Genomic DNA, 72,089 nt, shown 5'->3' with positions numbered 1-72,089 from the left:
AAACACGGAGCTTTGCCTGGTGACTCCCAGATGTTCCAGCCCTCAGCTGGTTGAGGCTTTCTTGTCCATCCACCAGACAGGAGAGTGAGCCAAACATGTGAGAGGCCCTGCGTGAGAACACCTAGCTGAGCCTAGTCTATGTTCACAGCTGTGAAAGAAAGTAAAATTAAAATGTTATTGTTTTAAGCAGTACATTTTTGGATGGATTGTTACATAGCAAAGATAACTGGAACGTTAATAATATCCAGACATTTTCTTCATTTGTATTCAAATAATTTCCATCAAATTCAAGTACTTTTTCTGTAATTTGACTTCGTGTATTGCTATGGTTTGAATGTGTCCCCCAAAAGTTCATGTGTTGGAAACTTAATCCTCAAAGCAACAGTGTCGGGAGGGGGAACCAATATGAGGTAATTAGGTCATCAAGTCTCCACTCTTATAAATAGATTAATACCATTATTGTGGAAGTGGTTTAGTTACTTTGAGAATGAGCTCCTGATAAACAGGATGAGTTTGGCCCAATTTCCCTTCTTTATGTCTCAAGTGCTCACTTGTGTTTATGACTTTTTGCCATATTATAATGGAACATGAAGGTCCTTCCCAGATGCAAGCACCATACTCTTGGACTTCCAGCTTCTAGTACTGTGAGAAATAACTGTCTGTTCTTTATAAATTACCCAATCTGTGGTATTATGTTATAGCAACAGAAAATGAACTAAGACACTTACCATATAAAGCATATTTTTAATATGCTTTATTTTTTAGGACAGTTTTATATTTACAGAAAAATTGAGATGATAAAACAGAGTTTCCATATAACCCACACCTATCTTCCCTTTTATTAGCACTTTACATTAGTATAGTACCTTTGCCACGCTCATTAACAAATACTGATATCATATTAAGTTTACACTTTATTCAGATATCCTTAGTTTTTATCTAACATCCTTTTTCTGAGGGCCCTGTATACATTACCTCATTAGATGTAATCATCAATGTATTCTATCTTTGTCTTGGCTGTGAGAGTTTCTCAGACTTTCCTTGCTTTTGATGACCTTGATGGTTTTGAAGAGTATTAGTCAGGTTTTCCCTAGTTCTATTGGAATTTGTCTTTGTTTACCACAGAGATAAAGTGCCATTCTTATCACATCATATAGAGGGTACATATTATCAACATGACTTATCACTGTTGATTTTAACATTGATCATCTGGCTGAAGTGGTATTGGTCAGGTTTCTTCAATGTAAAGTCACTCTTTTTCTATCTCTTTACGTCCTGTACTCTTTGGAAGGAAGTACTATGTGCAGCCCACACACAAGGAGTGGGGAGCGGTGCTCCCCATACATTTTTATGTTATGTAAAAAGACTATCAATCTTTTAGGCTTTCATATTTCTTTCTTAAGGAAGCCTCTCCCACCAAAGCTATATGGACATTTTCCTAAATTTTATTTTATCATGTCTATAGTGTTTTTTAACTTTAAGATTGTTAGTCCATTTGGAATTTATTTTTACATTGTTATTCATTTCATGGTTAGACTTTTTAAGAGCTTACCTTCTGAGTGGGCCTACGTATTCCAAATAGACAGTTCTCTCGTTTATGTATTTTATTAAGTGAAAAGCTTGATATTAAATGATTTTTCTATGGTATGTTCTAAAAGTCAGAAGTCTAGCAATGGCTGACAAGAGAAAAGAGGCTGATAATTTACCTATGAATGCTTTCTGGGAATTTAAAAAATTATACTCACTGGCTTCCAGTAATCCACACAATGGCATAAGCATTATAACTTCTGTGCATTTTGAGTGCTCAGGGTATATCATAGGAACATATTTTCATGTATAAATGTATGAACATATATGTAGGTGAACTTAAAATAGGATTCTTAATCTTACCAGAATACAAATATTAATGAAACAGCTAATTTTTGAATAGATTTTATTTCACTTTAAAATTATGCATTTGTCTGCCTGCATCTATCTCTTTGTCTCTGTCCCTTTCTCTTTTATACACAAACACACACACATACACACGCACAGTATCTAACAAAATTATAACCAGTATTAGTGTAACCAATACTAAGTTTGCAGTTCTGAAATTGAGTCTTATTTTGTCAAAAATGCAGAGATATAGATATATGATTATTATTTAAACCATAAATCTGAAAATGGAGAGTAGTATAATAATGGTAAAGGTTTGTCAAAAATATGATCACACAATCTGTTTTATTGTAGCAATTTTCTTACTTTTCAACTTTAGTGAATTTCTTTCCTCATCAATTATTTTCAGCTTCCATTTTACAAACACTAAAATTCTTGAAATTTTTCTATTTACCTGACAAATTTGAGTATATTCTCAACTGAAGAAGAGATACTAGAATCAAAAGTTAAATGTCAAAGAAAGAATTGCCATAGGGTTATGTGTCTGCTGTATTCTTGAGGGGCGGAAAAACAAAATTACAAAGGCAAATTTATTTTAGGGAAGACGAAAATTAAATAAGGTAGAATTTCTCTCTACCATTTAAATTATTTATTTTTTTCTCAACCTTTTATTCTTCATAGTTTTAGTTTTGGCATTGAAACAAACAGAATACTCATGTAAGTGATAATTTGTTAATATCTATGATATTTTCTACTGAAGTTTGTACTAATTGATGCTTTTCTTATAAGCTATGTATATATGACACCAGCTGAAGAGTGCAGTTCCCTGTGGGAACATGGATTCCCTAGGCAGTTGACAATAGTATAGTCTTAGTAAATAATTACCAGTTGTTAGTTAAGGAGCCATGGTCTAGCCCTAGATGCTTTAAGAATGTTCATGGAGTTAATGGCTGTCTGTCTTAGTTTTTTGTTGCTAGAACAGAATATTGACACTAGGTAGTTTGTACAGAAAAGAGGTTTATTTAGCTCACAGTTCCAGAGGCTGGGAAGTTCAAGGGGCATGGTGCCAGCATCTACTAAGCTTCTGGTGAGGGCTTCTGTGCTGCCTCATGACACAGCAAAAGTTAAAAAGAAAGCAGACACATGTGAAAAGGTAAAACCTGAGGTATGCTCTGGCTTTATAACAACCTGCTTTCAACATAGTCATTTATTCCTGTGAGAACTAATCAAGTCTTGCCAGAGAGAGAATGACATCAAACCATTTATAAAAGATCTGCCCCCATGACTCAACACTTCAATTAGGTCCCACCTCCCTACATTGGGGAGTCAAACTTAACATGAGTTTTGGTGGGGACAGACGATATCCAAGCCACAGCACTATCTTAACACAGATCATTCTTCAGGACTTATTTTCTGTTATTTTCTGGATTTCTTAAATATTCAGGAACAAATGCTATGGTAGTATCTTTAGAAATAAAAACAGTACATATACTCCATAGGCTATTTGAAAACACTGCTTGTTTTATTATAAATTCGTAATTTTTAATATGTAGATATATTGTGTAAGTAAGTTAGCTATTACCCATGTTTTAAATGAATGAGGGATGACTGTTGTTTGTGTGAAGTTTCCCCAAGTTCCACTACTTATCCCTCTCACCTTTGGGGTTCCCTTGTTCATACAGTGGTATATAGGGGGGCTAACCTAATCAGGAAATGATGATGGATTCATTTATTAATAATTAAGAGCATGTATTATACTTCAGATCAAGACTGCAGTAAAAATAGAATTGGCTAAGTGAGAGCGGAATCTGCTAAGTACTTGAACTTAGTATATTTAGGTTACTGGGCTTCCTAACTTACCCAGTAGAGGACACAGACATGAGCAGAGGAGAATGTCCAGGTTTACACAGAAGGCTGAAAGTGTACCCACTGCCCACAGGAACACGACCTACCAGAAATAATTGGTTTGACTTCTTCCTTTAAGGTACAAGGACGGTGTGCATTAGATAATTGTGGCTTAATGAGGTTGATCCATTCCACAAATATTTACTGAGAATGTTTTTAACCAGATACAAAGAAGAGTAAGCCAGAAGCATCTTTCTCAAATTGTGTATTCCCTTCTAAGATTTCATAAGCCAGAAGCATCTTTCTCAAACTGTGTATTCCAAAAAACAGGTGATCTGTGCATAAGATATTTGTGGTCAGGAAAAACTGAGAAATGTTGGGATACAAACATCAAATAGGTTGCCTTTGGCGGGATTTCTTAGAACATTTAATGTGCGAATGATATTGTAATTCTCCAAGGGCAACAGAGTACATCATTTCCCAAAGTAAGAACAGGAATAAGGTTCCACTGGAACTCACTTTAAGAAACATTGCCCTCATCTACTCCTCTTCCCCTTTCTACAGCCACACGGGTCTCTCTGCTGTTCTTTATTCCAGGCTCGCAGCCCAGAGGCTTTTGTCTTTGCTGTTCCTCCTGCCTGGGGCACTTTTCCCCAGAAATGCATTTCCCTGACCACTCTGGTGATTTTATTGTTAAATTCTCCTCCAAAATTCTTGCTCTCTTTTCCCTACTTTCTTTTTCTTCATAGTAATTTTCATCCTCCAATGTACCATATATTTTACTTATTTATTTTGTGTATATCTGAAAGTAAGCTCCTGAACGCAGGAGTTTTGACCGCTGAATTTCAGTGGTGTTTAGCCCTGAATATATGAAAAGAAAATATATAAAAAAGAAAAATTACTGTTTAATTCTAAAACTTACCTCACCAAGATTCTGCTTGTTGATAATGGAGAGGTTGGGGTAGATGAAAGTAAGTAGATCTGGCTTTAAAGTTACTTTTCAAAGCTATAAGGCTCTACTTCAAAGAGAAAAGATACGTATAATGTATCCAGAGAAAAACCTAAGAAGAACTTTTAGTTTCGATCTGTTAAAAAAAAAAAACTTTTATTTTAGATTCAGGGATACACATGCAGGTTTGTTTCATATGCTAATTGAATGTCACGGGGGTTTGGTGTGCAGATTATTTCATCACACAGGTGATAAGCATGATACCTGACAGGTAGTTTTCCGATCTTCACCCTCCTCCCAACCTCCACCCTGAAGTAGGTCCCAGTGGCTATTGTTCCCTACTTTGTGCCCATGTATACTCAATGTTTAGCTCCCACTTATAAGTGAAAACAATGTGGTATTTGATTTTCTGTTCCTGTGTTAGTTTGCTTAGGATATGGCCTCCAACTTCATCCATGGTTGCTGCAAAGAACATAATCTCATTCTTTTTCATGTTTGAGTAGTATTCCGTGGTTTATATACACCACCTTTTCTATATCCAGTCTACTGTTGATGGGCATTTAGATTGATTCCATGTCTTTGCCATCATGAATAGTGCTGTGATGAACACACACGTGCATATGTCTTTATGGTAGAATGATTTATATTTCTTTGGGTATATATTCAATAACGAGATTTCTCTGTCTTAAGTTCTTTGAGAAATAACCAAATGGCTTTCCACAGTGGCTGAACTAATTTACATTACCACCAGCAGTGAATAAGCATTCCCTTTCCCCTGCAGCCTCACTAGGATCTGTTATTTTCTGACTTTTTAATAACAGCTATTCTGACTAGTATAACATGGTACACCTCATTGTAGTTTTGATTTGTATTTCTCCAATAATGAGTGATGTCAAGTATGTTTTCTTTTTATACTATTTATTTATATATTTTTTATATAGGAACTGGCTCTGTCACCCAGGCTACAGTGCAGTGGCATGATTTTGGCTCACTGCAACCTCTGCTTCCTGGTCTCAGCTGATCCTTCCACTTCAGCCTCCAGACTAGCTAGGACTACAGGCATGCACCACCATGCCCAGCTAACCTTTTTTTTTTTTTTTTTTTTGAGACACTGAATCTCACTGTCGCCCAGGCTGGATTGCAGTGGCATGATCTCTGCTCAGGCTCACTACAACCTCTGCCTCCTGGGTTCTAGCAATTCTCCTGCCTCAGCCTCCCGTGTAGCTGGGATTACAGGTGCATGATAATTTTTTGTATTTTTAGTAGAGCTGGGGTTTCACCGTGTCGCCCAGGCTGGTCTCCAATCCCTGAGCTCAGGCAATACACCCGCTTCGGCCTCCCAAAGTGTTAGAATTACAGGCATGAGTCACCGCGCCCAGTCCCCAGCTAATTTTTGTATTTTTTTTTCTAGAGATGGACTTTCATCATGTTGCCCAGGCTGGTCATAAACTTCTGAGCTCAAGGGATCCATCTGCCTCAGCCTCCCAAAGTGCTAGGATTATAGGCATGAGCCACCGTGCCCAGCCACCTTTTTTCATATGCTTCTTGGTCGCATGCATGTCTTCTTTTGAAAGGTGTTCATGTCTGTTCATGTCCTTTGCCCACATTTTAATGGTTTTTTTTTTTTTTTTTTGCTTGTTACTTTAAGTTTCTCATAGATTGTGGATATTAGACCTTTGTGAGATGCATAGTTTGAAAATATTTTCTCCCATTCTACAGGTTGTCTATTTACTATGTTGATAGCTTCTTTTTCTGTGCAGAAGTACTTTAATTTAATTAGGTCCCATTTGTCAATTTTTGCTTTTGTTACAATTGCATTTGGCCCGTCTTTGACATGAAATGTTTGCCAGGACCTATGTTGAGAATGGTATTTCCTAGGCTATCTTCTAGAGTTTTTATAGTTTTAAGTTTTACATGTAAGTCTTTAAGCCATCTTGAGTTGATGTTTGTATATAGTGTAAGGAAGGGGTCCAGTGGCAATCTTCTGCATGTGGTTAGCTAGTTATCCCAGCACCATTTATTGAATAAGGGCTTTTTTTTTTTTCAATTTTTTTTTTTTTGGTCAGTTTTGTCAAAGATCAGATGTCTTAGGTGTGTGGCATTATTTCTGGCCTCTCTATTCTGTTCCATTGGTCTAATGCCTGTTTTTCTACCAGTACCATGCTGTTTTGGTAACTGTAGCCTTGTAGTATAAAGTCATGTAATGTAATGCCTCCAGCTTTATTCCTTTTGCTTAGGATTGCTTTGGCTATTCAGGCCCTTTTTTGGTTCCATATGAATTTTAGAGTAATTTTTTTCTAATTCGGTGCAAAACGTTATTGGTAGTTTGATAGAAATAGCATAAATTGCTTTGAGAAGTATGGCCATTTTTACAATATTGACTATTCCTATCCATGAGCATGGAATGTTTTTCCATTTGTTTGTTGTCTCTGATTTCTTTCAGCAGTGTTTTTAAATTCTCATTGTAGAGATTTTTCACCTCCCTGGTTAGCTGTATTCCTAGGTGTTTTATTCTTTTTGTGGCTCATGTGAATGGGATTGCATTCTTGATTTGGCTATCAGCTTGGGCTTTGTTGGTGTATAGAAATGCTACTGATTTTTGTACATTGATTTTGCATCCTGAAACTGCTGAAGTTGTTTATCAGATCTAGGAGATTTTGGGCAGAGACCATGTGGGGTTTACTAGATATATAATCATATCAATTTGCAAATGGAGACTTCTTTTCTTCCTATTTAGATACCTTTTATTTCTTTCTGTTGCCTGACTGCTCTGGCTAGGACTTCAAATACTCTGTTGAATAGGTGTGGTGAGAGTGGGCATCCTTGTCTTGTTCCAGTTCTCAAGGGGAATGCTTCCAGCTTTTGCCCATTCAGTATGATGTTGGGTGTGGGTTTGTCATAGATGGTTATTTTTATTTTGAGGTATGTTCCTTCAATGCCTAGCTTGTTGAGGGTTTTTAACATGAAGGAATGTTGAATTTTATTGAAACCCTTTTCTGCATCTATTGAGATGATCATGTAGTTTTTGCTTTTAGTTTTCTTTACGTGATAAATCACATTTATTGATTTGCATATGTTGAACCAACCTTGCATACCAGGGATAAAGCCTATTTGGATTGTGGTGGATTAACTTTTTGATGTGGTGCTAGATTTGGTTTGCTAGTATTTTGTTGAGGATTTTTGCATGTATGTTCATCAAGAATATTGAACTGAAATTTTCTTTTGTGTGTGTGTGTTTCTACCAGGTTTTGGTATCGGGATGATGTTGGCTTCATAGAATGAGTTAGAGAGGAGTCCCTCTTCCTCAATGTTTTGAAATTATTTCAGTAGGAATTGTACAAGCTCTTCATATAGCTGGTAGAATTTGGCTGTGAATCTCCCTGGTCCTGGGCTTTTTCTGGTTGGTAGGGTAGGCTTTTTGTTACTACCAACCAGAAATACAAGTTCTTGTCGGATCTTGTTATTGGTCTGTTCAGGGTTTCAGTTCCTTCCTGGTTCAATCTTGGGTGGTTGTATCTTTCCAGAAATCTATCAATTTCTTGTAGGTTTTTTAAGTTTCTTTCTTTTTTTTTTTCACATAGAGGTGTTTGTAATAGTCTTTGAGAGCTTTCTGTATTTCTGTGGGGTCAGTGGTAATGTCCCCTTTGTCATTTCTCATCATGTTTGTTTGGATCTTCTTTTTTCTTTACTGGTCTAGCTAGCAGTCTATCAATCTTATGTATTCTTTCCAAGAACAAATCTCTACTTTCACTGATCTTTTGAATGTTTTTCACATCTCTGTATTTCATTCAGTTTAGCTCTGTTTTTGGTTATTTCTTGTCTTCTGCTAGCTTTGGGGTTGGTTTGCTCTTGTTTTTCTAGTTCCTTTAGGTGGAATGTTAGATTGTCAATTTGAGATTTTTCCATGTTTTTAATGTGGGCCTTTAGTGCTACAGACTTTTCTGTTAACACTGCTTTAGTTGTGTCCTTGAGAGTCTGGTATTTGTTTTTATTAGTTTCAAAGACTTTATTGATTTCTGCTTTAATTTTCTTGTTTACCCAAAAGTAATTCAGGAGCAGGTTGTTTAATTTCCATGCAATTGTATGGTTTTGAGTTATTTTATTAGTATTGATTCTATTTTTATAGTGCTGTGGTCCAAGAGAGCAGTTGGTATGATTTTGGTTTTTTTGAATTTGTCAAGAATTCTTTTATGGCTAATTGTGTGGTTGATTTGAGTATGTGCCATGTGCACATGAGTAGAAGATATATTATGCTGTTTTTGGGTGGATAGTTCTGCAGATGTCTGTTAGGTTTATTTGGTCAAGTGTCAAGTTCAAGTCCTAAATATCTTTGTTAATTTTCTACCTTGATGATCTAATGCTGTCAGTGGGGTGCTGAAGTCTCCCACTATTATTGTGTAGTTATCTAAGTTTTTTCATAGGTCTCTAAGAACATGCTTTATAAACCTGAGTGCTCCTGTGTTGGATGCATACATATTTATAACAACAAGATAGTTACATTTTCTTGTTGAATTGAACCCTGTAGCATTATGTAATGCCCTTCTTGGTCTTTTTTGATTGTTGTTGATTTAAAGCCTGTTTTTTTTCCAGAATTAGAATAGTAACCCCTGCTTTTACTGTTTTCTGTTTGCTTGGGAGATTTTTCTCCATCCCTTTACTTTGAGTCTATGGGTGTCACTGCATGTGAGATAGGTCTCTTGAAGACCACATATAGTTAGATCTTGCTTCTTTATCCAGCTTGCCACTCTGTACCTTTTTATTTGGGCCTTTAGCCCATTTACATCCAAGGTTGATACTGGTATGTATGGATTTGATCTTGTTATTGTGATGTTAGCTGGTTATTATGCAGAATTCACTGTGTAGCTGCTTTATAGTGTCAGTGGTCTATGTACTTCAGTATGTTTTTGTGGTGGCTGGTAATGGTCTTTTATTTCCATTTGCAGCACTCCCTTAAGGACCTCTTGTAGGGCAGGTCTCGTGGTAACAAATTCCTGTAGCATTTGCTTGTCTGAAGAGGATCTTATTTTTCCTTTGCTTATAAAACTTAGTTTGGCTGGACATAAAATTCTTGGTTGGAATTCTTTTTTTTTCAAGAATGCTGAATATAGGCCTCCAACCTCTTCCGGCTTATAGGGTTTCTGCTGAAAGATCTGCTGTTAGCCTATTGGGGTTCTCTTCGTAGGTGAGCAGCCTCTTCTCTGCTGCCTATAATATTTTTTCTTTCATGTTGACCTTGGGAAATCTGATGATTATATGTCTTAGGGATGGTCATCTTATATAGTATCTCTCAGGGGTTCTTTGCATTTTGTGATTTTGAATGTTGGGCTCTCTAGCAAGGTTGGGGAAATTTTTGTGGACAATATCCTCTACTATGTATTTCCAAGTTGCTTGCTTATTCGCCCTTTCAGGAATAACAATGAGTCATAAATTCAGTCTCTTTACATAATATCATTTTTTGGAGGTTTTGTTCATTATTCTTTACTCTTTCTTCTTTATTTTTGTCTGACTGAGTTGATTCAAAGAACTGGTCTTCAAGCTCTGAGATTATAGCATAGCCAGTCAAGGGAAGCCACAAGGAGTTAATGTGTAATTCTTTTTCGCAAATCAGGTAGGCTTCTTTACAGGATCATCATGTACAGTACCTGCAGAACAGTGAGAAGCCATCTGCAACTTTAAGAAAGGCATGCATGGTTACAGCAAGGCAGAGACCAGCAGAAAGGACTGCCTATAAGAGAGGACTAAAGGTATTAGCCACATGGAGAGAGAAAGAAAAGAGAATAAAATTATGAAACATAAAAAATTAATTTGGGAATCCTTGTTTTGGTAGGTCAAAGAGATAATAACAATGCCCACTAGAGGAAGGGAAAAATAAAGAACTATTTCTAACTTGTATGAGAAAGGGTTGAGGGAGAGAAAAGGGATGATTAGCTGAACCACCACCACCAGAATTTTTCTCAAGTAGGAACGGAAGTTCCCTATGTCATAGTGGAACTAGAAGTATAATTTGTGATTTTTATATGCCAAAGCGTTTACTTAACTATCTTGCCTTTCTAGTTAAGCCCCTTCAGAATTGGGCTGGCAGTGTGTGAGCTATGAAGACTGCTTCTGCTTCTGTAGATAAAAGCAGAGTTTCAAAACCCTTACTTATATATAAAAACCTTCTTGAATTTTGCATATCCTCAAAATATCTGCACTTTTATTCACTTAACATTTTTATTAAATTGACTCATTTGAATTAATTACTTTTTAGTAGAGACAGAGTCTCACTATGTTGCCCAGCCTGGTCTCAAACTCCTGGCCTCAATTGATCTCCTGCCTTGGCCTCCTAAAATGTTGGGATTATAGGCATGAGCCAATGCTCCCAGCCAAAAACGAACTCATTAAAAAAAAAAATCTAGCGTCATCCTATGAAGTAGTATCCGTGAAATAAGATTGATATGTTATTTTTCTAATTCCTGATAAATTAAATAGACATATTAAAAGTTACCCTACCCTAAAATTTAATCGTGTGCCAATAATGGTTCAGATACCAGTGCTGGAAAAACAACAGACTAAGGCGTGGACTAAAAGCAGGCTGAATGGCTGCTCTCTGTCTTCCTTCATTGGTCTTGGCCTCCTGGATCTTATTTACCACTGCAGTGTTTTCTTGGAGTGTGTGTGCAAGAGAGTGCGTGTGCACGCACATACTTGTGTGTCTTCTTTGAGGGGTAGAAAACGGTGCGATGTGGTAGGATGAGGGAAAGATTTTTGGCCAAGAGACCATGTCTCTACTAAGGCTTACGAAAAGAACGGAAGCATCAACCAGTTAGTCCCTATGAACTTAATTAGACTTTGCCATGGACATCCCAAGGTGGAGGCAGCCAGAGCTAGTCACTGGATACCAGCCACCTGAGAAAGATGGGAGCCCAGAGATACCTGGAGAGTAAGCAACTGCAGTGCAGAGAGGCAGCTGTGTGGGATGGAGTGTGCTCTCCTTACAGAGTCCCTCACTGGTCACTCTTTTGGTCCAATCCTATGCCACTGAGGGTTCCTTAGCAAAGAGACTGGCGTTAGAGCCTTGTCCTCAGTGCACAGTGAGTTGAAAGATACTTGAATGTAACCAGTAAATATTGGCCAAAAATATTATAATGAAAGATTTCTGAAACTTAAAGCTTGTTTCTCAGGATACTTGACATCAACCAGGCCTAGACCCACATGTTTATCACTGTTCTATTAGCAACACCTCAGAGAAAGATTTGAATAAAAGTTAGCTCAACATCAAATAGAAATTTAAAAAATTTTCATTATGGAGCTTTCCAAATATAATCAATAATAATAAGTATAAGGTAATAAATCTCCATCCACCAGCTTCAAAAATTATTAGTCATTTTTTCACCTGTTTCCCCTTACATTATTTTTGGAGGACTATAAAAGTCTTCAATCTACACCCCAATGACATATTTGTTTTATACATAACTGTCCTGCCATTATCACATCTAACAAAATTAACAATAATTCATTTATAGTATCTAATACTCAGTCAATAATCTGATTTCCCTGATTATTTCAAGGGTTATCTTCACAGGTTGTTTGTGTCAAACAGGACATAGAGTCCACACGTTGCATTTAATTATGATCCTTAAATCTCTTTTACTCTTTTATAGTCTGATCCCTGTTTTTTCATGTCATTGATTCCATATGGAAGTCAGGTCATTTTGCTCATTGAATGTTTGACATTCTGGATTTGATGGATTGCTTCCTTCAGATGATTTCTAACTTGATCCTCTGTCCACTATATTTCCTGTTAGGTCTAGAGGCTTGATTAGACTCAGATTCCGTTGCTTAGGCAATAAAACCTCTCAGTGGTTCCGGGTTCTTCTGATCTTGTCATATCATGAAGTACATGGTATCTGCTTATCAGACTTGTAGTTTATAGTGTTTTTTCCTCTCAATCTTCATTGCTACATCTCTTTGGGGGAATTTAAATTTATACTACCTTTATTATCTCTCTCTAGCCAAAGTTCAGAAAAGTCTGGATTTACATAGACAAAACAATCAGTCAAAATACCAGTGGTCTGGATTCTGAATTTCTTGGACAAGTTATATTTGAAAATGTTTACTCTTTCATACTCAAAGGGATTGACTTAATAGGGGGAAAAAGCTTATAAGCTATGAACACTTAAGAGGGATTACTGAATGTAAAATTACAAAAGGCACATCACTAATTACTATGTTCAGAAACTACACTTTTAAAAGTTAGGATGAAAATAGCTGGAATTTAATGAGTCATTTGCTAATTATTCAGCTTATGGATTTCTAATGCCTCTTCTAGTCTTTCTCCTTTACCTTAGGGAGTTTTTGGTGGTATTTTTACTGTCTTTTAATACCTCCAGAAATGACTGTATGCTGATAACTGACCATAAAATGTACATGTGGAGAGATACATGAGAGATTATGACTCAGGATTCATACTGTGTTACTGACTGAGATAAACCATGAGCAGTTTGCACCACAGTTGAAGATTTTTCAGGGGCAAAGGCAGATTGGAAATTAGTTAGAATTCTGCCGACTACCTGGCATGCTATCTATAGGAAGAAACAGAAATGTAACTTATGAAAGTCAATTCACTCACTGAAGAAAGAGACACACTCCTCAGGTGCTAGATGTGTTCTATGGGTCCAACCCAGGGGTTCTCAGCCATGATTGCACATTGGAATCACTTGGGCAGCTTTTAATCTCACTGATGTCCATAGTCAACCCCAAAATTGAATCTGGGTCTCTGAGGATGCACCCCAGGCTTTGGTATTTTAAAAAAATAACCTCTCGGGTGATTCTAATGTGCAGTCAGGGTTGAAAATACCCAATCTAGTCAATAAGACATGGCATTTACTAATCTTACTGTGTGAAGAGGACTGTGCAGAAAATCTCTTGCACATAAAGAAATTGATGTTTGGAGAGATGTTATTTGCTCAATGTCTTGCCTCAAAACAGTTTCACACCATCTGTTTAGCTTCAGAACCAGAGGCCTTTGAGCTTACTGTTGACATTAACCAAAGTAAGACATTGAATTCATATCATAACTCAGAACATGCATGATAATGAAACACAAGTTTAACAAATAATACTTATTAAGTATGATGCATGCTGATATATTATTTTGTTTAATTAAAATAATACTAGTGCTAGAAAGGAGGTTCTAAGATGGCTGAATAGGAACAGCTCCAGTCTATAGCTCCCAGCATGAGCGACACCGAAAACGGGTGATTTCTGCATTTCCAACTGAGCTTTGAAGAGAGTAGTGGTTCTCGCAGCACGGAGTTTGAGATCTGAGAACGGACAGACTACCTCCTCAGGCGGGTCCCTGACCCCTGAGTAGACTAGCTGGGAGGCATCTCCCAGTAGGGGCCAACTGACACCTCACACACCTGGGTGTCCCTATAAGACAAAGCTTCCAGAGGAATGTTCAGGCAGCAACATTTGCTGTTCTGCAATATTCGCTGTTCGGCAGCCTCCGCTGGTGATACTTAGGTGAACAAGGTCTGGAGTGGACCTCCAGCAAACTCCAACAGACCTGCAGCTCAGGGTCCTGACTGTTAGAAGGAAAACTAATAAACAGAAAGGACATCCACAACAAAACCCCATCTGTACATCACCATCATCAAACCCCAAAGGTAGATAAAACCACAAAGGTGGGGAGAAACCAGAGCAGAAAAGCTGAAAATTCTAAAAATCAGAGCACCTCTTCTCCTCCAAAGGAACACAGCTCCTCACCAGCAACGGAACAAAGCTAGACAGAAAATGACTTCAACGAGTTGAGAGAAGGCTTCAGTCGATCAAACTTCTCAGAGCTAAAGGAGGATGTTCGAACCCATTGCAAAGAAACTAACAACCTTGAAAAAAGATTAGATGAATGACTAACTAGAATAACCAGCGTAGAGAAGACCTTAAATAACCTAATGGAGATGAAAACCACGGCATGAGAACTATGTGACACACACACAAGCTTCAGTAGCCAATTCAATCAACTGGAAGAAAGGGTATCAGTGACTGAAGATCAAATGAATGAAATGAAGTGAGAAGAGAAGTTTAGAGAAAAAAAAGAGTAAAAAGAAATGAACAAAGCCTCCAAGAAATATGGGACTATGTGAAAAGACCAAATCTACGTCTGATTGGTGTACCTGAAAGTGACATGGAAAAAGGAACCAAGTTGGAAAACACTCTTCAGGATATTGTCCAGGAGAATTTCCACAACATAGCAAGGCAGGCCAACATTCAAATTCAGGAAATACAGACCCACCACAGAGACATTCCTCAAGAAGAGCAACTCCAAGATACATAATTGTCAGACTTACCAAAGTTGAAATGAAGGAAAAAATGTTAAGGGCAGCCAGAGAGAAAGGTCAGGTTACCCACAAAGGGAAGCCCATCAGACTAACAGTGGATCTCTCAGCAGAAACTCTCCAAGCCAGAAGAGAGTGGGGGCCAATATTCAACATTCTTAAAGAAAATAATTTTCAACCCAGAATTTCATATCTAGTCAAACTAAGCTTCATAAGTGAAGGAGAAATAAAATCCTTTACAGATAAGCAAATGCTGAGAGATTTTGTCGCCACCAGGCCTGCCTTACAAGAGTGCCTGAAGGAAGCACTAAACATGGAAAGGAACAACCAGTACCAGCCACTGCAAAAACATGCCAAACTGTAAAGACCATCAATGCTAGGAATAAACTGCATCAACTAACGAGCAAAATAACCAGCTAACATCATAATGACAGGATCAAATTCACATATAACAATATTAACCTTAAATGTAAATGGGCTAAATGCTCCAATTAAAAGACACCATTTGGCAAATTGGTTAAAGAGTCAAGATCCATGAGTGTGCTGTATTTAGGAGACCCATCTCACATGCAGAGACACACATAGGCTCAAAATAAAGGGATGGAGGAAGATCTACCAAGCAAATAGAAAACAAACAAAAAAAAGCAGTGGTTGCAATCCTAGTCTCTGATAAACCAGACTTTAAACCATCAAAGATCAAAAGAGACAAAGAAGGCCATTACATAATGGTAAAGTGATCAGTTCAACAAGAAGAGCTAACTATCCTAAATATATATGCACCCAATACAGGAGCACCCAGATTCATAAAGCAAGTCCTTAGAGACCTACAAAGAGACTTAGATTCCCACACAATAATAATGGGAGACTTTAACACCCCACTGTCAACATTAGACAGATCAACACAGAAAGTTAACAAGGATATCCAGGAGTTGAACTCAGCTTTGCACCAAGAGGACCTAATAGACATCTACAGAACTCTCCACCCCAAATCAACAGAATATACATTCTTCTCAGCACCACATCACACTTATTCCAAAATTGACCACATAGTTGGAAGTAAAGCACTCCTCAGCAAATGTACAAGAACAGAAATTATAACAAACTGTCTCTCAGACCACAGGGCAATCAAACTAGAACTCAGGATTAAGAAACTCACTCAAAACCACTCAACTACATGGAAACTGAACAACCTGCTTCTGAATGACTGCTGGGTACATAACAAAATGAAGGCAGAAATAAAGATGTTCTTTGAAACCAATGAGAACAAAGATACAACATACCAGAATCTCTGGGACACATTTAAAGCAGTGTGTAGAAGGAAATTTATAGCACTAAATGCCCCAAGAGAAAGCAAGAAAGATCTAAAATTGATACGCTAACATCACAATTAAAAGAACTAGAGAAGCAAGAGCAAACACATTCAAAAGCTAGGAGAAGGCAAGAAATAACTAAGAGGAGAGCAGAACTGAAGGAGATAGAGAAACAAAATCCCTTCAAAAAATCAATGTATCCAGGAGTTGATTTTTTGAAAACATCAACAAAATTGATAGACCACTAGCAAGACTAATAAAGAAAAGAGAGAAGAATCAAATAGATGCAATAAAAAATGATAAAGGGGATACCACCATCGATCCCACAGAAATACAAACTACCATCAGAGAATACTATAAACACCTCTACACAAATAAACTAGAAAATCTAGAAGAAATGGATAAATTTCTGGACACATACACCCTCCCAAGACTAAACCAGGAGGAATTTGAATCCCTGAATAGACCAATAACAGGCTCTGAAATTGAGACAATAATTAATAGCCTACCAATGAAAAAAAGTCCAGGACCAGACAGATTCATAGCCGAATTCCACCAGAGGTACAAGGAGGAGCTGGTACCATTCCTTCTGAAACTATTCCAATCAATAGAAAAAGAGGGAATCCTCCCTAACTCGTTATTTCAGGCCAGCATCATCCTGATACCAAAGCCTGGCAGAGACACAACAAAAAAAGAGAATTTTAGACCAATATCCCTGATGAACATCGATGCAAAACTCCTCAATAAAATGCTGGCAAACTGAATCCAGCAGCACATCAAAAAGCTTATCCACCATAATCAAGTGGGTTTCATCCCTGGGATGCAAGGCTGGTTCAACACACACAAATCAATAAATGTAATCCATCATTTAAACAGAACCAAAGACAAAAATCACATGATTATCTCAATAGATGCAGAAAAGACCTTCGACAAAATTCAACAGTGCTTCATGCTAAAAAGTCTCAATAAATTAGGTATTGATAGGACGTATCTCAAAATAATAAGAGCTGTTTATGACAAACCCACAGCCAATATCATACTGAATGGGCAAAAACTGGAAGCATTCCCTTTGAAAACCGGCACAAGACAAGCATGCCCTCTCTCACCACTCCTATTCAACATAGTGTTGGAAGTTCTGGCTAGGGCAATTAGGCAAGAGAAAGAAATCAAGGGTATTCAGTTAGGAAAAGAAAAAGTCAAATTGTCCCTGTTTGCAGATGACATGATTGTATATTTAGAAAACCCCATCATCTCAGCCCAAAATCTCCTTAAGCTGATAAGCAACTTCAGCAAAGTCTCAGGATACAAAATTAATGTGCAAAAATCACAAGCATTCTTATACACCAATAACAGACAAACAGAGAGCCAAATCATGATTGAACTCCCATTCACAATTGCTTCAAAGAGAATAAAATACCTAGGAATCCAACTTACAAAGGATATGAAGGACCTCTTCAAGGGGAACTACAAACCACTGCTCAATGAAATAAAAGAGGACACCAACAAATGGAAGAACATTCCTTGCTCATGGATAGGAAGAATCAATATTGTGAAAATGGCCATACTGCCCAAGGTAATTTATAGATTCAATGCTATCCCCATCAAGCTACCAATGACTTTCTTCACAGAATTGGAAAAAAACTACTTTAAAGTTCATATGGAACCAAAAAGAGCCCGCATTGCCAAGACAATCCTAAGTCAAAAGAATAAAGCTGGAGGCATCACGCTACCTGACTCCAAACTATACTACAAGGCTACAGTAACCAAAAGAGCATGGTACTGGTATCAAAACAGAGATATAGACCAATGGAACAGAACAGAGTCCTCAGAAATAATATCACACATCTACAACCATCTGATCTTTAACAAACCTGACAAAAACAAGAAATGGGGAAAGGATTCCCTATTTAATAAATGGTGCTGGGAAAATTGGCTAGCCACAAGTAGAAAGCTGAAACTGGATCCTTTCCTTACTCCTTATATGAAAATTAATTCAAGATGGATTAGAGACTTAAATGTGAGACCTAATACCATAAAAACCCTAAAAGAAAACCTAGGTAATACCATTCAGGACATAGGCATGGGCAAGGACTTCATGTCTCAAACACCAAAAGCAACGGCAACAAAAGCCAAAATTGACAAATGGGATCTCATTAAAGTAAAGAGCTTCTGCACAGCAAAAGAAACTTCCATCAGAGTGAACAGGCAACCTACAGAATGGGAGAAAATGTTTGCAATCTACCCATCTGACAAAGGGCTAATATTCAGAATCTACAAAGAACTTAAACAAATGTACAAGAAAAAATCAAGTAACCCCATCAAAAAGTGGCCAAACTATATGAACAGACACTTTTCAAAAGAAGACATTTATGTAGCCGACACATGAAAAAATACTCATCATCACTGGCCATCAGAGAAATGCAAATCAAAACCACAATGAGATACCATCTCACACCAGTTAGAATGGCAATCATTAAAAAGTCAAGAAACAAGAGGTGCTGGAGATAATGTGGAGAAATAGGAACACTTTTACACTGTTGGTGGGACTGTAAACTAGGTCAACCATTGTGGAAGACAGTGTGGCGATTCCTCAAGGATCTAGAACTAGAAATACCATTTGACCCAGCCATCCCACTACTGGGTATATACCCAAAGGATTATAAATCATGCTGCTATAAAGACACATGCACACATATGTTTACTGCGGCACTATTCACAATAGCGAAGACTTAGAACCAACCCAAATGTCCATCAATGATAGACTGGATTAAGAAAATTTGGCACATATATACTATGGAATACTACGCAGCCATAAAAAAGGATGAATTCATGTCCTTTGTAGGGACATGGATGAAGCTGGAAACCATCATTCTCCGTAAACTATCGCAAGGACAGAAAACCAAACACCGTATGTTCTCACTCATAGGTGGGAAATGAACAATGAGAACACTTGGACACAGGATGGGGCACATCACACACACCGGGGCCTGTCATGGGGGGGAGGTAGGGGGAGGTATAGCATTAGGGGATATACCTAATGTAAACGACGAGTTAATGGGTGTAGCACACCAACATGGCACATGTGTACATATGTAACAAACCTGCACGTTGTGCACATGTACCCTAGAACTTAAAGTATATTAATTAAACAAAAATAATAATAATACTAGTCAAAACCCAGTAACATGACTTCATAACTTGGAGTTTGAAACATTCTTCTAAATCATGACAGTACAGGTTTCATTTCTGTTCCTGCAAGTGGCAAGATCTTTTTCCCATCAATGCCTTCTCATTTTGTTTGCTTTCTTGCTTGGAAAAACTTTTCCTTTTTTCTCTGCATTTAAAAAAGACCATCTAATTGCTTCCTCTCTAGAAAGTGTTTCCAAGACTATTCCAGTCCATAGTGTCTCCTTTCCTGATGTCTATTTTTGACACACAAGAGATCATCACACATTTTTTACACTAAATTATATGATATCTTGTGATGTTCTATAATTGTCTTATATCTTAGTTAGTTATATCTCTTTGACAGTGACTACATTCTATGTTTTTGCTTCTATATCCTTTGAAATGTCTAGCAAAAGCACATGTGTGTTAGGCACATCACAGATACTAAAAAACAGCTATGTACCCTATATAAGTCAACCGCTGAGCTTTCATTTCTTCAGCTCTGAAATGAAGGAGATGTTTTATTATTCTAAAGTCTCTTCCAGTTTATTAGTCTATATTTCTATGATATATGAGGACTTCTATAAAATGCACAAATGAAGAAAAAATACAAAACTTTTTTTTCTATTAGCAACTACCGTAAAAGAAAAGTTCTTGTGTGAGACAAAAAACGTCTGAAACGTTTTGTCACTTTTTGGTAGGCAAAATATAAACACCTTTTCAGAGATAAAGACAACATCTTTATCTCCAAAAAGATAAAGTTACTGAAGTTTAAAAATGTAGCTGGGTTCTTTGGCACTTGGATACTGAAATGTGATTATTTGTAGGCCACTTCCCCTGCCAAGTTGAATGAATATATATATATATATATATATATTGTGTGTGTGTGTGTGTGTGTGTGTACATGTATATATATGTGTGTGTATATATACAGTGTGTGTATATATATGGTGTGTGTGTGTATATATATCAGGGAATTTCTATGAGCTCTTATCAAATTGAGTTGATTGCAGAACTAAAAAAGGCCTAACAATGAATGTGGGCTTGAGGTACATGGAGGCAGGGTTACTATTTAGGGACAAAAATAATTGAATACAATTATGGTTTATATATCGTTTGTTTACAGGTGGTTTGTGAAATGTCACAAATATCACTCAGGATCTTTTCAGTGGCTCTGGAGGCCAAAGGATGTGGCTGGTTGGCTCGATCACTAGCACCTCCATGACCATCTGCATTCTCATTCTTCTGATCCTGAGACTATTGGTAAAGGAGCCAGAGAGGTCGTCAGTGCTCTTGGTGACAGTGGTGGTGATGTGTGTATACTGGGGAATGGGGATTGTAGTGGGCATTTATAGTCTTTATCTACTCAACATTCTCTTTCCTTCTTTATTAACAACACTTTAATTTTCCTTTGGGAAACCTTTTTCTTTCTACTCGGTCCCTGTGGTTTGGGTATATATGAGGGGTACATACAGCTATTTCCCTTGACCTTTTTGTAGCTACAGGCAAATGACCCCAGCCTGGCAGTGTGAATTCCATCCCATAGTTATAATGGTTAGTTCAGAGATGAGCGCAGGATCCACATGGGTTTGGTGAAACATTCTTCAGCTTGCTCTCTTTCTGATGCAACTAATTGCTAAGGAGGTTGGATGTTAAGATTGGAGATGTAGGTCTTCCCTTTGTTTAGAGAAAATAAAACCAGTGCAATGAAAGCACAATGAAGACAGGGAGAGAAATTGAGTCCTGACGATTTTTGAGCATCTGGAGGAGAAAAAAGGATTTCTAAGAACATGTTTGTGTGTGTGTTTGTGTGTGTGTGTTTGCCAGTTCTACTTGTGGGATTTATAAACATATGAATCAATAAATTCCAACGCCCTTTGCTGTAGATTTTGCTAACTCAGTTTGGGTTGTGTGCCAGGCACATCCAACTATCCTGACTTCACTTTTTCTCACTGATAATCTCCTTTCCCATCTTAAAAGTTTGGTGCAGGCAAGATCATGTCTCCTGCTTTTATAGAGCCCAGGGCTTATTTCCTCTCCATCTGGTTACAGAAGTTTCTCCAACCTTTTGTATAGTCTCTTCTTGCCGCCTTCTTCTTCAAGTTCAACACAAACGCTTGTTTCACAGCTGTAGGTGGCAGGAGGCAAAGAACTGAGATGTTCTAGTCCAGTCTCAGGGTGGTGATGGCCCATGCAAGTGCCTTTGTGTGAATGAGGAAATGCCACTCTTTGAGCTTTGTGCTAGGACTGGTGCCCTGGAACCCAAGCTAGATCTTAACTCCAAATTGCCTGCCCACCTCCTGAGCCAGGTGACACAGTGCAGAGTACAAATGGCACAACACTATGTTGAAGACCCACAGGTTCAAGAAGCAAGGGTTGGAACCATGAGGTAGAAAAATAAGTCCGTGGATAGTAGCAACCCTCTGCTGCTCATGCCCACTGCTGCTTCCTAGGGTGAGGATAGCTGCTGATGCTGGGAGCCTCCTGGGCATCACCACCGGAGGCTGTGGCCTCAGTAACGATCACATATGTTGATAATAGCTGAAAATATCACTTGTCACTGAAAGCAGCATTTCCCACTGTCTCAAGGCGATACTTTTTCTAGGGGGTCTTCCTGAGTTGTTTGGCATCTTTACAGCCCATCTGTTGATGAAAGTGAATCGTTTTAGAAATCCACTGGGAGGCCAGCTGGCAATTGGCCATTGGAAGAGTACAGAGCACCAGATAAAGAAGGATACCTGGCAAGTCTCCCCTGCCACACATCACGGACACCTTCAGGGGTCAGTCTAGGGGCCCCAGCTGGCTTTGAGTTATTTCAGTCTTCTGGGCGCCTGGGTGAGACCCTCATGATTGTGTTGGAAATGAGGAAGAATAACCAAGGAAGAAACGCGAGCAGCCTCGGGGAACGCAATTCCACTGGGCAGTCGCCACTGGAGGTGCACTTTGGGGGCCGTGGGAGCGGGAAACCAGGACCCTAAAAAGACTGTCAGCGATTAGGGGCGGAGCGACCCTCTGGGAGAGGGGCGCGGGGTTCAGGGCGCAGGCCAACGGCGAGGGTTGCCTCAGTGCCGGGTGGGCACACGTGCGGAACCCTCCATGCCTTTGCCCAAGTAGAGGAGCGACGCAAGCTGAGTATAGAGGGGGGTCAATGGGGGGAGCGGCGGAAAGGGGCCGGCGATCCGCCCTAGGGCAGCTCGGGCGTGGCCTCCCGGGATCTCTCAGTCTCTACTTGCCTCCTCCCTCTTTACTTGCCTCCTCCCTCTTTCTCCTCTCCTCCCACTCACCTCGCGGTCTAAAACCGGGGCCGGCGCCTTTAAGAAGGAGCGTTGGTTACCCTGGGGGCGGGAACCCCTCGGTAGCTCGCGAGGCGGCGGCGCTAGTCCGCGATGCTCCTCACTTTCAGCCCCAGCTCCCGCCACCGCCGCCTCTATCGCCGCCACCACCTCTTCCTCGTCGTCCTCCTTCCTCCTCCGCCTGGCAGCGTCGTTCTCTGCAGCGGAGGAGCGAAGTGCTATGTCAGGAAAGTTCCGGGAGGGACTACATGGGGCCATGCTCCCTGGGCTCTTCCGCGGGCGCCCGGACGCTGCCCTTCGCTTGAGGTGAGGCTGGGGGTCTCCGGCCCGCTGGACAGGTAGCCGCCCGGGGCGGGGAGCGCTTGCATCCGCCGCGCTGGGCAGGGCGAGCGGTTTGGCAGTATGCGTGGGGGAAATGAGGCTGGGGAGACCGAAGTTGTGCCAGAGAAGCTTGGGTTTTCGGGAGGATTTTTGCCGCTGGACTGGAGTTATTTCGGCCGGCGCCACACGGTGGGGGCCCGGCCGGGACTCGGTTTCTCCCGGGCCGCCTGCCCCCCTCCCCTGCCCGTCTGAGCGGTTAGGCCTTCTAGGAAAACGGTCGCCTGCTGAGGTGCACCCCGCGCCGGCTCCTTCCCTGCTGGGCTGTTCTGGTCGAGAATTCAGTGCTGGGAGTAGGAGGAAGGAGATGGGCTCCACTTGAACTTTTTACACGATGGTCTCGCTGCTTGAGCGCTGAAATTTACCTTGTTGGCGGGAGCAAAAGGTCCCTTCGCGCTCCAACAGTTAAACGAGAGGTTCCCTCTTCCATGTGGTTCATTCTGCAGCGCTGTGTGTGTTGGCTGATTTTCAGCATCGCCCTAATTTCAGTCTTCTCTCCTCTGCCTCTTTTCGGAAACATTCTTCTTTTTAATAATAAAATATTCGTGGAGGCTCAGAGTGCTTAAAAAAAAAAACCCAACAACATGTCTTTATGAAAATTTCCCCCAGGGCTAGCCCAAATTTTCATTGATTGTTTAGTCTTTGATGAAATGTTTAGACTCAGTCTCGACACTTAGGGAATACAGGCATCCCTGTAGTAGCATGCAGGTGTTTTTTTTTTTTTTTTTTTTTTTGAGACAGAGTTGCTCAGGCTGGAGTGCAGTGGCCGGATCCAAGCTCACTGCAAGCTCCGCCCCCCGGGTTTCATTCTCCTGCCTCAGCCTGCTGAGTAGCTGGGACCACAGGCGTCCGCAACCTCGCGCGGCCAGTTTTTTTTTTTTTTTTTTTTTTTTTTTTTTTTTTTTTTTTTTTTAGTAGAGACGGGGTTTCACTGTGTTAGCCAGGATGGTCCCGATCTCCTGACCTCGTGATCCGCCCGTCTCGCATGCAGGTTTTTAGTGAGGTAGGATGAAGTTTAAACCATATGTTTTTTAAAATAGTATTTATCTTTGTTTGTTGGTGAGCTTGTTTTTCATTATGTGTTGGATTAAGAAGCCTTCAACCAGTTCTAGGAGTAGTGTTTCTAAGAATCATGGATGGAACCTCATGTTTCTTGCATAAGCTGATACTGCTTCAGACATTCTAATCTATGGACGAGGTATGTAATACGTGTTTCGTTTGATGAAACCTAACATAAAAGTACATTTATCGCAGACGTGGTTTTTTTTTTTCTCCACATGTCCTGTGGGTAAAGGAAGCCCCATTTTCTCACACCCCCAGGTCTCTGCCACACCTCTATTCCTGTTTGCCTTATTCACTCACATTGCCAACTACAAATCGAAGGTGCTGATAAAGTCCCTATGTTTTGTAAAGTGTTGCATAGCCAAAATGTTAGTGACATAATTGATTACATCAATTATGAACATCCAGATCATTTTGAACAATAAAAACAGAATGTGGGAGCTTAAATAAAAGAGTGCCTTGAAGTATTTCTGGTATATGCGTTACATACAATTTTGTGTGTGAAAAGTATACTGCCAAGGCAGACAGGGGATAGTGTAGGAAACATATTGTTTGCAGTGGGAAGTTTTCGAAGAAAATCGTCCCAGAATCACCATTAATACTGTCAAATTTTGTTTGGGATATAGATTTCTCATCTCTAAGTACAATTTTGTCACTTTGCTGTAAAATATACCAGTACCGAAACTGAAAAAAAAGAAAACAACTCACTGTCTCAAGCATTTTCTGAAAATTTTCAGCAAACCGAGCATTCTTGGAGAAAATTTGCTTAGGAAAAATAAATATAACTAAAACCCCAATGTAGTTACTATTTTACCTTAAGTTTGCTGGACTACAAGCAAGAAAGTAAGAATTTAGTGTTCTTAGGTGGATGTGACTTAGTTTCTAGAGTTATTTGAGCACCTTGAGATTTTGTATATGGTTTATTTAATTTGGGATGATTGTTTTGTGAATGAGTCTTTTGGAAATGATACACACACGTGGATTTATATATGTATATATCCATATCACACATATACCTATATTTATGTATCCATACTATATATAGTATAATTATATATACCATATCTATATATACTATTGAATATATAAAAACCACGAAAACCATTTAGGGACCTAATAATACATGTGCACCAAGAACAGCAGGTCTAAAAGATCAGCTAAAAATAGTTATTGCTAGGGCTTGTCATCTTTTCAGCATTTTAGTCAATATCAGTTAAGTTAAATATGTTTTCAATATGTTCTTAAACTCTTAACAAGGCTTGGATCAGGGAGCCATATCCTAACCACATTTATCTATTCAAATGGATTGAATTGCCCCACCAATGGATAATTGAACCAGGCATTTCTTAAACTTCAATAGGTAAATTCTAGGTAAAATTTAGTTTGTCAATATAGTGTTTTCTTTTTTTAACACTTCAAAAATAACCTTTAGGACATTCTTCATAGGTCTGGGATTTAGAGAGTATGTCTCAAAGGCATGAGAGGCAAACCTTGGGGAAGTTCTGGTACTCCAAATTTGTGAAGTGATGTCTTAAGCACTTGATTTGAGAGATGGACCCATTAATGCTTGGAAGAACAATATGTGTAAATACAATATGTATAAATACACGCTGTAGTTACTGCAAGCAAAACTATTTCATTCACCTTTGGTATATTTGTTACCACATTTCACAGCTGAAGCTGCTACATTTCAGCATATGTATGAAAATTAGAAATGAAATGAAATAATCTATTAGGCTGTTTTTTTTTCTTTAATTTGCTAGCTGTTTACCAGAAATGTGTTTATATTTGCTGCAAATGACCTTTACTTTGTTGCAGGTGGCAGTTTTTCCTTTTTTTGCAACTATGACATATGTATATTTAGGATGAATTCTTAGTGTTTACTTGAAAACATATTAATGAGTTTCACAGAGTTTATGTTGTATTTCCTCACCTTTCGAAACATAACATATGACATGTTTGACTATGAGCCTGAGATCGTAGACCTTCAGAGGTGATGTGATCCTGGTCAGTTATAGTTTCAATTTCCTGGGAATTTTCTGTTTAAGGTTAGATGTGCCCTTAATTTGAACTAGATGATCCACAAAATAGGTACTTTTGTAACCACAAAACAGGAGAACATTCCAAATGATTTGAAGTGTGGGCAGCCCAACATGCTTTAGTATTTGGTTGGCTTGAGGCAGTGTTCCATGCTTGTAAAAATGGTTTCCGAAGCTGACAGCAAGCTGTTTCAGGCTTTGAATTTGACACATAGGATAAAATGCATTCTAACCTCTGCACCAGTAAATATGGACAAGATTTATATTCATTGCTGTTTGTATGACGGAAGATTCAGAAAACTCTAGCATGCAACTCTAGCTTAATATACAGGAAAGCTCACTCATGCTTGTTATAAACATAATGAAGAGTTAGAAAAGTTGGATTTTAACACAGCTCTCAGGTCTTGGGGAATAGATGGTATATTTGCAGGTATGGGGGTAATCTTGCGGTTACCTATTGAAATTAATAATAGGATTATTATTATTATCAGCATTTCCTTTGAGTGATATGCTAAAGAATTACATCTTCCCAGATCCAATTTAGATTAAAAACACCCCCAGCCAGATACTGTACCAATCACCTGGCATATATATTAATTGATTGATCATTTTCAATTTAAACCTTTATGTGTTATTATAGTTATAAGCTTTACATACCTTTTAGGGTTTTTGAGCAAAGCTTCTTGGTTAACTTCTTTCTCTCAATTGACTTAGCTCACTCTGTGTTATTAAAGTGTTTGAAAAATATTTAAGGTAAATTCTTTTCTGTGGAAACTTCTAATGATCTGCCTTGGGGAGGCTGGTGCAGAAGGGACATGATTCTGTATTCTAGCTGTTACCTTTCTCCTAAAGTGAGGCATCTTTACATCTTACTTTATACAATAACGATATAAAACAAAACGAAAACAAATGCGTAGGTAACTTTAGAGAGAGAACATTTGTAGGCATTTAAAGAAGCCTGAAGTTTAGATCAGAGTAAGTTTCAACTGAAAATTATGTAAGAATCAATTAAATCTATCCCATATGTTTGGTATGGTATTTGGCTGAGGCCGTCTGGTGCAGGATTTTTTGCTCTAAGTTGATCCTGGGAGGATGTGGATACAAAGGGAGTTGGGTGTAGGCATAACATCCATTGTCTTCCAGAGGGTAAAAAGGTTCAGATAAGTGTGCTTTTGTAGTAAGATCCATTCTTTTCATCATTTTAACTTACTCCGTTTCCCTTGTATTTGAAGCACACAGTCTTCCTACTCCATTTTGATTAACCCTGCATAAACCATGATACCTTCTAAAGTTTCACACTGTCTAGCACTAGCAGAAAGTCTCTTCTCTCAGCTTGTTCCCACTCAGCACTTCTTCAGATGTTTTTCCTTCTTTTGCATTATTCATTTCTTGAATGATAGGAGATTTGAGTATAAGTTGAGTATCAAGTTTCTCCATTTTCTATAAATTACATAAATTTGCACCCACTTACAGGTTTGGTAATGTTGGGAACTTCTCATTTTTGTTTCTATAGTTCATGTATAGTTACTATTTCAAGGTTTCAAATCTGCTTTTTTTTTTTTTTTAACTTTTATTTAAGTTCAGGGGTATAAGTGCAGGTTTGTTACATAGGTAAACTTATGCTGTGGGGCTTTGTTGTACAGATTATTTCATCACCCAGGTATTAAGCCTTGTACCCATTAATTATTTTTCCTGATCCTCTCCCTCCTCCTACCCTCTACTCTCATGATATAATAGATTTTTTTCTTCTTTTAGAAGTTATTCTTGTTCATTATAGGAAATTTAGAGGCCAGGCATGGCCACTCATGCCTGTAATCCCAGAACTTTGGGAGGCCAAGGTGGGAGGATTCTTTGATCCCAGGAGTTGGAGACCAGCCTGGGAAATGTAAGGAGACCCTGTCTCTCCAAAAAGTAAAAAAAAAAAAAAAGTTAGCCAGGTATGAGTGGCACACGGCTGTGGTCCCAACTACTTGCGAAGCTAAAATGGGAGGATCACTTGAGCCCTGGAAGTTGAGGCTGCAGTGAGCCATGACCATACCATTGCACTCCAGCCAGGACAACAGAGAAAGACCCTCTCTTCAAAAATAAAAAGAAAGAAAAGAAAATTTAGAAAATCCAGACAAGCAAAAAGAAAAGAAAAGAAGAATTACACCCAGTGATAACTATTATTAGTATTTTAGTATCTATTTTTATATACATATAGAAAAATACTATGATATTTTAATTTCTAAAAATGGCCCTTAGTGTATATCTGTTGCTTTGTAATTTTCACATAAAGATGAACCACTTCCCTTGTCATGGAATGATCTGTAACATTTTAAATTCTGAATAATATTATTCTGTGGATGTATCATAATTTATTGGGGATATAATTTTTTTTCTTCAGCTATACAGTAATGACTATCTTACAGCTCAATTTTTTCTATTTATTTATTTATTTATTTTGTGATGGAGTCTCACTGTGTTGCCCAGGCTGCAATGCAGTGGCGCGATCTCAGCTCACAGAATCAAGGGATTCTCATGCTTCAGCCTCCTGAGTAGCTGGGATTACTGGTGTCCACCACCATGCCTGGCTAATTTTTGTATTTTTTGTAGAGACGGGATTTTCACCATGTTGGTTAGGCTGGTGTTGAACTCCTGACCTCTAGTGATCCGCCCGCCTCAGCCTCCCAAAGTGCTGGGATTACAGGTGTGAACCACTGTGCCTTGCTATAGCTCAATTTTTATATGCATCTATGGTTATTCCCTTTGGGTAAAGCCCTAGATGTAGAATTTTTGGGGAGGAATAAAAGGGCATTGATATTTTTCATTGCCCTCAAGGCACTTTATTATTCCCAATATAAAATCTGTAGAGCTAATCATTGTCTTCCCTGTTTATCTTCTACAGTTTTCTCTGTGTGTGTGTGTGTGTGTGTGTGTGTGTGTGTTTGGTAAGTGTGATATGAAAGAGTCAAATCAGATAGGGTTTGAACCCAGACCTGATTGCTTTTTCCAAATGAAGTAACCCTAGTTGTTTATGGAGATTTAGCCTCAATCCCAAACCATTCATGAGTGCTCAGTTATAACTATAAATGTTACCTCCAGCTAAACAGGTACAGTAGTTGAGTGTGCCGTGAGAATGCTGTCCCTTTTTCAATTTCAGTTGACTGTATTGCCAGCTGCCCTCTTGCCCACACATATTGATACATAATTGTGGAACGATAGAGTGAATGAATGTCATTTTCTGTATAGTCATCTCTAAAATGTAAAAATATTCTGTTTTCTGCACTTTCTGCCAACTCCTGGACTCTTAACATTTAAAATAAATTTGAAAGGTTTAAATTTACAAAATTTAGCCTTGAGAGGTGTGTGTGTGTGTATGTGCATGTGTTGTTTACATCTATATTTTATCTATATATTTGTATCTTTCTTTCTTTCTGTCAATAATACGAAACTTCTTCTTAGCCAGAAATTACCTTTTGAAATCAGTTGAGTATCACTCTGGCTACTACAGAAGCATGTGGTCAATTCTAGGAACAAAACTAGAGCTATAAAATGAGCAAAAGTCAGGAAAAGATAGAGGCTTAAACACTGACGGCTAAATGTAGACAGAAATTCTCCCTTTTATTTTTGAAACTAAAATTATCTTTCGCTATCAAACATGATCCGAGTGAATGCAGTTATATTTGCATTTTTCATTTTTAGAATTTGTTTCTGAATGTAGAAGGTAAACACACGTGTACTCCCAAACATGCTTTCTGGGACAATTACTGTTTTCCAGACATTATTTTCTTCACTGTGGAATAGTTGCCTTTCTTCCTTTCTCTAAGTCAGGCTTAGGTTATCTGTTCCCTTGATACCTGGTGCTTACCTCTGTTTTAGCACTTGGGTAAGTGCTAAATACATCTTTTTTGTTGTTTATATAAGTATCATTTTCCTTTTTACTATCTCAAATAACAGGAACTATATTTTCAGTGTGGAATGTAACAGACATGAATAGGTTAAACAGGTAAATTTTTTTTCGTGAGATCTTGTGGATGTTCACTGTTCATAGGAAAGTTCAGAATATCCTTTAGAGACTGATTTTGCCATGTTATTTTTAAAGAGTATTTATTATGAAGCACATTGTACATTTAAAATTGCATAAATCATATCTTTAAGTTTAAAAAATTGAATACTCATGGACTTACTACTAAAGTTAAGAAATATACCTAGCATTCCTCTGTCTACTCATTCCTCACATGGAGGCAACTCTTGCTTTATCAACCCTCTTTGTGTGGTTATTTTTGGCCTTTACATAAAGGGAATTTTACTACTGTAAATATTTATACTTTTATGCTTGCTTCATTTGCTCATTGTTATATTTTTTAAGATTCATCAGTGTTGTTTGTAGCTGTAATTTGTTTTTTGTTGTTTAATTTGTTGTATATAATATATGATATATAGTAGAGATGATCAGCAAAGCCAAAAGTTGCTTCTTTGAAAATATTTATATATTTGTTTCTAACATATTCGGTTTTACTCTTTTGTTTCCATGTTTTTAGGTTTATTCCTGCCTTTATTCTAATTTTTTAGGTTGAGTGCTTAGCTCAGTTTTGAGTCTTGCTTTTTCAGAGTATAAATTTCTCTTGAATCATCACTTTAGCTGCTTATCAGAATTTTTTCTGTTTTCATACAGTTCTAAGTATTTCTTTGTTTTTAAGACAGGTTCTCGTTCTTTTGGCCAGGCTGGAGTGCAGTGGTGTGATCATGGCTCACTGTAACCTTGACCTCCTGGGCTTAAACGATCCTCTCACCCCAGTCCCCTGAATAACTGGGACTACAGGTGCATGCCACTATGCCTGGCTAATTTTTTTTATTTTTATTTTTTGTAGAGATGAGGTCTCGCTATGTTGCTCAGGCTGGTCTTGAACTCATGGGCTCAAGCCATCTTCCCATTTTAGCTTCCCAAAGTGTGGGGATTCCAGGAATCAGCCACTGTGTCTGTCCTAAGTATTTTCTATGATTTCTTTAATCCATGAGTTAATGAGCATCATGTTTCCTAATTTCTAAGCATATTTTGTTGTGGTTGTAGGTGATCTCTAAACTCTTTGTGACATGGTCAGAGGATGTGGTCTGTATCTTACCAGTTCTTTGATTCTTGTTAAGGTTAGCTCCATGGACAATGGCAAGTCTTCTCTACAAATAAGTGTTCCATGTGTAGCTTTAAAACGATGTGTATTCTCTAGTTTCTGGATGCAGTTTCATGTGTTCCATAAGATGAAAATTTTAAATGTGCTGTTTAAGTCTTTATCCTTCTTGATGTTTTAATCTACTTGATCATTTAATTACTGAGAGATTATAATTATGGATTTATTATTTTCATCTGGTTAATTCACCTTTTACTTTATATGTTTTTGAGGTTTATTATTAGATGCATACAAGTTTAGATTTTTAAATATTTTTGTGGGAAATTAACCCTTTTGTCATATGTCATACCTTCTGTATCTCTAATAGTATAATTTGAATTAAAGTCTCTTTTTCTTTGATAGTAATAAAATGATATAGAGTCCCCTATAGATTATGATGGGCTTGACACACCTTTCCCTACTTGCTGGCTTTGATGTTGGATCTATATCCTTATGATTTTAGATGTGTCTCTTGTAAATAGCATATGGCTTTGCTTTTAACTGGAGAGTTCAGAATGAAGAGTGACTTGGATTTATTTATCATATTATTATGTATTTTCTATTCTGCTTTTTCGTTGTCTTCTTTCCTGTCTTGTCTTCTTTTGGATAGACTGACCCCCTGCCCCACTTTTTTTTTTTTTTTTTTTTACTATTTTTATTTATTTGGGGGGTCAGGAGATTGGCTATAAGTTCTACATCTATTATTTTAGTGATTACCCAGACAATTTTAATATATACTCATCTTTATCTAAAGTTAATATCCTTGCCTTCTATTACGGAATTGAATTGTATCCCCCAAAATTCATATGCTGAAGCCCTAATCCTCAATATGACTATATTTGGAGATAGGGCCTTTAGGGAGGTAATGAAGATTAAATGAGATTATAAGGGTGGGGCCATGATCCAGTAAGATCTCTGTGGAGATACAGAGATCTCTCTCTTCCCTCTGCATACAGAGGGAAGGCCATGTAAGATCATACATGTCTACCAACCAGGAAGAGAGGCCTCACCAGAAATGCATCCAGATAGTACCTTGATCTTAGACTTCTAGCCCCCAGAACTGTGAGAAAATAAATTTCTATTGTTCAAGCCACCCAGTCTGTGACATTTCATTTCTTAGGAATTGTTTAATTCTTATAATACCTTCCTCCAACTTACATGTCGTTGTTGTTATTTTAGTTCTAGCCTTTTTTTCTCTCTCAAGTTAGAAATTACTTTTATTGCTTTATACAGTGTCTGTTATATTTAGCCATTTATTCATTAATGTCTTTCCACCCAGTTTGTTCTTCTCTATCAGACCGTCTATCTGGGATCGTTTCTCTTTTGCCTGACATATCCTTTAATTTTCCTTTGTTGAATGAGTGTGTGTATGTGTGAAAGAGAGAAGGAGAGGGAGAGAGAGAGAGATTTTTGTTTGTGACAATCCTTTTAATTTAATTTGCTGAAAGGAAGTATCAAAAATATCATTTTATTGTCTTCTGAATTTTATTATCGTTGAGAATTAAGCAGTCAAGCTCATTTTTCTCTTTGTAAGGGAACCTGTCTTTCCAAACTCTGGTTCCTTCTAAGATCTTTTGAAGATGCTCTCTTTCTCCTTAAAGATATTATCTCTCTCTATTCTGAATTTTTGATCTGATGTTTTTGGGTATGAATTTTAACATATTTGGCATTAGATAGACTACATTGAGGACTAGCATTTTTCAGGAATTCTGGAAACCTATTTACAATCCTTTTGAATATTTTCTCATTAATTTTATGATCTCCTTCTGGAACTCCAATTCCATGTCTGGTAGACTTTCTATGTTTTTCTTCCTTAGGTCATCTCTTTTATCTCTTACATTTCATTGTTTTCGCTTGATTGTATTTGGAAAAATTTCCTATGTTCTAACTTGCAGTTTATTTACTTCAACTGTATCTAATATGCCACTTTGTCGATTTAGTTTTTAATATCAGTTATAGTTTTCATATGTAGAACTTTATTTGCAAGTCTGCTTGTCTTCTGGTCATAATTCTAACCAGTTATTATTTTTATATTCCTTGTCTAATAATTTTATAACTGAAGTCTTTTGTGAGTTTGTCTTTTTTTCCCCTTGCTCTTAATCTCTCATCTTACTTTATTTTGAGGTTTTTGTGATTTTTTTTTTTTTTTAAGGCTGTGTTCACTTGCCTTGGAATTTTGCAGTAATTATTTCAGGCCTGTGTTGAAGGTGAGTTCCTCCAGAGGGGAAATATATTTCCTGTTGCCTGCTAGCTTGGGTGGTGTACTGACTTCGGCACATTTTAAATTAGATTTCTGTTTGATGATGCCTTGTTTCTTAAAATGTACCTTGAGGTTACAGATCTTTTGGGAGAGATTATTTTCTTTTTTCCATGATGTACTTTGTTCATGTAATAAAATATAATTTTTATATCTGTTTCCTTTGACATGGTAGAGTTTATTTTTTGTTCACTTTTTCCCTAGCAAATATTGGTCCCATGAAGTCCCTGGTTGCCATTGAGGTATTCTGACAAATATTCTAATTCTATAATTGCAACTCAAATGATTTTGACTATACTAAAGACACTATTTTATTTCTGAGATCATAAACATGTATAAAATAGAATATCTTTGTTATTCAGATTAATAAGCAGACCTTAACTAATATTACTGTAGAGCATTTGCTTTTGAAAAGAAAAAGCAGACATTAATGTATTACGATATGATAGCAAAATACCTTTCTCTTTTTAATTTCAATTTTTAATTTGACATTTTTCTCTGTTAATAAATTAGAAATTTCTGTATATGTTATTGTCAGCATTTTCTGTTCTTCAGTCCCAAACTTCATTTTGTTTACAGTCATGTAGTATTTAGTTTTGTATTTTGTTTTTTAGAAAGTTATTACCAGCTCCTTGTTTTAAATTTGGTTTCATCTTCCAGCTGGAAAGACATTGCCAGTCACATTTAGCTTTCTGTTCCTTCATATGTCTAGGCTTTGCCTTTAAAATGGTAGTAGCTGCAGTTAAAAAGCCATCCATGGTTCACAGATTCCTTACTTATATTCTCAAAAGCAAGTTAAAGATGGCAAACTGCAGGGTTCTTCTGGGTACTTCACTTTTAAAAAGGAACAGTTATTTTATGCTTATTTGAAATGGTACATCTTGGTAAACATTTTAAAGTAATGTTTGTTTTTATTCTTTTTATTTTTTATTGTTTAGTTTTTATAACATCTTCAAATTTTTACTTTTAATCCTACATGATATAGTGATGTGGATGCAGCCTTGGTTATGATGGACAGTTAGTTACTAGAAAGGTTGAAGAACTTCAGCATTATATCTCTCAATACTCAGTTGCTGTACGTTAGCAGTAAAAGCAGATATAGTAGCAAATGAAGCTGAAGAAATTAAAAAAAAAAGACTAAGGTAATTAGCTTGATTATCTTTGGAGAATGATTCCATTCATCAGGTGATGATGGAATAAAATTAAGCTTCCGTGTCATAAAATTAAGCTTTTACTATTTTCTGTGCTGTTTTTACATTTTCAGTTTTAAAGTTTATCTTTTTGTCCTTTTACTTTTCCTCACCTTGAGTAAATAGGCACCAAAATGGAAATAATCTTTGAAGCGTACATAATAGAATCTCACTTTGGTAAGATCTTTGCTCATATCTAGATTCTAGGTTGGAATAAACTTCCTGCAAACAGTCTCTCTAGTAGCTATTTTTTTTTTTTTTTTTTTTTAGTAGATAGAAGACCCTCATATCAAAAGCCACATTTTATAAAGAATCCATTTAGTCTGTGGCCCTTGTAGGAGGGAGAATTTTCTTTTTTATCTTATACAAACTTGAGACTTGATCATTTCACTGAATGTTGTTTCTCTTAGACCCTATGTTCAAGTCTGATTTTTTTCCTGCTCAATTCCAGTGTAATAAATATTCTGCATATAAGAATTTTCACATTTGTTTCATCACCTGTTATACAAACTCAGCATTTGGGCCACATTGTTGCAGTGGTTCTTGCCCTAATTGAATATATATTGAGTATACACATACATACACATATACACATCACTTTCTGGTGTTAATCAATCTCTCATGGGCCCTATTTGCTAGACGAAATAAAATGAGGAGTGAGCATGAGTGAGGTATAATACAAATGGAAAAGCTTTACATAAGTATAAGCAGTGATATTTATAAACAGTATTTCATACTTTTCGTTCTCTGCCTTTGGTTTGAGAGAAAATCCAGGAATTGCATTTCTGACTTTTGTGTGCACAGTTAATGCTGAGCCATTGAATATCCTATGGGCCTTTGGTCTTACCAGTCTTAATATCAGTTGCATCAGCTCTTTGTGATCTTGCAAAGCTTTTACCGGTGCTTTAATCTTTGAGCAGAGAACTAGAAGACCAGTGGCAGGTGTCTTACTGTGTGGGGACAATAACTTGCGACACTATCAGTGGGAAACCCAGTAACAACCAAACACCACAACCTCCCACTGGACCCTTTCTCCCTTGTGACTGTGGTGCATGATGATAAATTGTTCTTTGGTGTTAAGAACATAGCCATTTTATCATCTTGATTTTTTTTTTTTTCATTTTTAAAAGTTCAAAATGAATAGTGCAGATTTTCTTTAAAACATTTTTTTTTGCTAAGTCATATTTTTGGTGGGGAATGAGCAAGGTTTATGTTGGTAGGTGACATACAGTACTTTGAATTTAGAATGATAATTATATAGCCCTTTTACCTGGAGTAGTCCTTTCCAGTTGTTGGTTGCACAGAAAACTGGACTGAATATTAAAATTTAGAAATAGTAGAAATGGGGTTGTTTTAGAAGATTTAGTTTTTTGTTTAGATGAATTCTGCTTTATAACAGGATTCAGTAGAGTCTTTCAGCTAGGGAAGGTTTCAAGAAATATTAAATATTGTTGAATTTAAAATGGTTTGCCAGCAATTTGATTTTAGAAGACATTTTTTCAGGACCACATGCATATTGTAAAATTTTATCTGTTCTTACAGTGAAAGACATCTGTTTTTGGTCTTTATTTTCTTTCTGTTCTTATTCCTCATGACCTATTCTTTCCCACTCTTTGCCTACCAAACTGTAACAAATAAACTATAACTTGAAAACTAAAATATGCTAGTCTTTAGCCTAGTATTTAGAGATTCCTCTTAGTAGATGATACCATACTGTCATAGAGCATGAGCTTTAGAGGTGTTATAAGAAGACATGGACACATAACTGTTCTGAGGAATGAGTCATTGGGCAATTTCTTCATTGTGTTAACGTCATAGAGTGCGCTTGCACAAGCCTAGATGGTATACCCTGCTCTACACCTAGGCTGTATTATGGTGTAGGCTATTGCCTCTGGGCTACAAACCTGTAAAGCATGTTACTGTATTGAATACTGTAGGCAGTTGTAGCACAACTGTTAGCATTTATATATCTAAACATCGGTATAGTAAAAATATGGTGTAAAAGAGAAAAAATGGTACCCCGTATAGAGCACTTACCATGAATGGAGCTTGCAGGATGGAAGGTTATTCTGTCAGTGAGTGGTGAATTAATGTGAAAGTCTGGGATATTAACGTACACCACTGTAGACTTTATAAACACAATATACCTAGGTGACACTAAATTTATTTTGAAAATTTCTTCAATAATATCTTACTGTAAATTTTTTACTTTATACACTTTTTAATTTCTTAAAACTTTTTCATTTTTGTAATAACATCTTAAAACAGTGCATTGTACATTTGTATACATTTTCTTTATATTCTTATTCTATAAGCCTTTTCCTATTAAAATTTTTTTTGTTAACTTTTAAGCTTTTTGTTAACTAAGACACAAACACACAATAACTTAGGCCTACACAGGGCCAGTATGACTGTCTTCCACCTCTATAGCTTGTCCCACTGGAAAGTCTTCAGGGGCAGTAACACATGGAGCTGTCATCTCCTGTGATAACAATGCCTTCTTCTGGAATACTGAAGGATGTGCTTGAGGCTGTTTTATGTTAACTTTTAGAAATCTTAATAAGTAGTACTCTAAAATAACAATAAAAAATGTACAGTAGTAAATACATAAACCAGTAACATCCTGTATTATGTTTGTTCAGTATTACGTGCTGTATGTGCTAGACTTTTATACAGCTGGCAGCACGAGAGGTTCGTTTATGCCATCATCACTACAAACACATGAATATTGTGTTGTACTATAAAGCCGTGATGGCTACGATGTCACTAGGTGATAGGAATTTTTCAGCTCCATTATAATCTTATGAAAGGAATTTTTCAGCTCCATTATAATCTTATGAAACCACTGTCATATAGTGGTCTGCCCTTAGCTAAAATGTCATTAAACAGTACATGACTGTAAATGAGGAATTATGTTTTCACTGTTTTTCACTCTTGTAGCATCCTGAGTTTTTCTTCACAGCACATACATCATGGCATAACCCAGGAGTTACCATGTGAGTAGTGTGAGTCTGATGAACTTGTAAGTTACATAAGATCAGGAGATATATCCAGTTTGTTTCCCATTGTAAGTAGTGCTTAGTCAGAAGCTGGTTTAGAGCAGGTGCTTAGCAACTGTTTGTTAAGGGAAGGACGGAAATGTATTTAAAGAAGTGTGTAAGTCAAGTTGAAAAGTATATGCCAAAGATTTATATAGTATACTTGGATAGCGTGGTGGAAGACTGAGTATCAGGGAAAGATGTGCAAGTGAAGGTAAATTCGGTTGGCGCATGATGACGCTGTCAACGTTTCTTTTGTCTTTATCTGGTGGTCGCTTTGAGTACTAAAACTGAAGTCTTATTTCATAGATTTTAAAATTCTAAGTATTTTTAGTATGACCTTTAGAACCTTTTCTTCAGAACCTTCCTAAGTTAACTGTAATTATTTTGATCATAGCAGTGAATCAAGGTCAAAACAGATTCGCTGTTATTTTTGAGGATGAGTCAACGTTGCTCTTCACCAATCCTATTTTGAAATGGTGTACGTTAGAGCAGAATGATCTTTATTTCAGTGATGTTTCCCTTGTGTTATTTTCTGGTTTCCCACTCATGAAAAAATTTCATAATTCTATATTTTTCTTTGTGTTCATTATTGGAATTTGCTATGGTAATTCATTACATTTACATAGTGCAGGACCAAAGGACTGAGGATCTATCCTTTGATTTTTTTTTTTTAAGTGTGTGTGTATGGTTGACTGTTATATATATAATCATGAGGTTATTTGAGGTATCTGATGGTGTTGTGAAGGTCTTCTGATTCTATGTTCTATGAAATTTCTATTATACCCTTGGAAATGAGGTACCTGGTTGATGGGGGAGTGGTAGGGTGGTAGGGTAGGGAGTCTACCAGATGTGTCTGTTATGCCAAGAGATTATGCTTGAACCGTCTCAGATAGTGATGTTATCTGGTGTGGGAAGAAAGAGGAGACCATGGTATATGTATATGTGTCCTTCACTTGTTTTTAGTAGATATCATGTCATATATGGGCTTGGTACATGATTGTTGCCTGAGACCTATTTGTTGAATTGACTTGGCTGGAGCTCTCAGGGATAATCACAGTCAGCAACAAAAAGTATTGTTATGAAAAACAAGTAAGCTAGACTACAGTTGCATCTGGGGATAGAGGAATACTCTTGGCATAGTTGTAGTAGACTATTCCTAGAAAGTAGAGTAAGAAATATGTAGAATTCTGACATTGTTTAAAGTCGTGAAAAGGCAAAAGAAGCTGTACCATTATTTTTTGTTCTGAAAAGAGATATTTGAAAGTCGCTTTTCTGAAATAAAAGGGTAAGTTAGAGGAAGAGAAACAAAGGCATCTTATCAAAAATCACAGCGCAGAATCTTGAAGTGAGAAAGAGCTTTAAACTCAGTTTGAGGTGAGGTATGGAAAAATAGTCATTTGCAAGGATGAAGGAGTAGAATCCTAAATGTCACTGAAGGGTTAGTGTTGCAGAGGATGTGATTTTCTTTTCTGACTTAAGTGAAACTGCTAGTGCATACTTACTGAGCACTATATGTCAATACTTAACATTTGCTGTCTCACTTAGTCCTTGTTATAGCTTCATGAGCTAAACTGCACTATAATCATCTCCATTTTTCTGATGAAAAACCTGAGGTTCAGTAACCTGCCCAGTGACACACAGTTTGTAAATAGCAACCAGGCACTCTGACCACTGCCAAGGTGGGCACAATGAGCTTCTGGAGGAAGAGTGTGGAACTGCTCAATAGATAGACTGTTGTTTCCCCGACTGACTTGTTACTCCCTCCAAAGAACACGCCAAAATCATTTGTAGTGAGATGCGGTGAAGAGAGAACCAGCATTTTTAGAAGAAATACCACAAGTATGATGGTATAAACATTTAGTTTTGATTAGATAAACTAATTTTAAGTCCTTGGAAATTTGTGCTAGATTTGTGACTATTAAGGAAAAATTAAATGTCTAATTGTGAAGATAGGCATATGCGGTCAGATGAGTACAGAGTTGCTAAGGGAACAGGTTAAAAAAGTGAGTGGCATGCTGAGCTCTACCCAGAAATTCAGTTCAATGCTAAAGCTGGATGAAAAAAAAATTCTAGTGGAATAGCATGAAAATAACAAAATAAGCATGCTGTTTTGGCTCGTTTTGCTTTTTTAAAAAAATCACATTGATTCTGAGGGAATATTTGTGGAAACTGGAAAGATGACCTAGAGATTAATATGAAAAGACAAAGACTTTTTTTTAGATTACTAGGTAAGTAATTGCAGGAAATATGGGGTACACTTAAAAGTAGTGACTAGGTAAAGTACCATATTTAAATTATATTCTTTAGGGGATAACAAAATCCTATTTTCATAAGAAACATGTGCCCTTTACCGATGAGAGTACATTTGTTGCATAAGAACAGTAACACTTACCTAACAAGGTACATTTGAGTAGTTCCTCCTGTCACTAGTTTCTAAATGTTTAAATACCTTATTTCGTTTTATCCATGGACAACAGGCATAATGAGATAGGAGAATGCTTATCTTGCTGTCTTAATGTATTTCCTAAGGAACAAAGTTTTTTTTTTTTTTTTTGAGGAATATGTTTTATGATCATTGAAAGGCAATATTAACATACACATTTATAATATATGAAATGTTCAAGAAGATTTTTTTTTTCTGACTATAAGAAAATTACTCATTTTACAAGATTTGGAAAATAAGGAAAAGAAAAGCTGGAGAAAAATGTACCACAGACTGTCCTACTGGTCAGAAATATATGGGGTTTTTTTTGTTTGTTTTTTGTTTTTTGAGACGGAATCTTGCTCTGTCGCCCAGGCTGGAGGGCAGTGGCGCGATCTCGGCTCACTGCAAGCTCCGCCTTCCAGGTTCACTCCATTCTCCCACCTCAGCCTCCAGAGCAGCTGGGACTACAGGCGCCCACCACCACACCTGCCATATTTTGTTTTTGTATTTTTAGTAGAAACGGGGTTTCACTATGTTAGCCAACCATCCCTGACCTCATGATCTACCTGTTTTTTGTTTTTTGTTTTTTCGACAATTTAGTTGGGTTTTCCTTTCTCTTTCTTTTATTTTATTTTAGTTTAAGTTCTGGGATACATATGCAGAACATGCAGGTTTGTTACACAGATACACATGTGCCATGGTGGTTTGCTGCACCTATCAACCCATCATTTAGGTTTTAAGCCCCACATGTGTTAGGTATTTGTCCTAAAGCTCTCCCTCCCCTTTCACCCTGCACCCCAAACAGGTCCCAGTGTGTGATGTTCCCTTCCCTGTCTCCATGTGTTCTCATTGTTCAACTCCCACTTAAGAGTGAGAACATGCGGTGTTCGGTTTTCTGTTCCTGTTAGTTTGCTGAGAATGATGCTTTCCAGCTTCATTCATGTCCCTGCAAAGGACATGAACTCATTCATTTTTATGGCTCTATAGTATTCCATGGTGTATATATACCACTTTTTCTTTATCTAGTCTATCATTGATGGGCATTTGGTTTGGTTCCAAGTCTTTGCTATTGTAAATAGTGCTGCAATAAACATATGTGTGTGCGTGTCTTTATAGTAGAATGGTTTATAATCCTTTGGGTATATACCCAGTAATGGGATTGCTGGGTCAAATGGTATTTCTGGTTATAGATCCTTGAGGAATTGCCACATTGTCTTCCACAATGGTTGAACTAATTTACACTCCCACCAACTGTGAAAGTGTTCCTAGTTCTCCACATCCTCTCCAGCATCTGTTGTTTCCTGACTTTTTAATGATTGCCATTCTAACTGGTGTGAGATGGTATCTCATTGTGATTTTGATTTGCATTTCTCTATTCACCAGTGATAATGAACTTTTTTCCATGTGTTTGTTAGCTGCATAAATGTCTTCTTTTGACAAGTGTCTGTTCATATCCTTTACCCACTTTTTGATGGGGTCGTTTGTTTTCTTTTTGTAAATTTTTTTTAAGTTCCTTGTAGATTCTGGATATTAGACTTTTGTCAGATGGGTAGACTGCAAAAATTTTCTACCATTCTTAGGTTGCCTGTTCACTCTGATGCATGTTAATATTTTGATACATTCTTTTCTAAGTCTTTGAAAAAATTTCCAAAACATAGTGGGAACGTATTGTGTATACAGCTTTTCTTCACTCATTATGCTAGCATAATATTTTCACATGTCATTAAATATTCTTCAAGAACAGTTTTAGTTGCTGTGCAGCATTCTATTTTATACATCACATAATTTTGTTTTTAAATGTAAACCTTTAGATTGCTTCAAATTTCTTGCTATGATGTACATGAATTTTTTTTTTTTTTTTTTGAGTAGGAATTTTGCTCTTGTTGCCCAGGCTGGAGTACAATGGCGTGATCTCGCTCACTGTAACCTCTGCCTCGTGGGTTCAGGTGATTCTCTTGCCTCAGCCTCCCAAGTAGCTGGGATTATAGACATGAACTACTACACTTCGCTAATTTTTGTAATTTTAGTAAAGATGGTGTTTCACCATGTTGGCCAGGCTTAGTCGCAAACTCTTGACCTCAGGCGATCCACCTGCCCTGGCCTCCTAAAGTGCTGGGATTACAGGCCTGAGCCACCACGCCCAGCCATGAAATTGTTTTAACTTTTTGCTCAGGATTACTCTGGCTATAAGGGATCTTCTGTGGCTCCCTAGAAATTTTAGCATTTTAAAAAATATTTCTGTGAAGAATGTCATTGACATTTTGAGAGATTGCTGTGAATGTATAGATTGCTTTGGGTAATATAAAGTTATTTCTTAAGTATGGATCCTGAGGAGTAAAATTTCTAGAAAGTTTTAATACTTAATTTTCATAAACTTTTTGAAGTTCTACATAAGAGGCAGAAAGATGTACCAATCATAAAGGCACAGTTCAGTGAAATTTGAAAAAAACTGAATATATGAACCTCCCAGAAACCCTTTCCCAGTCATAACTCCTACTCTTCCCCAAAGGTAACCAATAAACTGCTAACATCATAGATGAGTTTTGCCTGTGTTTGAATTTTATATAAATTGAATAATATTGTATATACATATTTGTGTCTGTCTTTTGTTCAATGTTATATTTGTGAGATTCATCCCTGTGTTGTGTTATAGTAGTTTTGCCCATTTTCATGGCTGTGTAGTATTAGATTATATGAATACAATGACATTGATTTATCAGTTCTATTGGTGGACATTTTTGCTGTTCTAATATTTCAAATAATGCTTCCAGGAATATACTTGTATTGAACTTTTGGTGTACAAATCTAAGTATTTCTGTTCATTACTCAGGAGTGGGATTACTGGGTAACAGAGCGGGCATAACTATAAATTTACCATAGACAGCATACTGTTATCTAGTTACCTGTTTCCACACCCAGTGAATGAAAGTTTCATTTGCATCACATCCTGGTCAATATTTGCTATATTTTATATTTAGTTTTTCAACTTTAGTCATTCTGTTGGGTTTTTATTTTATTGTGATTTTCATTTGCATTTCCCTGATGAGTGGTGAGGAAGAACACGTTTACATATGTTGTGGATTTTGTTTTGTATTGTTTTGTTTTGGCTGTTTGGATATGTTTGTGAAGTTTTTGTTCAAATCCTTTGCCTGTCTTTCAGCCTGGGTTGTTTATCTTTTTCTTACAAATTTGTTGGCATTTAAATATATATATTCAAAGGATAAGTCCTTTGTCAATACGTGATTGCAAATGTCTTCTGCCTTTTGGCTTGCCTTTCTGTTCTTGTAATTTCACCTTTTGGTGAATTTATCACTCTTTATAGGCAGTGCTTTTGACATCCTGTTTGTGCCTTAAAAATATATTTGATTTGGAAACTTAATAAATGTTAAGAAACTTACTTGAGTTAATTACAGGCTGATATTTGGTTGTTATGAGAGCTATTCAATTTTTTCTTCATGCCTATTCCATGAGTGACGTCTTTCAGATGTTGTTTCTCCCAGCCTTTCCATGAACCCAGAATGCCAGCTTCCAGCCCACTGAGACTGTGCTCTACCCAGCTTCCCAGCCTTTCAGCTGCCTCTTTTACCAGACTTTCAAGCTTTTCAGCAGCTTTTAATCCTTTCAGCTGCCACTTTGCAGGCTCTCGGTTTCTCAGCTGCCTTGAGAAAACCTCTGAGCTAGCATTTCAGGATTAGCTCATGCCTTCAGGTGAAAAATAACCCGAATTGCAGAGTGCCTCACTTTTCTATACTTCATTTCTCTCAGATCATAGCCTCTCAGGTTCTCCCTGCTTTGGTGGCTCTTAGATGTCTTCAAAGAGATTTAAAAATGTTATCCAGCTTTTTTGGTTGTTTTTGGTGGGAGTGTTTGTCTGCTGCAGGCTTGACTTTATTTGCTAGAAGTGGAAGTCTCTAGGAATGTTTTTAAGGCTGTTGAAATAGCTTCCTGAATTACTATAGGCTTACATTCCCATTGGTGGAGTATCAACTTGCTAGAATTATTTTCATCTTGTTTAAACCTTTGAAAATCTAGACAAAAAATTAATATTCCATTATGTTTGAATTCTCATTTTTACTTGAGTGAGACTGAACACTGTTTCAAACAATGGTTGTTTTTTTGCACCTTGTATTTATGATTTACTTGCGAATATACATTATTATTCGTTGATTTTTAAGAATTTTTAATATGTAATATTGCCTGTATTAACAAATAAGAATCCATGCATTTGAAGATACTATATTAATAGACCAGAATAATTAGCCTTTTCATTAATCTTTATAATGTTTTAATATTTTTGAAGGCAAGGGTTGTATCCTCTTCTCTTTTGTATTCTGTCTTGGTATCTGGTATGTGGTACAGGTCTTACTAACATGAAGCGGATTACATTTAAAAAATAATGTAGAGAGAAGAGCAGGAAACCCTTGAGGAATGTTTTCTTATGTCATGCTGTGTTCAGTGGTTTATCTGTATGAAAGTTTGTCTATTTAGGAGCATCATCTCAAGTCTAAGTTCATGAGGCATCACATTTTTTAGCTTTATTGATATATATGATATACAAAAAATTGTACACCTTTAACATATACATCCTGGAGAGTTTGGACATATGCGTACACCTGCGATATCTTCACCACAACCAAGGCACTGAACATATTCATCACCTCCAAAATTTTCCTCATGTTGTTTTGTATGTGTGTGTTCTTGTAAGAACACAACATCAGATCTGTCCTCTTAATGTATATTAAAATATGCAATACTCTATTGTTAATACAGGTACTATGTTGTACCCCAGATTATTAGAACTTACTTTTCCTGCATAACAAACTTTATAACCATTGAAGAACACGTCCCCATTTCTCCCTCTCCCCAGTCCCTGGCAACCACCATTCTGTTCTCTTCTATGAGTTTGACTAATTTAGATACCTCCTATGAGTAGAATCAGAGCCATTCCAATTTTGAGTTGTTATTTTCTTTCTCACATCCATGCAAATCACTAACTTAAGATCAAATTCTCCTTTGTGATATATCAGAAAGTACCTGTTTTATAAATCTCCACAAATTTAAAAGGGGAATTGTATATCTTGGCTTCCTCACATGAAGTTAAATTAATCTCGCTCCTGGAAGCATTCATATAAATGGTGAGTGTCAACCTTACCAGTTGCATTTTGAAGGAGTTGAAGTGTTAGACCACTTTAAACTGATTTCAGAGTTCTAAAGCATGCACATAAAAATTTAGAAAATCTAAAACATTCTGGCCGGGCGCGGTGGCTCAAGCCTGTAATCCCAGCACTTTGGGAGGCCGAGACGGGCGGATCATGAGGTCAGGAGATCGAGACCCTCCTGGCTAACACGGTGAAACCCCGTCTCTACTAAAAATACAAAAACTAGCCGGGCGAGGTGGCGGGCGCCTGTAGTCCCAGCTACTCGGGAGGCTGAGGCAGGAGAATGGCGTAAACCCGGGAGGCGGAGCTTGCAGTGAGCTGAGATCCGGCCACTGCACTCCAGCCTGGGCGACAGAGCGAGACTCCGCCTCAAAAAAAAAAAAAAAAAAAAAAAAATCTAAAACATTCTTCATTCCCATAGTTTATCCAAGTCTTAAGTGTTTGGATTTCAAGAAATCATCCAGTGTAATTTTTAGTCAGCAGTATGAAAATTGTGTCTGAGCATAAGGGATAATGGAATTTTCCTTATCCACATTTTGGCTCTATTAATTGTGAAAGTATGATATAACTCACAGAAATGTCCTTGTTTTAGTCACTGCTCTACATTTTTTTTTTTTTTTTGGTCATTTTGTAAAACACATTATTTGCGCTTATGCTGCCTCAGGCCCTCAGGGAAAGGTGTTCTGTAGAAAACTTGAAGCCTTTGGGAAAGGCTGGTCTAAAAATAAAACCCTCAAGGTGTTAGACCAGGGATGAGAGATAGCATTTTTAACATTGCAAATTGCTATATTAAATTGAATAAAAGTCTATTCTCTTTCATAGGTTATGTGAGAAGCAGTAAAATATTTTGGAAAGAGCAGAAACTGTGGAGCCAGGCATCCTGGGTTCTAATTCCAGCCCTCCCACCAGCTGTGTGATTGGTGGCACATTGCCCTCTAAGCCTTGGTTTAATTCTCTCGAAAATGGGGAACATAACTTCTGTCTTTGGGGTGGTTTGTCAGGATTAGCAATAATATATGTTAAGGTCTGGTACATGGTAGACATTCAAGAATTGGTAGCTATAATAATTGCACATCTGAAATTTTGTTTCTTTTTCTGGGATAAGACTTTTTTCTGCCCCTAGTATAATGATAACTCAAAGATGAGAGGCAGTTTACCTGAGTTCCAATCCTCGCTCTACTGTTTACCAGCTATGTGACCTTGGGCAAGTTACATAGTTTGTGGCTCAGCTTCCTCATCTATAATTTACATTTCCTCCTTTGCTTGAAAACTTACTAAGGTTTTATATGTATATACTATTGTATGTATTAGATATAAAGTTGGAGATTGAACAAGTCTATGGGTTATTTTCTGAGTACCATTGAATGTCATTTACAAAAAATAATGTTTTCTTTTGCTTTGAAGTAACAATATTAGAATTGTTTTCTTTTTTGTTGCATTTTTATAGTAATTTTTTTATATCCTACATTTCAAATATACCACTTTTTATATAAGGTTTTGTTTTACTCCAGTTTAGTATCAGGTAATCTTATGCAGATGTTCATATGAGGCCATCTTTATGGCTCACTCTTATGTTAATAAACCATAGTTATTCCTCAGAGACAGAGAATATATAATTGTAGCCACTGCTCAGAGATAAAGATCAAAGAATAGATGACATCTCAAAAGTAAAACAAACTTGTAGGGGAGACTAAAGACTATGTAGGGGACTTCAACACCTCATTCTCAGTGTTAGATCATCTAGACAGAAAATTAACAAAGAAACCTTGGATTGGACCTAACAGACATTTTCAGAGTATTTCACCCAACAGCTACAGAATACACATTCTTCTCATCAGCACATGGAACATTTTTCTAGGATAAACCATGTGTTGGGATGCAAAACAAATGTCAACAGAATTGAAACCATATCAAGTATCTTTGCAGATGACAGTGGAATCAGTAACAAGAGGAACTTTGGAAACTTCACAAATAAATGGAAATTAAACATGCTCCTGAATGACCACTGGATCAGTATGGAGTTTTCTCTAAAAACAAAGAGTAAAACTACCATACAATCCAGCAATTTCAGTACTGGGTATGTATTCAAAGCAAAAGGAATTTGTATATCCAAGATACCTGTGGTTGCATGTTTATCATAGCAGTATTCACAATAGCAAAGATATGGAATCAACTTAAATAATCATCAACAGACAAAGGGCTAAAGAACTTGTATATGTACACAATGGAGTGCTATTTAGCCATAAAACATGAAAGCATGTTATTTGCAGCAGGTGGATGGAACTGGAGGTCACTATGGTAAGTTAAATAGTCTAGGAACAGAAAGACAAGTACCACATGTCTTATTCATGTGGGAGTCAAAGGAGATATGTCCTGGAGGTAGAGAATAGAATGATAGATACCAGGAGCTAGGAAGATACCAGAAGAGGAAGAGAGGATGAAGAGAGGTTGGTTAATGGATACAAAGATACAGTTAGATAGAAGGTATAAGTTCTAATGTTCAATAGCAGAGTAGGGTGACTATAGTTAGCAGCAATGTTCTTTGTATTTCAAACTAGCTAGAAGAGAGAACTTGAAATGTTCCCAACACACAGAAATGTTAAATACTGTAGATGATGGATACTCCAGATACCCCGACTTGATTATTACGCATTCTATACATTTAACAAATGGTCACATGTACCACACAAATACGTAAAATATGCATCAATAAAATAAAAAAAAAAAAGAAATAGAAATAGGAGACAAAGGGAATATGAACAAAACCTATCACCCATAGGACTTATCACTTCTTTTGCTTTTTGCATTTCTAAAAGGTTAATCTTTTAGCCACTTAAAAATACATTTTAAAGTTTTCAATTATAATTAATTTTCTCTTCTATTAAATATTGACCTTTCCTGCCACTTGAGTTTCAGTTTTAATTGTCATCAGAAGTCACTTAGCATATTCTCTGAAACAGAGCCCTTGCTGGCATTTAGTTTCTTTTTAGTATTTTTGGGATAAAATAACAGGAAGGCAAATAAATCTTTGTGTTCAATAATCTAATTTTTTAAAAGTCCATGGAAAAACTGAGTGTTCCTTTGAACATTAGTGAGAAAATTCTTCTTTTTTTGTGGTGAATATTCTGGTTGGAATTAGAAATATATTAGGAATGGAATGGCATTATAAATAGAACACTACTTGTGGTTCATGCTTAAAATGTACACACAGCATTTTTTCTGTTAGCTTTATTGCACAGAGGTTTTAGGTTAGATATGCCTTGCATATAAGGTACTTTTGATGCCATGATGATGTGCCCTATATAAAAACTAACTTTAGATAAGCTCTTCCTTACCCTGTCTCACTCTATGTGATTATTGTGTATTCTTTTTTGGTTTGTTTTCAAAGCTTCCTTTGACTCTATTTACAGGTAAACCAGAGAATAACAGAATTCAACAACAAAAAAAGTAGACATTGTTATAGTGATCTAAATTTATGGACTATTCATTTTAATTGCAAAGTAGGTTGCCCAATGAAAGTGATTGCCTTTAAAAAAAATGAAATAAAGTTGAAAATTGCATTGCTTCTGAAGTGAAATGGTTGGTTCTTTATTTCTGGTTCCACCTTTTTCATAACAGAACTCAGGAGTATACTTCCATCCTGGTGTGTCCTTCAACTACCATTCCCCTGGTTTTAATTAGAATCTCTGGATATGTAGCAAGGGCCTAATATAGGAAGGAATATAAATTTATATGTGATACGTTTTTTTCTTTCCTCTCTTAGTTTGCAATTTTATTTCTTTCTTAGATGAGAGGAAAGATGGGAATGAAGGGAGGACCAAGTGAAATTCTTCTTGGCTAGGAGTGTGGCAAATAATAGAAGAACATGATGTGACATCTTTTCAAGTGCAGCTTCTGGCCCAGAATGAGAGAGAGATGCTCCATAATGTCACAAGAGCTCTCCTTTCTTTTAGGCATTCTTTCTTTTAGACTTTCATTTTGTTCAAGACAAAAGCAGACACTCTTGAGTAACACCAGTATTTCAGATTCCTATCTGTTTTATTCTGCTGTCAGTGATGAGTTGGCTGGAAGACGTGGGTTATTCCCTTAGTCCTCTCCTAGGCTTTACTAGCAGCCAGTTTCTGTTTATCCATTAGGGGATAGAAGAGTAATTTTAGAACAGCAATTTTTTCATAGTGTTGCCACTCGATTCTTCCCAGCATCCTGGGATCAGTGGAATCAAGGCCAACCTTTAGAGCATATGCAGTGAGTACAGCATTTTAGAGGATTGGACTGGGACCGGGGCTGTTGGGAGGTCTCTGCTGGGACCACTGAGAAGCTTGAGCCCAGGTCTTGCAGAATCTGCAGACTGTGGTTTGCTTCTTACCTTCTTTTCCATGGTTAGAGTGACATAAATGGTTATCGTATCTTAAGCAACACTAGGATACATAGCTTTGTGTTAGGTCAGATATGTTACAAAAAAGATAGGTTGCAGCTTGCATCCTCAAGGAATTTTATACAGGAAACAGGAAGAAAAGTGTGACAGAATAGTACAAGATCAATATTGATTTAATGTGAAAAAAATTATACAAAACTGTAAGTGTATGGGTAAAATAATATTTTACTCCCTTAATTTCATACCAGAAAAGAAATCCCTTTTGTCCATTTGGTCTGTTTGTCTATATGTATGTACATATGCACAAACACATGCATGTATATATATATACACACACATCTACATACATACATAACAATGGGACTATGTTGTATGTCATTCTGCATGTTAATTTTTTTTTTTTTTTTTAGTATATGATGAACATTCTCTGATGTCACTATTCTAGATTGACATATTGTTTGTGACAGCTGCATGGTATTTCTAGTATGTATGTACCGCACTTTATTTAACTGTTATCTTTTTTTTTTTTGAAATGGAGTCTAACACTGTCGCCTGTGCTGGAGTGCAATGGCGCGATCTCAGCTCACTGCAACCTCTGCCTCTTGGATTCAAGTGATTCTCGTGCCTCAGCCACTGAGTAGCTGGGATTAGAGGCACGTGCCACCACACCCAGCTAATTTTTGTATTTTTAATAGAGACAGAGTTTCACCATGTTGGCCAGGCTGGTCTCGAGCTCTTAACCTCAAGCGATCTTAAAACCTCAAGGCTGCCTCAGCCTCCCAAACTGCTGGGATTACAGGCGTGAGCCACTGTGCCCCAGCTTATTTAACTGTTATCTTATTGATGAGTATTAAAAAGATGTTGAGTTTTTCACTATGAAGTAATGCTACAATGAACATTCTTACCTGCATGTTTATGCTAGTGTTTTTATCATGTAGAATTCTAGACAATATTTAAATTGTTTAATATTAAGAAGTACTGCCTACTCTTACTCCCAAAATGTTGTACCAGTTCATACTCCCACCAATAGGCTATAATAGAGATATTGATTGCATAACATAGTCAAAATCTATCAGGGTAACCAGCCCCCCATATTTCAATGTAGGTTCTTTTCTATTTTCCTTAAGTGTCAGCTGGTCTGAGAAATAAAGAGAAAGAGTACAAAAGAGAGAAATTTTACAGCTGGGTCTCCGGGGGTGACATCACATATCAGCAGGTTCCATGATGCCCCTTGAGCCGCAAAACCAGCAAGTTTTTATTAGGGGTTTCAAAATGGGAGGGGTGTACGAATAGGGAATGGGTCACAAATATCACATGCTTCAAAGGCAATACAGTATCACAAGGGCAGAGAGGCAGAGTGAGATCACTAAGGCCAGGGCGAAACTAGAATTACTGATGAAGGTCTGTGCCCTGCTGGGCACACATTGTCATTGATAAACATCTTAACGGGAAACAGGGTTCGACAGCAGACAACTGGTCTGACAAGAATTCACCAGGCTGGAATTTCCTAATCCTAGCAAGTCTGAGGTCACTGCAGGAGACCAGGGTGTATTTCATCCCTTGTCTACAACTGCATAAGACAGACACTCCCAGAGCGGCCATTTTAGAGACCTCCCCTTGGGAATGCATTAATTTTCCCAGGGTTATTCCTTACTGAGAAAAGAATTCAGCGATATTTCTCCTATTCACTTTCTGAAAGAAGAGAAATATGACTCTGTTCTGCCCAACCCTTCAGGCAGTCAGACTTTATGGTTATCTCCCTTGTTCCCTGAAAATCGCTGTTATCCTGTTCTTTTCAAGATGCCCAGATTTCATATTGTTCAAACACACATGCTTTACAAACAATTTGTGCAGATAACACAATCATCACAGGGTCCTGAGGCGACATACATCCTCAGTTTATGAAGATGACGGGATTAAGAGATTAAAGTAAAGACAGGCATAGGAAATTATAAGAGTATTGATTGGGGAAGTGATAAATGTCCATGAAATCTTCACAGTTTATGTTCAGAGATTACAGTAAAGATAGGCAGAAGAAATTATAAAAGTATTAATTTGGGGAACTAACAAATGTCCATGAAATACTCACAATTTATGTTCTTCTGCCATGGCTTCAGCGGGTCCCTCCCTTCGGGTTCCCTGACTTCCTGCAAGAGAAGTCTGTAGAAGATTATGGTTATAATATGCTGTAATTTGATATCCCTTTGTAGTTTATAATTCACTTTCATCTGTCTTATTTAATTCACCAACCTATGATGTGGTTTTTATCTGCATCTTTGAGATAAGGACATTTGAGAGTCAGGAAAGTTCACTGACTTGCCTGAACATCTTAGTTAATAAATGGAAGGGCCAAGACTATTACCCAGATTTTTTTTCTCTACTTTTGACATCCTTATAGTAAGTTAATTTAGGAAAGGCTTGAGGTTGGCCATATTTAGATGACATTTTCTTAGCATTTGTGAAAGTTGATAGGTTTTATGTAGTACTGGGTTACTATGGATTTGAAGGAAGAGAAAAATACAGAAAATGATTCAAATCAAATTTCATATAAAGAGAACATATTTATTGAACCATGAAATAATTTTTGGTTGTATATATACTTAATATCTATCTGTAGATATGGATACATGCCTGTATCTGTATCTAATCTGTATATCTTTATATCTCTGTCTAGGCAGCCTAATGAATTTTAACATCAAGGCAGAATTGTGTATAATGAATTTCTTTCTAAGTTGTAATATGGTGCTCCTATCTCTTTTGTAAGATTTGCAGTCTGAGTCATGGTAGAGATAACAGGCAGTTAGACACATTAGTTAGCATGCACTCTGAATACAGGGCCATTTGAAGGCCTAACTGGTGAGGCAAAGATAGCAGGATTCTCCTAGAGGGGTTAGAGATGGAAGTTGTAGAAGAGAGGCTATGATTCTAATGGGCTGGTAAAGCCAGTATACTCCAGCATGTATGTGGCTCCAAGGATGCTCTTTTATTGGAAATTAGAAAGTGAGGTTGGTTTGGAAAATTTTCAGTGTAGAGATACAGTCAAAATAATATAAAAGAAGAGAAAAAGGAAAGGAGCAGAAAGGAAAGAAAATAAAACCATCTTGAAGAATTAGAGATGGCAGGATGAGATAAAGAAAGAAGCTGGCCCTGTTTAGTTGACTGGAGTTCAGTGTAGGTGTCCCACTTTTTTGCTTCTTTTCTCTGCAGTCCCAGTTTTGATGAGGACTGCTTTGCAGAGTTTTATGGACGCCCTCAGGACTTCAGCCTGTGAAACTCTTCTGAAAAACAGGCAGCATTTATATTACTGCAGCATTGGGAAATTCTTTTGGGCGCTGAAAGAACTGGCCTGAAGAAATCTTTCCTTTTACTCACTAAATATTCACTTCTATTGGATTGTAGAATTTTTACTTTGTTTCACGTGAAATTGTGATTAAAAGGTGGTCACTCCAGTTTTAGCAACTGCATGGGAAAACTAATCTTGTTACTTTGGAGCTTTATTGTATTTTTACCAGATATTTGTATCATCTGCATTGGGAAACACCGAGCAAATTCAGCACTGTTAAGATTCTTTTTACTGAGTCTTATTTTTTGAAAGGAAAAAAAAGTATTTGTATTTTTCATGCATATTTACATTCTGTGTGTCATATATTTTTGGCAGACCTAGACTTCTGTAATCAAGGCATAGAGCCCTACATTTACATGAATATCCTGGTAAAATATATAGATATAATCCTGATTCATTTCCACATCATTTCTAAATTTATTGTAATTGCTTTTTAAATTTAGCAATATGTTTTTGAAAATATACAAGTGATATGTAAAAGAAAACAAAGTGTTACGTTTTTCTTGTAATGGTGGCATTTCTGTACGTTATATTCTCTGTTTTATAGCATAGCATAGTGGCTGAGCACAGACTTCCTGGGTTTAATTCTCAGCTTTGCCCGTTATTAGTCATGTGACCTTGGACATGTTACTTGACCATTCTGTGCATTCGTTCTGTCACCCTTAAAATGGATATTATAGCAATAGGAATATCATAGTTGCTGTGAAATTTTTAAAGCTAACATATTCAAAGAGCTTAAGACAGTTCTTTGATATTATACTTCCTAACAAAACTCAGGAGATAAAAGGTTATTCTTAAGAATGCAGATTGCCCCTTTGAATACTGAATATCTTGAAATGTCTGTTCCTTTATGCTTCTGGATACTTAAAAAACAAAATTTTAAGAGTTTTTTTTTTTTTTTTGAGTTCCCACTGTTTTTATTTGAAATCTGTAACCACAGTGGAGGTGATTATTAACTTTCTGATTACTTTTTTCTGATATGTTTAGGATATTGCGTGAAAGGAAGGAGGCACAGGATACTAAATATATTGATATTATGCTTGATGGCCTAATTTGGTAAAATTATCCAGCATATGGATATATTCTAATAAAAGCAAAGTCACCAATCATGGAAGTAGTCCATGTAATCCACTTGTCACCAAGTAGCTGGCTAGTGTCTCCAGGAGATTATGTCATATTCAGTAAGTTTAGTTTTGGTCCCTGTGTTCCCACGTTGCATGTTCAGTGGCTATAGCTAGATTGATCTGGGTGAGTGGAAGTCCATGTTGTTGAGCACATGTACAACCTCTGTCCCTTCTGCCATGGCTATGTTGTTCACGAACCCTTTAGGGAAGGACAGGAGTGACTAGAGAAAGAGGTTAGTTGATCTCAATAGAGTAGGTCATCTTGTCTGCCTGATTTTCAAGCTCTTCTATTGAAAATTGCTATTTGGTGAGCATTTACATGACTAGCCAGTAAAACCATTAGCTACTGTCTAATTTTTCATCTCTGGCATGAATTCTTCAAAATGAACAACCAAGTATAGTATTCAAAATGTTGCCCACTGGGAGGTTTTCTCTGCTCTGCCCTTAAGGGCTTCCAACTGGGGCTGTAATGCTACAACTCTGCACAATAAATCAGGCCTTAATTTTTTTCTTCTTTAGTTAACTGGTCATGAGAAACTCCTCTCAGTGAGGTCACAGGTGAAGTTTAAAGAGAGGATCATTACAGCAAAAATAGGAGCTGTGGGAATCTCAGCCATTTGCTCATGTAACCGAACTGTACCCTGAGCACCTGCCAGGTCTGATTTCATACATACCCTTCTGCATAAGGCTGAAATGCTCCATGCAAACCCAACTGTATGGCTTCAGAAGGTCAGACAGCACCAAGTTTATGTGGAGCATTCATGTTCCATAGCTTTGTTCCAAAATACTAAAGATCTGGTCTGACCTTTAAGGGGCCTGCCAAATGCTATACAGAATCCCTGTGTGCCACAGACACTTAAAACACCAGTGAATCTTTCGGCTCAGTGGCAGAGCAGGTTGTTCATAGTAGCCTGGACCTATTGTGGAGCCTTCTCTTATTATTACTGATTACTCAAATATGGCAGCTTTTCAAGCTACTTGATCAGTAGGTCAGAATAACATACCCAAATGAGGTGTATGTTGCCTCCAGAGTCCAGAAAAGCCAACTATAAATGCTGTGTCTCTGTATTAGTGGTAGGCAAGAGAGCTATCACTTCGAAAGGGATATCTTGGAATACTACTAAGACCCCTAGAAAATTTAAAAGATGTAGTCAACATGTAATGGACAGCATGACATTCTATGTACAACCAAGGTCCCTGTGGACTAGATTATGATAGTATGCTGGAGACTTGACAGAGCCCTGAGGTAGGATAGTAGGGTAAGCAAATGCTTCACGTAGTCTTTGCTAACACATATAGAGAAAACCAGAATTTGACAGATCAATAGCCGTATACCAGATGCCAGGAAATACATTGATGCGCTCCATCAGTAAAACCACATCTGGTACAGCATCTGCACTCTTCAAAACCCATCTGTTTTCTACAGAGTCAAAGAGGCAACTTGAATAGAGATATGGCAGAATTGATCACCTTCTTCTTCCAAGTCCTTGATGGTGACTCTAATCTTTGCAATCTCTGCAGGAATTAAATGTTGCTTTTGGTTTACTATTTTCACAGGTAGAAATAGATAGTTCTAGGGGTTTGCAGTTAACCTTTCCTACCATTATAGCCCTTGCTCCACAGATTAGAGAACCAGTGAGGGAATCTGCTGAGTTTGTCTGTTCTAATACTGCATTTCAAAACTGGTAGAATAACCATGGCATGAGTTCTGGGATGAGTGGGAGTTGTACTGAGCCCAAACTTCATTAATCATGAGATTTCCATAAACTTCTGCTCTGAATAGAAGCAGTACCATAGAATATGATACTGACATGGTTGGGATGTTTGTCCCCTCCAAATCTTATGTTGAAATGTAATCCCCAATGTTGGAGGTTTGGACCTGGTGAGCTATTTGAGTCATGGGGTGGGTCCCTCATGAAAGGCTTGATGCTGCCCTCCGAATAGTGAGTGAGTTTTTGCTCTGAGTTCATGCAAGATTTGGTTGTTTAAAAGGCTGTGGCACTAACCCCTCTTGCTCTCTTTTCCTGCTCTCGCCCTTCACCTTCCACCGTGATTGTAAGCCTCCTGAAACCTCTCCAGGAGCAGATGCTGGCACCGTGCTTCTCACACACCCTGCAGAATTGTGAGCCAAAATAAACGTCTATTCCTTATAAATTATGCAGCCTCATCCTTTGGGGAAAAAAGTGTATGTGTGTGTGTATGTATATATATGTATATATAAATGCTAACAAATTTATAAGAAAAAGATAAACAACCCAGCTGAAAGATGAGCAAAGGACTTGAACAAAAACTTCACAAAAATATCCAAACAGCCAAAACAAAACAAAAAAAAAAGGAGAATAAATATGTAAGTGAATTATTAATTTTAGGATTTCTAAAAGTTAAGAAAGGAAAATATTCTGTTGGCTCATCAGTAAGTATACTATTTACATAACTACTTTATTACACTACTGTAACTTAAAAGTTTCAAATAAAGATTTTGATAGTACAAAGGGAAAAGAAATAAATTGGGCAATGCTGTGACAGCTAAATCTACATCTGTACTTACAGGAAATCAGGAGTTAATATATATAATTGATAAACCAAAAAGTAATTTCTTCATGTTATTTAGATATATAAAGAATAAATATATGAAAAAATCTTTAATTAAGAATGACTATTACTAAAAACAGGAATGGGGTGGTGAAGGTTGGGACAGGGTTTGATGATCACCTTAAAACTTATCTAATTATTTTTAAAATGTGTGTATTTCATGAATATTAAAATGTGTAAACAAAAAATTGATCCCACAAAACAGTGCAAATTAATTTAGTTATCTAAATATTTATCGGACTGTGTGCAAATCATAGTGGTTGTAGGGAGCAATGGGAGTAATAAAATCAATGGCTGCCTTCTAGAAGAATATAGCCTTTTCAGAGAATAAAACAAGTATTTAAAGCACTCCAAAGATCACTTGAGCTTGGGAGGTTGAGGCTGCTGTGAGCTGTGATTGTGCCACTGCACTCCAGCCTGGGTGATATACCCTGCTTAAAAAAAATAAAATAAAGCACTCCAGTGGCAGGTAAGACTAAGGAAAGAGAACCAAGAGAATACCGCAACCTCCACTGACCATTCTAGCTACTGAAGCCCTATAAATGTGACATTCTGGCACACTCCAAATATAAAACACTCCACTTATATCATTAACCTGGTAACCCCAGCATTGTTTCTGTAGATGCAATAAGAGAGAATCATAAATCCAGTCACTTCTACCATTTGTGAGTTTTACAAATGTACATACATGTGGTGTGTTTATATAAACATACGTGTATTATGTATGCATATATCATGTGCACACATTCACACATAATTTAAAATTTTTCTCACTTGGAAGATTTGTTAAACATTTCCAACAAATGGCAAATAAAGACTAGTCTAGATTGGATTTAATATTAGGACTGCTGTGTAAATGTTACCAACCTAAGCTAATTGTCTGTTGATCTCATGCTACTACTGTCCTATTTCATTTGGAAATACAAATTTTAAGTATGAAACTTTTTACTTAGTCTTATATAAAATTCAAAGAAACTTCAAGTCACAGTGATATTTGATGAGAAATGCTTAGAGGAAAGAATATTTTAATGTAGTTACTGTGAGCATTCAAGAGCACTGCTTTGATTATTATACTTCATAAGAAAAGGAAGAAGGCCAGGGAATATTTACATTCCAGTGAGCCAGGAGTGAAGTGAATGAAGACCACTGTACAGATACTGAAGCAAAGGCATTATTAAGTCTGTTCATGCTATGTTCCTTAGTATTTTAAATTCAAGTTATTTCCCTTAATGTTTAACCACAGAAATGTCTTTGTTTAATCTCTTTGTTAAATTCTTTATTTCTTAGAGAAATTGACTATTTATATTTAATAGTCACTGAAAAGTTGAGTAGAGTCTCTGCTTATGGGCTGGTTTGACAGTGAGTGGGCTTCCATATGCAAGGTGACTGGGCACCAAGCTGGCATTCTACCATCAGATATTAGTATCTAGAGGTTTTTCCTCTGTGGCTATTTAGTTACAGTCTTTCAGTCTTCTGCATAGGCAATATGTTCCTGGCTTCTGGCAGTCTGAGAGCAGGATGACGAAAGGAGCTACGTTCTCAAATTGAATATGCATTCACTCAGTTCCCCTGTTTTCAGCCTTGCACTGATATTTTCGAGTTTGGTGCTTGTCAGGTTCAGTTGTGCCACAGAGTTGGGCTACTGAAATAGAGATAGGTGCTTTCATATGATTGTTCAGAGAGGAGGAGAACTAGGTGTGGAGTGGGGTTCCAGTGTCTCCGATTTTCAGTCAGTTTTCCAGTTTTCAGCTCTACCTATACTCTCTGTGGTAACTGGCATCCAGAGATTCTCTGGGGATCTACAGGATTGTTTCAGTTTCTTCCAAGCATATTTCCCTGGAAGTATTGAGAATAAATTGTTCTCTGTTCTGCTTTCTTAAGTCAGTTACCACAACACCATTTGCTTTTTTTTTTTTTTGCCTTAAAACATTAAAAAACATCCTGGCTAACCAGGTGAAACCCCATCTTTACTAAAAATACAAAAAAAAAAAAAATTAGCTGGGTGTGGTGGCGGGTGCCTGTAGTCCCAGCTACTCTGGAGGCTGAGGCAGGAGAATGGTGTGAAACTGGGAGGCGGAACTTGCAGTGAGCTGAGATCGTGCCACTGCACTACAGCCTGGGCAACAGAGCGAGACTCCATCTCAAAAAATAATAATAATAAAATGAATTAAAAAAATTTTTTTATCTACTAATGTGTCTTTCATTTATACCTCTTGTCCTTTTGGTTTATATACTTTGTTTAAAAAAATCCCTTTACTGTCATTTCAGTGTGATTTTGGGGATGTGGACTGTGGTCAGTCTGCATTTTTAACCAGAAATTTAGAAGCCTTTTATTTGCTCACCATTTTCGTTTCATTATCTGGCACGTAGTAGGTTCTTAAACAGATATTTGATGAAATATTAAATGAATTGTTAGAAGTTTTTATAGTTGTGGGAGGCTTTTATGGTAGAACAATGTTATGACTATGCAAATATAACAAGTTAAAAGGCATCTTCTAAATTATGGTTTTACTTTGGTTTCATTCCATTTTTTGTTTTTGTTCCTTAACATGGTCAAGGAAATGAAATACTTTGAACAGTGTAGTAGTGCAGGATGGATATATGTTAGTTGACTTGGTCAAACACAATTTTAGCTGTCACATTAGGCTTAAGATACACAATTGTCTATTTATAATTTTTCTAGAGAAATTACCTCTACCTCTATAGAGGTAGACTTGTATTGAGATTAATTTATAATTACGCACAGCCTTTAGTCTTAATTATATGTATATTTAGGGTACTTCTTTAGAGGCTGATGGTGATTATGGTGTAAAATCTTCCAACTACCACTGCTGTCTTTCCACTGGCCCCTTTGTGGTTAATAAAGTTCAAGAGCAGCTGGCTTAGTGTGGCATCATATCCAGGTATGTTTTGTATTTCAAAGTGAATATGTGAGGATAGATAAAATCTAGTAAGGTCAAAGAAATTAAACTGTAGAAGTGAAAGTAAGTAGTAAAGTTGATATTTTGAAGGAGTAAATCAGGATTCTTCTTTTTTATAAAGGCAGCCCTGGACAAAAAAAATGGGATTGTAGAGCTATAGGTATGGTAGAGAGTCCCTGATTTGGCTACATTGCTGGATCTTGGATCTTAAAAATGTGATATTCCTGCCCATCATACACTGGTAAGTGAATGAATGAAATTTTGACAATGACCCTTAAAATCAATGACTAGGCTGGGTGCAGTGACTGATGCCTGTAATCCCAGCACTTTGGGAGGCTGAGGCAAGTGGATCGCCTGAGGTCGGGAGTTCGAGAACAGCCTGACCAACATGGAGAACCCCCATCTCTACTAAAAATACAAAGTTAGCTGGGTGTAGTGGCACATACCTGTAATCCCAGCTACTGGAGAGGCTGAGGCAGGAGAATCGCTTGAATGTGGGAGGCGGAGGTTATGGTGAGCCGAGATCGTACCGTTGCACTCCAGCCTGGGCAACAAGAGTGAAACTCTGTTTAAAAAAAAAAAAAAAAAAATTCAATGACTGATTCTAAGTCAAAATAATGAGTAAACTACAATTTGTTTTAAACTACTGTACGTTTATGTTTTCCCAGTCTTTTAAGAGCTTATTAAAGGAATCTAGCCAGAAATTCAGAGACTTCTTTCTAACTATAAAGAGGTTACCTCTCCAGTAAAGACCTACATAAGGAAAAACCCATACCACAAAATGTGTAAGACAGCAGATTAAGAAAGTCCCTTACAGAAAACTCTAGAGCTACAGAAATCTGGTTAAGAAATGGGGGGTTAGGATAAGAGAAATGTGATAAGAAACTCTTTGGAGCAAGCTAACTAAATATCTTTGTAAGTTTTCTGGAGTAGATTCTTCATACCTGAATTTTTTTTAGTCATCTCTCCTTTAACATCTCTAACTCTGTTATTTGGTTGACACATTCTGATCAAGTTGCTAACACAAAATAAGACTGGTTATTTGGGGAGAAGAAAATAGAGAAGATAGATGTATACATATCAGAAAAGAAAGGATGAAAGTCAGTGGACTTGGGAGAGAAGAGAGACTATGAGAAACAAAGAGAGCTTTAGTAAAATAAAACTTCTGAAAATATTACCAAGACTTCTTACTTAGAATTTTTCTTCTCCTCTTGAGTAAATTCTCCAGTATGCTTGGTGGTGGAACTTCTGGAAAGAAATTAAAAATGAATGAGTTTTTAATTCAAAAACTAAAAATGAAAAAAATTGGTGAATTAATTGGATAAATAAATAGAAAGCAAGCCAATAAAATGTTTCAGATCTTCATTGACAATTACCTAGTACCTACTTAATAAGGATGTTAGAACTAAAAATTGTTATGTGTGAAATAGGAAACCTGCTTTAGGTTTCTTTGTCGTCTGATTTTGTGCTAATGTAAAATTAGAGTAAGAACTTGTACCAAAGAACTATTAATTTAAAAAAATAGTGCTCTCAGGAGAACCAGGTAATAAAAATCTGTATTAATAGTGACTATAGAAAAGCATGAAAATTAAAATTAACATTTAATTAAAATTAAAGCCACTGGAAATATTTTAAAAATTAACAGTAAAATTATAACTTTTGTCTTTGGGGCAGTAATACGTTTTGAGATTCCTTGCACTTTTGCTTTATATATGAATGTCATGAAATTTCCACCATGGTTGACGAAAGATAAAATAACAGAACAGTATTTTAGTGTTGACTACACTGGAGGCTAAAATATTTTTAAAGGGTCAAAAAGCAAAACTGATCCTTCATGATGAAAGGCAGCCCTGGAGTTAAATGTTATTTACAAATCTCATTTCTCATTTACTTTTTGTGTTTTGGTTTTGTTTTCAGGCAAAAGGACTCTTGTGGAAGATGGAACTCATTATCCATTTTCCAGAATGTATTTCCAAGGCCATCAATGGAACCTGATACTGCTGTTCTGTGTTGAAATGCTTGAAGAACACCTGCATCTCTGCTTGCATCTTCCAACCTACTGAAACCATGGTCTTCTCGGCAGTGTTGACTGCTTTCCATACCGGGACATCCAACACAACATTTGTAGTGTATGAAAACACCTACATGAATATTACACTCCCTCCACCATTCCAGCATCCTGACATCAGTCCATTGCTTAGATATAGTTTTGAAACCATGGCTCCCACTGGTTTGAGTTCCTTGACAGTGAATAGTACAGCTGTGCCCGCAACACCAGCAGCATTTAAGAGCCTAAACTTGCCTCTTCAGATTACCCTTTCTGCTATAATGATATTCATTCTATTTGTGTCTTTTCTTGGGAACTTGGTTGTTTGCCTCATGGTTTACCAAAAAGCTGCCATGCGATCTGCAATTAACATCCTCCTTGCCAGCCTGGCTTTTGCAGACATGTTGCTTGCAGTGCTGAACATGCCCTTTGCCCTGGTAACTATCCTTACTACCCGATGGATTTTTGGAAAATTCTTCTGTAGGGTATCTGCTATGTTTTTCTGGTTATTTGTGATAGAAGGAGTAGCCATCCTGCTCATCATTAGCATAGATAGGTTCCTTATTATAGTCCAGAGGCAGGATAAGCTAAACCCATATAGAGCTAAGGTTCTGATTGCAGTTTCTTGGACAACTTCCTTTTGTGTAGCTTTTCCTTTAGCCGTAGGAAACCCTGACCTGCAGATACCTTCCCGAGCTCCCCAGTGTGTGTTTGGGTACACAACCAATCCAGGCTACCAGGCTTATGTGATTTTGATTTCTCTCATTTCTTTCTTCATACCCTTCCTGGTAATACTGTATTCATTTATGGGCATACTCAACACCCTTCGGCACAATGCCTTGAGGATCCATAGCTACCCTGAAGGTATATGCCTCAGCCAGGCCAGCAAACTGGGCCTCATGAGTCTACAGAGACCTTTCCAGATGAGCATTGACATGGGCTTTAAAACACGTGCCTTCACCACTATTTTGATTCTCTTTGCTGTCTTCATTGTCTGCTGGGCCCCGTTCACCACTTACAGCCTTGTGGCAACATTCAGTAAGCACTTTTACTATCAGCACAACTTTTTTGAGATTAGCACCTGGCTACTGTGGCTCTGCTACCTCAAGTCTGCATTGAATCCACTGATCTACTACTGGAGGATTAAGAAATTCCATGATGCTTGCCTGGACATGATGCCTAAGTCCTTCAAGTTTTTGCCGCAGCTCCCTGGTCACACAAGGCGACGGATACGTCCCAGTGCGGTCTATGTGTGTGGGGAACATCGGACGGTAGTGTGAATATTGGAACTGACTGACATTTTGGGTGATGCTTGTTCTTTATTGACATTGAAGTTTCTTTCTCATAGCCTCTCCACTTATACTTTATTGTTTTTTATAGACTTTGTGTATGTATGTGTGTGAGCAGTGTAAAGAAAGAATGGTAATTATGGTTCTGTTACCAGGAATAAACAATAGGAAAGTGATTACAAATATTACCTCCAGGGGTCAATAGAAATCCTCAATTTAGGGTGAGGAGATTTTTTTTTAGTTTTTGGGTTTTTCCTTGATTGATTTTGTTTTCATAGTAAGAATCAGGATTGTGCTTTATTGAGCCTGCAGTTATATTGAATTGTAGGCATTTTATGTGCTGCTAAGGTATGCTTAGTTGAGTTTATCAAGACTTTTTTTTCCTGGAAGACACTGCTGCTTTTTACTATCGCATTGGAGCCAAACATCTCAATCAATATGTATTTAGTTTTATTTTAAAAACTAACCCAAGAAGGTTAGTGACATTTTAAAGGTCATTACTATTTACTTTGGTGCACTTTAAGAGACAATGTACAAATTAATTCAGTCTTATTTTTCAGAATTGTTTTTATACATGATATGTGCTTTAGGAAACGTTCATTATTTATGGGAAGATAGTTTTAAAAAATGTTTTATCTGCATGTACAGTTGTAAAAGAGAGAACATAAAATGTAGAAATTTTTCTAAGCACAATAGCAACTCTTCAGAGCAATAGCACAAAATCAAGGAGACAGCATCCTTGCAAATTTAAAAGGTGAATGTAGTGAGGGGGATGGCAGGTGGCTGGTGCGGGCTGTGGTGATTCCTTTTACTCAAGGGTTTTTGTGGAGTATAGGGAGAAGGGATTGACATTTATGGACCTACGTTTCCGGCACTGCATCATTTTATCCTCACAGGATGCTGTGAGGTAGGTATTATTGTTTTCATTCTTAGAGGTGAAGAAAACAGGTCTCAGAGGGACTAAAATCCTGCCCAAGGTTAATGGTAGAGCTGGGATCCAAAAATCTGTCAGAATCCTGAGGTTGTGCTGTTCCAGTGTGCCACACAGACAGTTCATTCAGTTTAGATGTCTCATAGTCAGGAGGGAACTCTATGCATCCTTTAATGTTTTAGACTATAATATTCTTTTTAAAAATTAGCCTTTATTTTCTTACTACCAAAAGAAATATCAAGGCATTACAGAAACACTGGAAAATAGAAAAGAAAAAATAAAATCATTTATAACCCTTTTTGCTCTTTGGAGACAGAGTCTCGCTTTGCCACCCAGGCTGGAGTGCAGTGGTGTGATCATGGCTCATTGTAGCCTCAACCTTGCAGGCTCAGGTAATCCTCCTGTCTCAGCCTCCTGAATAGCTGGAACCACACACACACACACACACACACACACACACACACGTGTGTGCCACCACACCCAGCTAATTTTTTGTATTTTCTTTTGTAAAGACAAGGTGTCACCATGTTACCCAGGCTGGTCTCAGACTCCTGAGCTCAAACGATCTGCCTGCCTTGGCCTCCCAAAATGTTGGGATTACAGGCGTGAGCCACCACACCTGATTTACAACCACTGTTTAATGTGAGACTTAAAAATCTTAGATAAATAAGGCTATGAAGGAAATCCAGTGATTTTTTTGTTTTGTTTTTGATTTGCAAAACAAGTGACTAACAATTATTGAGAAATTAAAGAGCTGTGTGTAGGTCTTGAGCCTGCGGGTATGGGGGTTTCTAGTTGTCCACCTGTGTTAGTTCTAAGTGTTCTGGGCAAAACAGTATTGTTGCCCCAATGCTTGTCCTAGCAGAACTGGAGTTTGTGAATATACTCAGATGTGTGTCTCCTACAAAGAAGGGAAAATGAACCCTGGTCTGAGCCTAGAACAAGTTTTAATAGGGCATGTCTGACATTTCAAATTATTTTTCTCTTGCTGACAGTCTGCTCCCAGGTGCATCTAGGACCTTGGTCAGCTTCTCTGTTACCAGTGGCTCACTTTATAAAACAGCCCACAGGGATAAGGGCTGAAAGTATAGGGCTACATCATTGATTAATTAAGTAAGTTAACTGTGGACTTATAGCATCTTTTCAGGATGTTAGTGCTTTGTGAGCCAGTGGAAAAAATAAGCTTCTATTTCTTCATTTGTAAAACCAGAGAGTTGGATTAGATGAATCTCTAATGTCCTGTCCAACTCAAATGTGCTTTCCTCCATACTAGGGTATAGATTTTTGAAGAGCCAAGCTGACTTCAGCATCACCTCACTCTTTGGTCTCTAGTATTACTTCTTTACATTTTACTTCATTAGCTATTTCTTAATATTAAATATCTGAAGAGCTTGTGGCACTGTATCCGGAGTTTAGGGCATTGAAAGGTTGATAACATCATGAAAGACCTGGGAAACCCTGCTGTTAAGGAGATTGTACCGGTGTTGGAACTCATTGTCCAGTTAAAGAGCTCATTGGGGACTCAAGCATATTATTCAACATGTTTTTGGGATTATCTTCAAATGATAGTCACCTACCTCTTTCATTTCTAATTTTTATTCACAAGTAAAATTGTTTTTGTCCATAGGGATTTTATAGGACATAAGCACTGTAGTAGATACTAGTAGCATGTTGTATTTTGCTTTCCATTTTCAATATAAACTAGATTTCAAGCAGATATCGATAAGGACTTTTTTTTATTAGACTTTCTCTGAGGAAAGTCAGTATGATCTGTATTCATCTTACATATTGGTAGGTCATGAAGACTCCTTTCTGGCTGGAGTTGAAACTGAGCTTTGTTTTCTTTGTTCCTGTTTTATGGGCAGTCTTTAGGTACTTTCATGCTACTTAATAGGCAGTGCCTCATTTGGTGAGAGTTCTGGAGTGCCTGCCGAGACGCTCCCTGTTTGTGAACAAAGATTATGAAGGGGTCTTTGTGAGAATTCAGCAACAACACTGAACAGCAGTTTTTTTTACACTGGATTATCTTGATCTGATGAGAGTTTACAAATCATTTTGAACATTTTTATTATGTATACATTTTGAAAGCTTTAAAAATAAGTACTACGGAGCACCTTTGAGAAATGTAGGAGCAAAATCATTTGTTGCCTATTCCCCTGTATTTTCTTGAGGCAGGGAAAGATACCACTACTAATTCTCAGTGCTGACAGGCATAATCCGAAATGGTTTTTTGTTTGCCTCTTCTTCCTTCTGGCTAGTAAGAAGCATGACCACAAACGAAATATTTGTGGTCAAAAGAAAGATGCAAGAGAAATTCCAAATAGTATGAAGTAATGTTATTTAAACTTTTAATACGTGTTTAAGCATTCCCAAGGGAGCTTGTTAGCAGTACAGATTCTTGGGCCCCCAGAGGGTCTGTGGTTGAGCCCAGGAATGTGCATTTTTATTTTATTGAGCACTCTGCCTGACTCTGGCTCAGGTAGTCCCTGGGAAACACTTCAGGAAACATTCCTGTAGAAAATATATCTATTAAATATTGTCTGGTTTATCCCACAATGTTTGTTTTGCGTTGCAAGCCATTATCTTCTAGGCATGGGTAATCCACATTGAGAGGAAAATCCACATAACATTGTGCCTAATTTGCTGCCACCTGTGTTTGTGCTGGATCTTGCTAGTGTTAGCTTTATTTTCTTTCAACTGGCAAAATACTGATAAAGCATATAGCTTCACAGTAGAGCAAACAGGGTGACTAAATTGAAAGTCATGACTGTCAGCAGTCTAATTATGCTAATATTTTATTTTCTTCTAGAGAGGTGTCTTTATTGTATGTAATTCCCTGAAGAAATGTAAAGGTTTATCTAATTCCTATTGCTCTGCCAGTTGTGTTCGATGGAAGCATTGAAGTAAAATAAAAATAACCTTTTTAATCTCTGTATTTCTGTTGCCCACAAAGATATTTAAATTTTTTCTTGATCTTTGTTTTTGTTTATGTGAAAATATTTATGTATGTATCATTTCTGTATATATCACGGAAAAGTTTTCACTTGCTTGACATTTTATTCTACAATGATTTTTAGTTTAAAGAATGGCTACATTCAGATTTATTTTCACAACTGTAGTCCTGCTAAACTGCCTTCATTGAAAACTCAGTTTTTATAATAAAAAATGTCAAAGCACAAGTTTGTTATTGGAGGTAAATTATAAGTTTCTCAGATATCTATTGGTACTAGACCTTTGTGATTAAAATTAATTTATTTTACAATAGTAACTGACCTATATGGAGAAAAAGAAACACCTTGAATTATGGGTTCTAATATTTAAATATCAAAAATTCAAAAAATATGGTTATTTGTGCATATTCTTATCACAACCAAGAAAAGAGCTCCTGATAAGAAAATAAATAAATATTTAACATTTCTAAAGTGGAGTTTTTTTTAAAAAAAGGACTACTGCATCTCATTTAGAAAAGTTTATCATGAATAGTAATTTCTGTTAAAAGCTGAATTTAGCTTCAGATTGTGCTTATTTTCAAATTAGACCTCAAGACCTGTGTGCATATAACTGTATTCTAGTTTTAGAAGTTCTCAGAGTAGTTCAAGATGATATGACAAAAAAACTAGTAGTATAGTCAACAATTGTTAGTAGAGTTATAAAACTGTTAAACAGCTTTAAGAAATTCTGTCTAGTAAAGTGATGAAAATTTTACTGCTGAATTATTTAAAATTAGATTGTCAGTTTGGCAAAGCAATGATAATGTCTGCTTCTATTTTGATGAAATGATTTCATACTGCATTTCCATTTCTGAAAGCAAAGGCCTTTCTGTACTTATAAATCCATAGGAAACATCATTTATTTGTATATAAGAGTTTCAGTTTTGTGCCAGTTAAACATGAGGGTTTTAAGTCACAAAAGAAGGTTGATTTACAAAAGCAGGTTGTTATTGAATCTACATTTGATGTTTCCTTCTGACACAAAAAGGTAAGAAAGATACAGTAAAATAGATATTAAAGCAACATGTTGGATTAAAAGAATAGTCACATCTACTGTGAGACTAATGAACCCCACTCAATTCATCCATATTAAAGAGAACCCTTATAGAGCAATTTCTGCCTTCACTATCAAGGTGCAGTCAATTAGATTTAATATAAAAAAAGAAAAAAAAGTAAGTTTCATGGCTGTATCAGTCAAGATTTAAGCAGAGAAGCAGAACCAGTAGGAGAGATTAAGATTTATTGCAAAGAATTTGCTTATATGATTGTAGGGCTGGCTAGGCAGGTCCGAAATATGAAAGGCAGGCTTTCAGGAATGGAAGACTGGAACTCTCAGGCACAGGCTGAAGGTGCTGTCCACAGATGGAGTTTCTTCCTTAGGGAAACCTCAGCTCTAATCTTTGGGCCTTTCAACTGCTTGAATCAGTCCCATCCAGATTATTAATCTCCTTTAGTTAGTGTGGACTCATTATAGACTTTAATCACATCTACAAAATACTTAACAGCAACACCTAGATTAGTATTTGATGGAATAACTGGAAACTATAGCTTAGCTAAATTAACTCATCAGAAGACCATCACAATGGAGATCTCCAAATTTAAAGTACTGTCTGAAATAAAATCCTTCTATGATGCTGGAGGTGGTGGTCCAAAAATACAGCCACATAAATCTGTGTTGCATAAGTGGGAGTTTAATAATAAAATGACCAAGTTAAACTTGTTGCAGAGGATGGGATACACATTCTGACTACATTATGTTTAATATGCATAATCATAGGGCACCATATTTTGCTCTGATATTTACTTGATTTTGAAACTTCCTTAAAAGGGAGTAATAATTGATCAGATGATTATGTAAACCAGTATCCTTTCTATATGAGTTCTCATTTTCTGTGATACTTATCAAAGGCGATACTTTTAAGGAATTTAAAAGCATTTATAGTTGTTCTAAGCATGAAAGTACAATAATAGTACCAATAATAACAGATGCCATATTTTGGCCTCTAATTGTGGTTAAATACACCTTCAATCTATTTAATGCACAGTATTTCCCCTTTTCTAGCTGAGGTAACTGTTCCCAAGAAGTTCAGTACATTTTTCAGGAATAGCTAGGATTCACATCTAGGCCACCTTCCCCTATTATTCTCTGATAACTGAACCAATCCCCTCGTGAGTGGAGCTTACTAAATGTCATACTGAATGAGTATTACTCTTAATGCATCAGAAAATCAGCAGCAAAATCTGTATTGCAAGATGGGGATATTAATGCTAAACGGAGACTGGTTTAGTCTTGGTTTTAAGTCATGAACTGTATTTGGATAAGTCATAAATAAGACTACTAGGCTGACTGGGGCCCTTAGAGCCTGGGACACACCATCTGTAATGTCATAAAACATTCACAGAACCTGCTGACTGCAGCAGAAATATTGGAGCACCCAACTAATTTCCTCAGATCACATGGATCCCAGAACTCCTTTTGAATAGACTGTCACCCTGGTGCATAATTGGGGTTCCATTATGTACTAATTTGTCTGAAGTACGGGGAGTTATCTGTAGTAGCTAAGAATGAGGGAAAGGAGCTGGAGGTGATGAAGATCTGGCAAGGCTGGGTGGGGCCTAAATGTTGGAGGAGGCAGTGTGAGAATTTCCTGATCACTGCTCTCCCCTGTACCCTACCCTTGCTGGAGCTACCTGCCTAGGTGTTCTGGGGACGGAAAACCCAAAGAAGAAAGAAGAACTGCCAAGGACTCCAGCAGTTCCACAGAGGAAAACTCCTGTGAAAGAGCTCACCCTAAGAAGTGGTGATTTCCTTCACCAGACTGAGCCCCTTGAGCCAGTAAGGCAGTGTTTTGCTTACTGCTGCATCCCCAGTGTTGAGTCAGAGCTGGGCCGTGCTATGCACTCAATTAATATTGTTAGTAGACATTTTTTTTTTTTTTTTAAACAATGACTGAAGAGAAAACCAGTGTTCAGAAGAGATCAGTGTTTGGGGATAAGAATGATATTGGCATCTTCATATATAAACTGACTCAGTGGAACTTCTCTGCATGTCATTAAATGTCTATCTTTGGCTGGGTGTGGTGGCTAACACCTGTAATCCCTGCAATTGGGAGGCTGAGGCAGGCAGATTGCTTGAGCCCAGGAGTTCGAGACCAGCCTGGCCAACATGGCGAAACCCTGTCTCTACTAAAATACAAAAATTAACTCGGCATGGTGGCACATGCCTGTAATCCCAACTACTTGGGAGGCTGAAACCTGAGAATCGCTTGAACCCAGGAGGCAGAGGTTGCAGTGAGCTGAGATCGCACCACTGCACTCCAGCTTGGGCGACTGAGCAAGACTCTGTCCAAAAAAAAAAAACAAAAAAACCCTATATGTTATATATATATATAAATACAGTAACACCCATCAGTTTGGAATGTAGGATAAGTAGGCACTGGTTTGTATATAGTTTATCTAAGGTTGATTAAACCAATTAATAATATAAATTGTTACTGGAGCATATTTAACTCTCAAAGATTAATCAGATAGTAATGAGCACAAAGTTGGGCCCTTTGGGTCCCCACACCAGTTTTGAAATTCTTGCTGTGTCACCAAAATTTCAACATGTTGTAAAATGGCAGTATTTTAAGATACCCTTAAACTCATGATTGTTGTAAGAATTAGAATTGCTTAATCGATTGAGTAATTTGTATAAAAAACTGTCCCAAAAAACTGTGGTACTGTAATTTGTTAGATGTATTTGAAAATAATGAGACAGAATATTGTTAAATTATGTAATTTATCATCTGTTTTGTGACAGAACCTCCATTAGAGGTTTTTGAATACATTATGCCCTAGTAAGCAGACAAGGAACTAGTTTAGGGGCAATTAAATGACTGGACCAAATTTTTGCAGCAGTTAGGAGACAGAGTTGGGATTCAAAACAGACTCCCCAACTCCCAACTTTAGAGCTCTTTCCCACTTCATTTGAGTCAGTGAGATTTTACTGTCAGAAAGGAAAGGGCTGAATAGTGAGGTTGCAAGCTTTGGAAAAACCTGCTCTCAAGTAAGAAGAGGCCAGACAAATGATTCTGGAAAATATCTTTATCAAATAGGTACGTTTTTATTAGTAGAAGCAATAATAATGGAACTTTTATAGTATTTTAAATAAGATAACATTGTTTCAGGAGTTCATCTACGCTGTCTGGACTTAAACTTCTGAGGGGACCTAAGCTGACCTTCCATAGCCCACCTGCTCTGGTAAGTATTGCTATCACTTTTGCTGGACTTAAACTGGAAGAACTCTTTGTTCATGGATGTTGGGACTCCTTGGGAAGCTGTCAGCCAGAGATACCTTTCTGTACTTACCACCTCTCTGTGGACTTATTAGCAAGGTAACTGCAAATGGCACAGAAGACATTTCTCTCTGACAGGAGAGAAAAAAAGATTTTTCTTACACAGTTTCCCCAAAGGTAATCTCAAAAGCTATGATTAACCTAGAAGGCAAGACATCACTGTATGTGAATCTATGTGAAGGCTGCTGTTGCCAAGCAATGGGTTCTATTTGATTTCTCCTGAGGGCAAAAGCCTTCTCATGAAAACAAATCTACAGTAAAACAAGAGGCATACTGAAGGGAAATATAAAAATGTAATCTAACAGAGATGTGATGCCAGCCACCTCTTCCCACCTCCCTAACCCAAGACTTCTTATATAGATATAGATCTTTATTTCTAGCCCCACCTTTCTCCTTTAATTACACTTTCTTTCCTACTGGATGCTAAGCTCCCTGAGGGCCGGGCACTAGGCTTGTTCATGGTTTCCCCAGCATCTACCATGGTGGCTCATAGAGAGCAGTACCCTCTCAAAGTCTGGAAGTGGACCTTTTGATAATAGAATCTTGCTGATAAAAACTAGAATGGACTTTTCCAGGCCAAATAAGTTTTAGCTAGCAAGAACTGAGATCAACGCCCATGTCTTCAGTCTCTGGTGACTCACCTACTATTCTAACCTGCTTCCTGGACTTAAGAGAGAAAGTAA

The 72,089-nt window shown here is 37.2% G+C and overlaps 1 protein-coding gene across 1 annotated transcript; it reads left to right on the top strand.

Moving 5' to 3' along the window:
• Window positions 1–22,861: 22,861 nt before the first annotated feature.
• GPR63 (G protein-coupled receptor 63) lies at window positions 22,862–67,497 on the top strand. Its single transcript, XM_033234657.1, has 2 exons — window positions 22,862–23,065; window positions 61,730–67,497. Exon 2 carries the CDS (start codon window positions 61,880–61,882, stop codon window positions 63,137–63,139), a length of 1,260 nt encoding a protein of 419 aa, XP_033090548.1. The 5' UTR covers window positions 22,862–23,065; window positions 61,730–61,879; the 3' UTR covers window positions 63,140–67,497.
• Window positions 67,498–72,089: the final 4,592 nt, after the last annotated feature.

The sequence above is a fragment of the Trachypithecus francoisi genome, unplaced genomic scaffold (genome assembly GCF_009764315.1).
Source record: "Trachypithecus francoisi isolate TF-2019V2 unplaced genomic scaffold, Tfra_2.0 Lachesis_group15, whole genome shotgun sequence".
NCBI classification, from domain to species: Eukaryota; Metazoa; Chordata; class Mammalia; order Primates; family Cercopithecidae; genus Trachypithecus; species Trachypithecus francoisi.
This window is presented reverse-complemented; position numbering and strand designations above follow the sequence as displayed.

Excerpts from the sequence above, each read along its gene's own strand:
- GPR63 (XM_033234657.1), top strand. The coding sequence starts at position 61,880 with ATGGTCTTCTCGGCAGTGTTGACTGCTTTCCATACCGGGACATCCAAC.